Source organism: Grammomys surdaster, unplaced genomic scaffold (genome assembly GCF_004785775.1).
Source record: "Grammomys surdaster isolate TR1022 unplaced genomic scaffold, NIH_TR_1.0 169, whole genome shotgun sequence".
Lineage (NCBI taxonomy): Eukaryota > Metazoa > Chordata > Mammalia > Rodentia > Muridae > Grammomys > Grammomys surdaster.
In genome coordinates, this window is record NW_021604617.1 from 7,837,930 (window position 1) to 7,895,304 (window position 57,375).

Here is a 57,375-nt window from a genome sequence, read left to right on the forward strand (position 1 = left end):
GAGAGAGAGAGAGAGAGAGAGAGAGAGAGAGAGAGAGAGAGAGAGAGGGAGAGAGAGCACTTTGACAGTTAAATATAAGATATCTTGGCCAGGATCCTGGCTCTTGGAAAAGATACTAGGTCAAAGCTGAGGAAACCTGAATTAACTGGGGGTTCCAGTTACTAATGATGTGTCAGCGTTGGTTTGTCCTTTATAACGAATGTCAGTGGGAGAGTCGGCCGGGACGTGTGCATAGGATCTCTCTGTGCCGCCCTCCCCCCTTTTTTTCTTTTTTCCTTTTTTTTCTCCCATTGTTGGGGACATAACCCAGGACCTTGGCACTTGGTAAGCAAGCATTCTACCACTGAGCTAAGTCTCCTAATGCCTTGTTCTTTTTTCTACTATTTTTCAAATTAAATCCCTTATTAACTTACTTACTGCCGGAGAGCATGCACACACGTTAGCACACACGTGTAGAAGTCAGAGGACCATGGCCATGGCCGAAGGCGTCCTGAGGATTAAATCCAAGACATCAGGTTCAGTGTTCACCACCCACTGAACCATCCCACCAGCTTCATAAAACCAAGCCTGTGTAGCCAAGGATGGCCCAAGCCTCATTGCAAACTCCCTATGTAGCTAAGGATGACTCTGAACTCCTGATCCTTCTGCCTTTACCTCCCCAGAACTAGGACTGCATGCACTACAGCATCCTGGTTTTTGTGTAGTCCTGGCTGTCCTGGACTCACTCTGTAGACCAGGCTGGCCTCAAACTCGGAGATCCACCTGCCTCTGCCTCCCAAGTGCTGGGATTAAAGGCGTGCACCACCATGCCCCAGTTAGAAGGTCTGCCTTTCTAAGACTCTGTATGTCCCTCTGTAATTCAAGCTGACCTGGTACTCGCTATGGAGACCAAGTTGGCCTCGATCTTGTGATTTGCCCAGCTCTGCCTCCTTAGTGCTAGCATCACATGCATGGACCGCCAAGTGTAACCTTAATTTTTCTGTAAGTCTACATGAAAATGGCCTTGGGGCTGGAGAGATGGTTCTGCAATTAAGAACACATACTGCTCTTGCAGAGTTTGGTTCCTAGCACCCACCTTAGGCAGCTCACAACCGCCTGTAACTCCAGCTCCAGGGAGTCTAGCGTCTCACGTACATACCCACACCCAGACACACATAAAACACATCATTTAAAATGAAACAAATCTTTAAAAAAAATAGTGTGATCTAAAAACAAAATATTTTATAAAGAGAAATCATTAAAAGTTTAATTACATCCTGCAACAGGTATGATTAGAACCTCATTTTGTAGGTAAGGAAATGAAACCATGAAGAGATGGCGTCTCCCATGAAGACCTTGAGTAGGACCAGGACATTCTAGATTCAAAGTCTGGTTTTTCACTCCCTAGGGGCTGTTATTCTGTTCACGCTCCTTCCCTTAGCCCAGAAGTTCTCTGGAGTGAGGCTGTCCCTTTTCCCCAGCCCAGTGGCAGGATCTTACACTATGAGGTTTGAATTTTTCTGCCACTCTTTCCTGGACACCAAACATCTTCAATATAGTCATATCCTGTGTGTTCTGGGATCAGAACTCCCCAACCAAGAGAGCTTTAGTCACCACTCTTCTGAGACATTTGGCCATGTCTGGGGACATCAAGGAGTCAGTCAGCTCTGTCCTTCTTCTCAGGGACAGAACCCAGCTTGTCTGTCTTGGCAGCTTGTGCCTTTACCCGACGGTCATCTCGCCAGACTGGAGGCATTTTTTATTTCCATGAGTAGAGGGTTTCTGGGTAAATGCTACTGGCATTGCTGAGCAGAGGTCCTGCACGTTGCTGGGCACTCTCCAGTTCACTGTATATCTTCCCCAACAAAGAATTACTCTTCTCTAGATCTTGCTGCATTTACACACAGTACACTCTTAAGATGTGTGTGGTAAATAAAGCTTTCTTTAAAGCAAAAAAAAAAATTATCCTTCTCTCGAAAGTCAATAATGTTGCTAAGACTGAGAAACATGTCTGGTGACTTCCCTAGGGATTGGCAATTTCCTGTTGTCCTAAGAAAGAGGACATCCCGCAGGTCTGCTGAAAGACCACTCAACAGAAGTCAAGTCCAGTGACTAAGAGAGGATGGGACCAGGTCCTACTTTGATAAACCCCAAGTCAGACCCTGTTTCTAATCCTCTCTCCCATTTTCTTCTCAAGGACAGTTGTATGTCCCTAACCACAGGTAAGAATTTTGAGCTTGGGGAAATACGGTCAGGACAGTATAGCAGCAACTCTGTGCCTGAGAATGTCACCCTGGGGAATAAGGTTTCTCCGGCCCAGACCTCAGTCACTAAACTCCTTGACCTCCCTTGTGATCCTCTTGGCAGAGATGCAGGATGCCCTATTTCCTGGCGCAGGAGGAAGTCGCAGGCCTTGAAGGGGTCATGTCTGAGTCAGCCTTTCTTGGTCTCGGATCCCAAAACTCACAGAAACAAGATCGTGGCTGGGCGCCACGGCACCAGCTGGGGAGGCGTGGCAGGGAGCGGGCAGTGCTGAGTCAGCTCTCCTTAGACTGGCCAGTCCAGCAAGTCGCTGCAGCTGTATTGATTGGGATCAGTCCAGGTTCTCTGGACTCTGGCATCTCTGGATATAAGAGGCGGCGAACACTGGCCCTCTCTGTTGGAGAGAGGATGGAGTCATCAGAGAGCATCTCTAGTGGGTACTGACTCAGGCCTGGGCGTAGCTGTGGGAGAAAGTAGACCAGGTGAGACAGCACCTTGTCTCTCGGACCGCCGCCGTACTTGATACTTATAAACCATGAATTTATTCTAGTGAGGCGCTGGGAAGCACTCATTTTCAAACACAGTTTCTGAAAGGAAAGAGAGAGAGACTGGGGAAGCGGTGTTTAGCTTTGCCTGCGAGCACTCAGTTTTACCTCTCCCCTTCTGAATTTTATGTGGAGCTAAAAAGCCAACAAACTGCATTCCTAATACTCTGATCCCCATGGAAGGAGCTACTGAGGGATAGGAAGGAGGACGGGGCTGGGGGATGGGGAGCATCCTTCTCTGCTTCGGGAGGTGACTATGCTAGGCAGTGGCAGTCTCATGAAGGAGGAGGTTGGCAGCAGCAGGGCAAGTGTGGCAATCCTTGGGGACAGCCACCTAGTTCCTGTATTTGATTGTCTACCCAGTCAGTGTGTCCCTGTGCTCCAGCCTAGGGTTACCAGCAGCTGCCTACCCCTGAAATGGCATCCACTTGCCCTCTAGGACAGTTGCAAACCAGCTCCTTCTTGCTTGACACATCTTTCCTCTTGAACGTTCTGTTTTCTTGATGAATGAGACAGAAAACAGCACATGATAAAAGTGAAAAATCTATTGCTTCTTATTATAGTAAGATCCAAAACAGAGAGGAACCCCAAACGCATGGTGATCTTCCCATTAGTGGAAGGCTGGCTCCACACATCAGCCTGACTGCTTCAAGGTAAATCAACAGCTGACCTCCAGCAGGAGCCCAGGGACACATAGGGCTACACCCAGTGTCTGCCCAGTTCTACACCCCCCCTCCCCGGCACCAGAAGTCTTATTCTGTCTGCTATTAGGGGTGTTTTCTTCTGACTGCCAAACTCAACATGCTTCCCATATATTGTACTTTGTCACTTTTTATCATTAATACCAAATACTCAGCTGACAAGGGACAGGACCACAGAGGTGACCCTGTGTTCTCTCCCCAGCCTCTAATATCTTACCATGGGGCTTTCTGGAGATCAAGAATCTCCTAAGATTGTATTGGAAATTCTGTTTATTTGTGGAGTAAGTTTTTGGAGAGGGAGCCTAAAGCTATCATCCGATTGTCAAAGGAATACAGAAAAGTAATAAGCTAGACAAGAGACTGTAGAATATTCATTCCTTTGGGCAGAGCAATGCACGGTTGTCTCGGCATTTACCTGGCAGGGGCGACCTCGTGACGGTGAGGTAGTGGCTTCTACAGGGTGAAGCTCATCCAGTGCACTCCGCATGGGTTGACCTCTGTGGGTTTTCCTCAATGTGGGAAACTTGACCTTGTAATTTGTGGCAGTAGGGGACTGTGTTTGTGCTCTCCCCTGAACTGGGTGAGGGGAGAAAGGGAAATGCACAATTATTTCTGCCACCATGGAATTCACGAAGATCTACTCAGTTTGCTTGTATTTTTATGCTACATTATTCCATGACGACAAACTTGGATTCCAGCTTGTCCATAGGGATAAATAACCTGAAGGATGAGTCAGAGGGATGGATCCACAGTCAAGGAACTTAAGATTGATAGACTAGGATGGATTGATCTGTCTGTCTGTCTGTCTGTCTGTCTGTCTACCTAATACAGGGAGATATTGCTTAACATTTAAAGAATTTCTGTGTGGTATGACGAAAGACCTCATCAACAGGCTATTGCACACTGTCATGGCTATAATTACTCCAAGTTTGGACACTTCAGAATTTCTTTTATTGCAATTTAAAGCAATAATGTAATGTAACAAAACCCCTTGAATTATGTACTTCACTGGGTAACTGTTGAATATTGAAACAGTTTGTATGTGGAGGAACAAATGTCCCAGAAGACCCCTGGCAGTGACTCTTTAGGTACCAAATCACAAAAGGTAAGGCCCATGAGAGAAATAATTGATAAATCTTATTTCATTAAAATGATAGGAAAAAAACTGTCAATAAGGTAAGACAAGACTGAAAGAAAATATTTGCAAAAGTCATGGCTGTTACAAGACTGACTCAATTATGAAGAGGGCCTGCATTACAAACCGAGGGCCTGAGTTCAAATCCTCAGCGACCACATAAGAAGTTGGGCCCAGCTGTAAGGCCTGAACTCCAGTGCTGTGGGGATAGAGAAAGGAGGACCACCGGGGTCTGCTACCTGTCAGTCTATTGCTACATGTTCACCGAGAGTGACAGGGCAGAGCACTGATGTCCCCCGTCGGTCTCAAACACGAGGGTGCACACACATACACACCCCCACACACATTTTTTTAATCCTACAAAGAACTATCAAAAACACATTACATTATTATCTATTATCTATTTTATATTTTTGCATTTTCATACAAAAATAGTGAGCCACTAGGAAGGAAACTCAGACATCTCACCAAAGAAGATATATAAATAGTAAGATATATACGATAAAAACGTTTAAAAGTTATTTTTTGTTTATTTCTTACATGCCAACCAGTATTTTCACTCCCTCCTCCATCCTCTCCTCCCAGTCCTTTCCCCCTCCTCCCTCTGCCCCCACACCCACTCTTCCTTCTTTCTCAGCAGAAAAGGGCAAGCCTTCTATGGCTATTAACCAGCCATAGCCCATCAAGTTGCAGTAAGACTAGGTGCCTCCTCTCCCATTAACGCCAGTAGAGGAAAGGGCCCCAAAGGCAGGAACAGAGTCAGAGACGGCCCCTGCTTTTGCTGTTAGGAATCCCACAAGAAGACCAAGCTACTCAACTGTACCATATGTGCAGAGGTCCTGGGACAATCCCATGTAGGTTCTCTATAAAAAAGTGATTTGACATCATGTATTATTAGAAAAATACAAACCAGGGCTGGAATGATAGCTGCGCACCCTCGGTGTGTTGTTAGAAAAATACAAACTTAGCTGCGCACCCTCACAAACAGCTTACGTGTGTGCTCGGGACTCACAGTCCAGGGCTCTGTGAGTGTCCAATAAGCCCTTTATCAAATGGCCCACACGTCTTGTGCTGACTCTTAAGACAGGGTCTTACTGATACCCACATCTGGATGTGGGGGGCAACAAGGAAGGGTTGGGAAGGTTTGGGTGGTGGTGGGGTTGTTCTCTTGGTGGTATTAATTAATTAATTAATTAATTATGTGTATGTGCCTGTGTACAAAAGTGTGAACGCATTGGGGAGGGTACACATACCCCGGTGCACACGCGGAGGTCAGTGGACCACTTTGTGGAGCCGATTCTCTCCATCCACTTCGACACAGATGAACTCAGACTGCCAGGCTGGCAGAGCGGGCCCCTTTAGCTACTCATCTGGCGTCACCTGCCCTGTATTCATTGCTCTTTTGAGTCAGGGTCTCATGTAGCCCAAGCTGGTCTGGAAATTGCTATGTAGCTTAGGCTAGCCTTGAACTCCTGACCCCTCTATTCTATTTTTTTTTCTCCCAGTGCAGAGATTACAGACACTCATGACCCATGCTCAGTTTGCTTTGCTTTTTTTGACATATAGTCTCCCTATGTAGTCCAGGCTGGTCCGGAAGTTGCAGTATAGTCCAGGCTAACCTGGATCTCACCATCCTCCTGCCTTGGCATCTGAATGCTGGAATTACAAGCAGACACCTGTAGTGTGCCTAGTTAGAGCTGGAGAGTGAGCCTTAATTCCTATGGAGCAGGTGCCCCTTACTACACATAATCTCCCCATTCCCTGCCAGATGTTGGGGTACACGCCCATAGTCCCAGCTAAAGGAGGACCGAGACAGGAGCGATCAGCTGAACTAAGAAGCTGGAGGTCAGTCTAGGAAACAAAAGGCACCCTTCCCTTTACACGACCTTCATCTGGGAGAGTCTTGCCTCATAAAGGCCGTGTCCTATCTTTGGTTTCTAGGGCACGGAGACTACAGCTGTGGTCCAGCTGCAGCATACAGCCCAGCCAACTGGCCCCTGTCCAAGGCAGGAAGTGGGAAAGACTGGCACATGCTGCTGGACAGGGAGGGTGTACACCACTGGAGTGGCCTGGCTGTGTGAATACACTGAGAAAGATTTAGAGGGGAGACTGAGATGGGCTTGCACTACTCTGGAAGGCTTGCGGCTACAGAGCCTGTGCATCTTGGTTATTAGAAGGCTTCGGGAGGGAGAGAGGGAACCACTGGACTGGGAGGCTCCCTTCCCATGAGACTTGTATGAAGTCCCTCCCTTCTTGGTAAGCTTTCGTACATCACAACAGAGGAAATATAGAGTGGAAAGGGGGCTCTTCCAGAGGACCCGAGTTCAGATCCCAGTACCCACATCAGGCAGATCACAGCTGCTTGAAACTCAAGCTCCAGGGGATCGCCAGTCTACAGCCTCCCTGTGGTGGTTTGAATATGCTTGGCCCATGGGAAGGGCTACTATTAGGAGGTGTGGCCTAGTTAGAGGATGTCCATCACTGTGGGCGTGAGTATCAGGTCCTATGCTTAAGTTCTACCCAGTGTGGAAGACAGAGTCTCTCCTGGCTGCCTTCAGATCAAGATATAAAACTCTCAGCTCCTTCTCCAGCACCATGCTTGCCTGCACGCTGCCATGCTTCCCTCCATGATAACAGACTGAACCTCTGAACCTGTAAGCCGGCCCCAATTAAACGTTGTCCTTTATAAGAGTTGCCTTGGTCATGGTGTCTCTTCACAGCAATGAAATCCTAAGACACTCCCCAAGAACATCCACTTGTGTGTGGTGTGTATGTGTACACATGTGTGTACGTAGACAAATACACCTATATGTAATTAAAAATAGCAAAAAGGAATCTATTTTTAAGAGGAAATATAGAAAAAAATACAGGCTGGGCAGATGCAGCAGATGTGAGGAATGGGGTTTGGCTCCCCAGAACCCATGTAAATGCTGGTTGGGGCACAGAGGCCTGCCTTGGGCTTCAGCCTCAGAAGGCAGAGTCCGGGGATCCCTGGCACAAGCTGGCTAGCAAGATGAGCCATATCTGCAAGCACTGGGTGTGATGGAGAAGAGACCTTGAGTTTGATGAAAGAGGAAAGCCTGCATCAAACTTGGGTCCCCACACACATGGGTTGCAGGACAATACATGTTGGTGCACCCACACACATGTATACATACTGTACACAAGCATGAAAACAGAAAAAATAAAAAGAGAAGCCAGGCGGGTGCCACAAGCCTTTAACCCCAGCACTTGGGAGGAAGAGGCAGATGGATTTCTGTGTGCTGAAGGCCAGCCCGGTCTACATAGGAAAGCCGGGGAATATGTACAGGCAGATGGGGTTGCCAGGTCCTGGGGCTGAACTTTCCTCTGTACTTAACAGTTGGTTTTAGGAAAGCTGGGTGGTGGTGACACACACCTTTAATCCCAGCACTGGAATGGCAGAGGCAGGGGGATATCAGTGAGTTCTAGGCTATCTTGGTCTACAGAGTGAGTTCCAGGACAGTCAGAGCTACAGTGTCTGGTTAAAAGACAAAAAAAAAAAAAAATTAAAGGAAGAAAGTAAAGAAGGAAGGAAGGAAGGGAGGGAAGGAAGGAAGGAGGGAAGAAGGGAGGGATGGAGGGCTGTGCTTGGATGCAAAGCCACATGGGATACATTTTAGGCAGCCTGGCTATGTCCCTCAGGAGGAGGCAAGACTAGGTGGAACATTTGGCTCAGGTGCTGATGTAAAAAGAGCATCCAACCCTGTTCATCTCACTTCAGTCAGAATGGCTGTCATCAAGGGGGGTGGGGGAAGCCACTAATGCAGGCAAGGTGTCCTTATTCATGATGGGAATGCATGCTTGCACCAGATGGAAATCCTCGTGGAGGTTCCTCAAAAAACTGAAAACAAGCTTCTGTTAGCATATAACCCATCCATACCATTCCTGGTATACACCTGAAGGACTCCAAGTCAGTCTACCGCAGAGACACTTGCCTGCCCGTGTTTACTGCTGTGCTGTTCATAGAGGAAACCTACCAGCCTCGATGCTTGTCAACAGATAAATGGATTTCTTTTTTTTTTGTTTGTTTGTTTGTTTGTTTTTCGAGACAGGGTTTCTCTGTATAGCCCTGGCTGTCCTGGAACTCACTCTGTAGACCAGGCTGGCCTTGAACTCAGAAATCCGCCTGCCTCTGCCTCCCAAGTGCTGGGATTAAAGGCGTGCGCCACCACCGCCCGGCTTGGATAAATGGATTTCAAACATTCGGTTCACATATACGATGAAATTCTATGCAGCCCTGGAGAAACGTGGAACCGTGACCTGTGTGGGGAAATGGCTGAGACTGGAAACTATGTTAAGCAAAACAAGGCAGGCTCCAAAAGACAAATACTGCATATCTTCTCTTATTGGTGCAGCCTTGATTTAAGATTATACACATGGGAATGACCGTGTATGTGTATGTATCTACAGATGTGTATGTGCATATGATGAAACTCTAGGAAAGGGAAGCAAGACAGGACAGAAAGATGTGAAGGGAGCTAGAGAAGAGAGAGAGTCACTGAATAAATGCAGTGAAGAGGAAACCAGCTAGAGGGGACAAAGGAGATGGCGGTGGGGGAGGGGAACAAGCCAGAAGTATGACACGTGGTGAAACTCATTATTTTATACGATAATCTAAAAATTAACAATATTATAATAGTGGGGCCTGGTGATATACACCTTTAATCCCAGCCCTTGGGAGGCAAGGCAAGTGTTTGAGGGTAGCCTGATCTACATAGCATGTCCAGGCTAGCTATGGCAATATAGTGAGACCCTGGGGGTGGTGGCACACGCCTTTAATCCCAGCACTTGGGAGGCAGAGGTAGGCGGATTTCTGAGTTAGAGGCCAGCTTTGTCTACAGAGTGAGTTCCAGGACAGCCAGGGCTACACAGAGAAACCCTGTCTCGAAAAAAAACAAAAACAAAAAAAAATCAAAAATAATATGATAAGAAAGAATTCAGTGAAGGGAGGCGTAACGGTGCTCACCTGTAATCCCAGCATTTAGGACGCTGGGGCCAAAGGACCAGGAGTTTCAGGCCAGCTTGTTGACACAATGAAATTCTGTCTCACCCAGATCCCTCCTTACCAAAATACTTCTTATTCAAACACGGTAGCATACCAAAGGCTCACGGTGGGGATGTGGCTCAGTTGGAAGAGTGCCCAGCATACAGGAAACCCATCTCTAGAGCCCTTCAAACCGGATGTGGTGCCCAGTAATCAGAGTGCTCCGGGAGGAGGAGCAGAAGGCCGTCACACAGGAATGTGTGGCCACACTGGACACCACGTTGCCTCAACCACCAGAAGTTCCTCTACCACAAGTACCCGTGTGATACTTGGTACAGTATCATAATACTAATTAGTCGTGGCCCTCAAATCCCGTTGTCCCAAAGATCAGAGCAATCTAGTTCTTCTGAATGCTGAGTCTTCAAAGGGGGCACATCCGTGTAACTGGCGTGCATAGGTGAAGGTGTTTCTGCATCTACACAGACGTAAACACAGACTTCTGACGGGGTGGAGGTGGGGCGCTTTGACATCCCTTGGAAGACCTTGAAACAAGGTCAAACGAGGCTCAAGAATTGCATTAGTTCCAGGAGCCCTGATCTGAAACAGAAAAACGTACAAGATGGAGCGCCGAAGCTAAGGGGAAACTGAGGAGCTGCTTTTGAAGGCAGGTGAGGCCCGGCCTAACGCTGCAGGTAAGCCGGGAAGAATGCAGCAGCAGCCAAACACTCCCGCGGGCGCGTCGCAGTGACTCAGCCGCTACCAGGAAGGAGGAGTGCTCCCAAACTCAGCGACGCCCCCAGACAGCAGCCTGATCTCCGAGGCTCTGGGGAGCCAAGTCCCCCGCAGCGAGCATCAAGACGTCCAGGGCGGGACCCCCTGCCGTCCCGCTTTCCTCCCAGAGCAGTCACCTCTGCCCATCCATCCCCGGGACGTGGCCGAGGGCGGTGACAGCGCTGCGGGCGCCGTGGGGGCCACGCGGGTCCTGGCCCCGACGGCGCCCAGAAGACCTACAAGAGCTGTAAGTAGTGACTTCGAGGACTGGGAGGCGACCGTGAGGGAACTCCATCCTTGGCGTCCCAGCTTTCCTCTCGGCTGTAACGCGGGCTGAGAGGAGGTGGCCTGGCGCCGCCGCCTCCCTAATTAGCCCTGGTGGTGTGGACCCAGACGCCGGGCTTGGAGGCAGCTCAGGTCCAGTGTGAGTCTCAGAGGGGATCACCAACATGAGCCTGTCTAGCCCCACCTGGCTGCCTACAAGCTCTCTGAATCGGTTCCTGGAGTCACTCTGAGGGTCCCCGAACCTCTTGGTGACAGTTCCTCCGCACAATTCCAGCCGGACCAACAGACTGGCCTCTCCTCAATCCTTTCTATACACTCACCCTCGTGAGAAAGTTGGGGTGCCAGCCTGGAGCCCAAAGAGGGGATGGACAATCCTTCTTCTAAAACGGATTCCCATGTCCAGCTGGCACTGGCAAGGGTGGCAAGCCTTCGGTATGTTTTTGGCTGCTATGGGACCGGGGAGGCTAATGAGACACACCAGCCTGGCTTCCCGGAGAGCCAGTTTCTGACGGGCTGAGCCCCAAACTCCAGGCACCCAGCTCCGAAGTAGAGGCATGAACAAGGGGCATGATTGCTCCGTGATTTGAGGGCGACTGCTATCCAGATCATTGTCCCGGGATGATTGTGACTTCTTCCTTTTGATATTCTGGAAACTTTTACAAAGTTTAAGACCAAAGGAAAACATGCGGCCCCTTGTGCAACCCGCGAGGTTCTCCCGGCCCTGGGTAGGCGGAGATCTGGGGAGACTGGAGATCCTGGCTCTGAGCGAGGGGAGGAAACCAGACGAGCTGGCTTCCTGTGGGGGCTCAGGCCTCGGACGCCCCGCGGACAGACGTGTCCTGCCCTGGCAGCAGCGAGTCCCGCACGGGGGAGGGGACGCCTGAGGGGGGCTGAGACAGCGAGGAGGGGGCGGGGACGGGGTGGGCCGGGGAAGAGGGGAGGAGCGAGGGGGCTGGAGCGAGAGAAGGAAGAAGGAAGGGGCGATCGGTGGGTGCGAGCTGGCGCTGGAATGGGAGCCAAGAGCGAGTGAGCAGGGAGGGGGCGCGGGCGACACCCAGGTGTCGCATGGCGGGGTCCACGAGGTGACCTGCCTGGGCCAGCAGCGCGCAGCTTGCACGAGTATGCGTTAGGGCACCCACTCCGGTTCCCCACGCACACCCGAGGGTGGCCTGCCCCCGCTTGCTGAGCGCTATTTTCTCCAGGTCCCAGGCCGATGTCCCAGGTGAGCGGTCAGTGCCCTTCTCGCTGCGACGCGCCTCATGGAGTCCCCAGCGCTGCCCTGGACCCAGGTAGGAGCAGGAATGGAAATCGAAGGTAGACCAGAGTGGTGTGGAAGGCTGAGAGAAGTTTTGGGGGTGGGGTTGTTGGTTCTCTTGGAGACAGACAGGCGGATGGCCCCAGAAGCTTGGGTGGGGGTAGGGGTGGGAAGTCTCAGTATAGGGGACCAGGTCCAAGGGGGAGAAGAGAGGAATAGAGGACTAGAGGAGGCAGGGCCCGGAGCAGGCGGCCATGGCTGTGCAAAGTTGGCTCCAACACACACACACACACACACACACACACACACTCCGTGATGTCTGCCCATAATATTGGGATTTGTGGCTGAACCATTTCTGCCCAGTGTGTAAATATTTATGAGGGCCTTAGGCGGGGTGTGTGGCAGGGGGAGGTGGTGTCTCTCTTCTTCCCTTCCCCCAAACTAAGCAGAATGAGGCTCCAGTGCTCCTTGAGAACTTTTGTCTCAGCAACTAGTGGTTAGGAACCTGGCCCCTTCCCTCCTTGTTAGTTGAAGATTCCTCCGGGCAGTCTCTATCCTGCGTGGCGCGCGTGCACACACACACACACACACACACTATCAACAACATAGTAAAATGCCCCATCCCCCACCTCAAAGGCTAAACTACTCTGATTGCCCCAGGAGCCTACGGACTAAGGAAGGGTTTGTGTCTCCCTGAGGGGACCTGCCAATTTAGCTTTCCAGTCCCTGACCCTCAGAGTCTAGAGTTTTCTCTGAGGTTCATATGGACAACCAGATTCGTTCAACGTCAGGGTGGGCAGGGTGCAGAACTGCAGGCCCAGATTTCCTGACTTAAACCCCTATTTTGGCTCAGTTGAAAGCCCTGCCTTCCTCCCACCCAAACCAACCTCTCCTTTCCCCAACACTGCCTCAGTAATGAAGATCCAAGCCCATCCTGAACCTCAAACTCCCATCAAGGTCTTAGACCAGTTCTCCCTCCTTCTCTGGCCTGGGTCTCTACCCCCTCTCAGAGCCACCCAAGCTTGTTCGTCTGTTTGTGGGGGATGGTCTCAGCTGCTTGTCTACCTGGCCTGGCCTCTCCCAACTGTAGAGGCGGAATCTCCCAAAACTGAGTGATGTCTGGCCAGTGGAGACTAATGTGTCTGTGCTTTGTCTTCATCTGCCCTAAGTCCCTGTTCTGGTAGAGCCCTTGATTCTAGGGATACCCTCCTCCAAGGACCAGGCTCCTTTAGCTTGGAAGGACAGTGGGGATCAGGGGGTTGGGAGGCCTTTGTGTCTGGGACCTCTCTCTCTCTCTCTCTCTCTCTCTCTTTCTCTTTCTCTTTCTCTCTCTCTCTCTCTCTGTCTTGGCCTCTCTCCCACCCGAGTTTCCATGCTTGCTTGTTTCCTCTATTGGTTTTTCTCTGTGCTCTCCTGTGATATCTCCTTCCAAGATCCCCTCCCTTGTCTGACCTGCTCTCCACCCAGTGGCAGAGGAGGGGAGCAAAGTGTGCTCAGGACAGGCTGCGGAGTCCAGGGGGAGCTGCTGGGAAGGCCTAGTCCTGGACTGTAATTTGAGGCTCCTGTGTTCCAGCAAGCCCCCAACCCAGCCTGAACTGGGCCAGACAATGCAGCTTTTATAACACTTGTCCTGCTCTGTTCTGCCTGCTACCCAGGAAGCCCAAACCGCAGGAGACTCGGCCAAAAACCCCACAGACGCCTGACTTTGAGACCAAAATCCGCCATGCTCCCTGTGTGCCCACAGAACAGGGAGGCCATTACACTGTCCCCCAGAGTAGAAACCAATAGCCAGAGAGTGACATGGCCTCCTCTCTCAGGCATCCAAGATACAGACGGCACAGGAACACTCAGGGCATCTCTGGTTAGGGCAGGTGGTCAACCACTAAGACTCTTGACTCCCCCACTGGCCTCTACCTCACCCATTCCTGAGAGCCCTAAGAGTCTGGCTCCCTAACCCACAAGATGTCTGCCCAGCACCGGCAAGTCACATTTCTGTCCATGGGTCTAAATTCGATTTCCTGGTACTTGAAGCCTTTGGACCTGAAACGACTGGCTTGAGCCTAAGCAGCAGCTCAGACCCTCTCCAGTCCTCCACTCAGTGGCCTGGGTCTGTGACTAGTGAATTCACACTTGTGAAATGGACATCAGAAGAGTCCACCTTCTCCGGTCTTGTTAGGGTTCAGAGCCAGATACCACCCCTAATATTCGATGCGGCCCCTCTTTCTCCTTTCTCTAACCTGGGGCATTCTGAGTTTCAACACTCAGCCACAGAGGTGCAGAGGCAAATGCTGACCACCAAAGGGGAAAGAGATGGACAAGGGCCCGGACTGCAGAAGCCATTGTGTCATTGCCGAGTTGTCAGGATAACATGGCTCTTTGGAGAAAGGACTGCTGTCATGGGGGTCAGGGAAGGCTTTCTGGAGAAAGAGATGCTAGTGTGGCTAGACCAGGAAAGATGGTGGCAGCGTGGTCATGAGGAACTGAATACACATAGGTAGTTTGGCCAGAAGCTGCCGTGATAGCCCAAGGGTGTGGATAAGCTAGTCTGCCTGGAACACAAGACCTTTGTACATTCACTGAAGATGTGTGACCAGAGGCTTTGAATGTCTGGTCAGGCAGAGAGCGAACTATAGGGTTCCAGACATCACTCTGGCCTGAAGTCCTGATCTCTCTCTAGAGACAGTCATAGCCCAAAGGGCAGGGTGCTCAGATCCACTGTCTGCAAAGACAATGCTGGAGCTCCAGAACAGGAACTGGCCCGACTTGAAGTGAACCCATCCCACTTGGAAGAAGTTCTTCACTTTCTTTCTGGCCAGGGACCACCCCTACCCCCAACCTGATGGATAACGGGCTGAGGGACTCCACAAGGTCCCCGGTGCCACTGTGATATCTCCCTGACATTCCTTTGCAGTGTGTAGATTTGAATATGTAACTTCCGCCCCTTTCTAGAGCTCTGACATGCAGACCGGAACCTTAGCCCACGGTAGGGGTGAGCATGCGTCAGAGTGAATCCTGCCTGGATTTCACCAGGGGTGCAGGACACTAGTGTGTTTGAGAGCACTGTGTACATTAAAGAATGATGTCGTTCTGGTCGGGTTTGAGGTAGACATACTACCAGGTGACCATGGTGACCTTAGGACTCCAGCTGTGGACATCAGTCCTTCTCTATCCAGTGGGTCCTTTGTTCATGCCCACAATGCTCCCTTGTGGCCTTTCCCAACTACAGCTTCCTACACTCTCATTCAGGAGATCCCTTAGACACTCTCTTCTCCATGGCTGGACAGTGGAGTCTTTCGGTTACAGAAGGGAAACTGGGCTCTTTAGCCTCTTGATCTGCAAGTCTTCCCCTCACCTGTGGCTCTTCTGTCTCATCTATCCCAGAAGTGCGATTCCCAGCCCGCGTCTTGGGGTCCAGACCTCATGAGGTAGCATCTATGGAGCAGGTCTTCCTGACTCTGCCTTTTCCTTCCAGCACTGTGAGCCTGACTCTAAGAATATGCTTCATTCCCCTCTTCTGCCTGCAACTGAGACCTTCCTAACTTCAGGTCTGCTCCTCTGTGTCCAGGCTGAAACACTGGACTTGTAGTCCTAGAAATCAAATTTCCTACACTGTCAGCTTCCTCAGGCCATGGTCTGGTCTCTCCAGAAATCTTTTGTTCCTTCCAGGTTGAAGGTCACCAGCCGTGTAGGTGATTATTGTTAGGAGAGACGCTTGAATGAATGGGACTGAGATGGCGGCTCCCGTCTCCTTAAACCCTCCTCTTCTTCCTCCTCTTCCTCCTCTGCCTCTTCTTCCTCTTCCTCTTCCTGCTCCTCTTCCTCCTCCTCTTCCTCTTGAAGCTCTAGGGACCAAAAGAGCAGGAATCTTGACTCTTATCAGGACTATACACTCCGGTGACCTCAGAAAAAAGCCTGGGAAGCCAAGGGCTTTCGATGTCTAGCTGCTGTCCCAAACTCCAGTCCTCAGTAGCAGGGAGTGGCATGTGCCCCCTCATGCCCATCAGACTAGCAGCTCTGGGGTCTTGTTCTTCTCCATCTTCCCACCCCAGTTATTGTCTAAGACTCAGCTGTAGCTAGTCTTTGCGACTTGTGAGTTCTTCTTTTTCCTATCCTTTATTCCCACCCCTCCCCCTGCCTCCTTTCACCCTCTGACACTAAACAGGAGAGAAACAAGGACAGAGGGGAGAGAGGAATTAGGAAAATTCCGGAATCTAATTTCTGTCCTTTTGTTTCTTCTTTGACCACGCCTACTAACAAACCGCAACCAACTTCCCTAAATGACTAACAACCACTGAGAATGCCCCTTGGGGTCCTTGCATTTATGTACCCTCTGAAAAGTTCCCACAATTCCAAATGTCACACAATCACAATACTTCTGCTAAAGCATGAGTTAAATGGTGGTCCTGCTGTGGACAGTCCATGGCAGCACCACGTCCCACACCTGGCGTTAAAAATGAAAGCACATCCTTACAAGATTTCTCCATTGTTGTTGTTTTAAAGAAACCAGATTCCAGAGTTCTTCAGAATGGCACTACACTCAGTGGATTTTGCCTTCTCCAGGATACCTCCTGGCATGTATATGTGCACACACACACACCTACATACACACACAACTACATATACACAAACTTACATGTTCATACACCTACACACGTGGGGGGAGGTGCGTTTTTAAAAATTTTGTTTTAAAGACTTGGTCTTATGAGGCCCAGACTAGCTTTCAACTTGCTATGTAGCCAAGGCTAGCATTTAACTCTTACTCCTCTTGCCTCTGCCTCCCAAATGCTGAGCTTATAGGTAAGTGATACCACATCCCACCGGGACCCTTAAAAGCTAACATTATAACAAGTTCTCTGATTGCTGAATTATACCCTCAGCCCTCTTCCTTGTCAACCCTTGCAAATATCCCTGCTGGGATTTATTTTGTTTTATTTTATTTTATTATTTTGAGATGGATCTTGCTATGTAGCTCAGTCTAGACCTCCAACTCTCATAGCATCCTAGGTGCTAGGCCTACAGATCTGCCCCGTCACAGCCAGCAGCCTATAGAGACTCTCCTGTTGTATGTTTTGCTTTTGAGAGAGTCTCCTTCTATAGCCCAGGCTGACCTGGAATTCACGGGCAAAGCTTCTGCCTGAGCCTCTCAAGAGCTGGGATTACAGATGTGAGCCGCCATGCCCATGCCTAGCTAGCTTGCTGCAGTTCTTGCCTGTCAGTGTATATGACGGCCACTTGCGCCATGGCAGGCTCCTTTGGCAGTGGCTTGGGTTTCTTCATTCTGGTTCACCGGGTGCTTGATTAGATCAGGCATCTTTTAGACACTAGTAAGTGCTGGACGGGAGAAGGGAAGGAAGGAAAAGGCAAGGTTAGATGGGTAAATGGGCAGCTGCTGGCAAATAGTCCCTCTGCTGTGTGCATCTTGCTCTGAGAGCTGGATATTCGTGCCTCCTTCCCACACAGAGCAACTGAGATTCTGTAACAAACCAGGTATAGTGGTTTGTGCTTGTAATCCCAGCACTCAGGAGGCCAAGAGAGGATTGCTCAGTATGTTCAAGACCAGTCTGGGCTATAGAGTGAGACCTTATCTACCAAAGGCATTCCGGGTTGGGGAAGGATGAGAGATGGCTCAGCAGTTAGGAACACTTGATGCTTCTGCAGAGGGCCAAGTTCAGTTCCCAGCATCCACATCAGGTAGCCTACAACCTGCTGGTACTCCAACTCCAGGGGAGCCGATGCCCTCTTCTGGTCTCCGTGGGTACTGGTGTTCATGTGGGTAAACCCACTTGTGTGTGAATGCATGCCTGTGTGTGTGCGCGCATACACACACATACGCGCACACACACACACACACACACATATTTAGAATTAAAAATAAGATTAAACTCTTTTTTAAAAGATTTATTTGTTTATTTTATGTCTATGAGTGCCCTGTCTTCATGCACATCAGAAGAGGGCATCAGACCCCATTACAGACGGTTGTGAGCCACCATGAGTTGTTGGGAATTGAACTCAGGACCTCTGGAAGAGCAGCCAGTGTTCTTAACCACTGAGCCATCTCTCTAACCCCAAGATAAAACTTTTTTTGTTTTGTTTTTTTTTTTGTTTTTCGAGACAGGGTTTCTCTGTGTAGCCCTGTCTATCCTGGAGCTCACTCTGTAGACCAGGCTGGCCTCAAACTCAGAAATCCACCTGCCTCTGCCTCCCAAGTGCTGGGATTAAAGGCGTGCACCACCACCGCCCAAGATAAAGCTTTTTTAAGATCATGAAACTTACTCTTCCTTGGGTTTTTTTCATGACACAATATGTGACAGTCAGGACCCCAACTCAGGCCTGGGACCACGGAGAGATGTTTCTAGGGCCCAGGGGCTGGTGTCTGGAACTAGCAGGCTTCCTATAACTTGGATGCAAGTGCCTAGCTGCGTTCTTTCATGCCAACTCAGTGTCTGTTTTCCAGTCATGACAGGGATTCCACCTAGTAGACAGCGTGACACCTCTTTGGCCGTCAGCACTGCTTGTCTGTTGTCCCATATTTCAGCCCCATGACTTGCCAAGAGACATCTGAGTTTTGCATCCTGAATCCAGGTTGTGGGGGGCCTCTCACCTTTGGGGCCACCCACATCTATGTAACCTGCCTCCCCACACAGCCCTGCCCTCTGGCGTCTGCTTCTCTCAGAGTTTCTTGTTTCTGTTTCTTCTTTCTCCCAGCATGGGACGTATGAGGGAAGACAGGTACAGGAGTCATTCCCCGAGACCACCGCCATCCCACTGTCCAGCACAGCCCGGTGTCTGTTAAGAGGCAGCTATACCCCAAAATTGTCATAGCTTGGGCCCTATGACCACCGGCTTTACCCCAAGATCCACCCCCCACCAAGCCCAGACGCCAAGACTGTAGGCTCTCAGACACCTCCCATCCCCTGTGCTTTCCTGGGAGCCCAAGGGGCCCAATCCTGCTGCTGGCGGGGGAGCTGCGGTTTGTAGGTGGCTTCATTCCCTCATTCCGCCCACCCTGCCCAGAGCCACTCTAATTACATGGGCCTGTGGTTCACCTCTTCCCAGTGCTCCTGGCTGTCTCTGGACCTCTCTTCCTGCCTGGGGCCCCTCCCTGCTCCTCACCCCCAGGTTGCTCTCTCACTTCTCTCCCATGCCAGCATCCCCTCTCTGACCCAGTTTCTCCACATCTGCCTTCTTCCTGTCTCATAGCGGTTCCCTGCTCGGTTCAGCCCAGGCTCTGTCTAATCTTTGTCTTTCTTCTTCATGGCTGACTTTCTTCTTCATCCCAGACTGCCTGTCACAAGATCTCAGTGGCTCGGCCTTCCCCACCCGGTCTCCCAAATTCTCTTCTCTCAGCATCTACCATCCAGCGCCTGTCGGTCTCCATAGCTAACTCTCCGGCTGCAGCATTGAGCAGTTTGTCCGTTTTCCTCTTACACTGTGTCCCACTCCTCTCCCTACATCTCTTTATACCACAGGCCCCTTCTCCTGATGCTACGTGGACGTATTCACCCATGAACAAATGCATGCCCGCATGCCAACATGCCCTTGCGCGTGTATGAGTTATGATTTGGGAACTTTCAATTTGGAAATCAAATACCACAGCCAGATAGGGTGGTAGCTCGGTGATCATGAAGGGACCGTCCTGAGGGCTCATTGGGTCCTCTGTGCTGTAGGTCAGACCTGGGCCTGGGCACACAGGAGCACACCAGGAAGACGACCCTTGATCATTTGCTTTTCCCTTAGCCCAGACCATGTCCCTCCTCCCTGGGCTGGAGGTAGCAAGATCCACTCACCCTGCAGAGGCATCATCTGAAGAGGGCTCCCCGGAGGAGGCGGCACCCTCCATGCCCCAAGACAGTAGTCTTGGGGCTCACCAGGCTCTGAACAGCACTGACCTCGATGTCCCCACAGAAGCTGTGACGTGTGAGTCCCAGGGACCTGGGGGTTTGGGGTGGCAACATGCAGGGAAATCCACCCCAGGTATGCTGTCAGAAGTTCAGATGAGATGTCTTTGTCCTGGGTGCTGATGCAGGCAGGGAATGTCAAGGAGACTGTCCTGTGTCAGCTGCCCCCTACCTCTCTGCCCTGTAGAGGCCAGGCTCAGGCAATACAACTTAAGGTTGTACAGCAAGAGGTATCTTTTCCTCTCAGAGAGAGAATTGGTTTGCTAGGCAGGGCCAGAAACTGGAACACAGTACAGTGCACCCTTCAGGGCAGGACCATGGTGCAAAGGAAAGAGGGAAGATCCCAGTTGCTCAGAGGAGAAAGGAACAAAATTCATCTTTACCAATTCTGAGTGCTTTCCTAAAGAGGCATCGCCATAGCTCTTATCAAGCCCATTCTACAGATGAGGAAACTGAGGGTCAGACCTACAACAGAGCAGGACTCAAGCCTGGCACTCAAGTCTGCTGGCCCCACTCCGCTGTGCCCACCTGCCTTTTTGGCATAAACAATGTGCCTCCTAGACTTCTAGCCTGGGAATCTGGGGCCAAGTGTGGAAGTAGGGTTCTTGACTCCTGGGAGAGCAGTGTCCTCAGCCTCCTGCACGCGCACGCGCGCGCACACACACACACACACACACACAACTGAGAAAAGGAGGTCACAGCCATAGCCACAGGGAGAGCGTCCCAGGTGGGAGTGGGACAGACACCCCTGTGTCTATGGCCTTGAGTGTTTGCTCTGTGACTCAACACCACCCCCACCCCTTGGCTCCCCCACAGCCAAGGCCACAGGCGACCTTTGTGTCTGCAGCACCTCCCAGGGCCCTGGGCTCACCACACATTCCCTCCCTCTGGCCACTGTACCCACGTTTAGGCAGCACAGCAAGGGACAGTGAAGCCGGCCAACGGCTCAGCCAGCCATCTGTGTGGAGCCAGGATGATTCAGGCCTGGCCACTCCCAAGGCTGTGCTCCTGCTTACCAGGTGCAGGATACCCCAGCCATGCTTGCCCAATGCTCTGTCACCTCTCACACTCCCAGCGTGTCCCCTCTGCTCCCCTCCTGGTGCCTGGTGTTGCCGTAACAGACTCCAGGCCTCCTCCTTCTACTTCCTAGCTGTGGAATCTTTCAAATTATACCAGCTGGTCCTCAAGGTTTTTCCATCAGAGAAATGGGCCAATAATAGATGGCTTGTGATGTTTAAAGACAAGACTGTGTGTAAGTGTCTTAGTCCACCACCTTGCCCCTAATACCTACTCAAAACATGTTAACTAGCTACTGCTTATAAAAAGTAATTATGTAGGGGCTGCAGAGATGGCTCAGAGGTTAAGAGCACTGACTGCTCTTCCAGAGGGTCCTGAGTTCAAATCCCAGCAACCACATCGAAGGTCACACTTGTCTGTAACTCCAAGATCTGACCCCATCACACAGGCGTAATATATGCAGACAAAACACCAATGTACATTAAATAAATAAATAAATAATAAATAAATTTTAATGTGATTATGTGAATGTAAAAGATTATTTCCCAGTCCCTCGGTCCCCAGCTAAAATCTCAAATTGCTTCCACTACTGAGATTTGCTAGTTGTGTGGCCTTGGGAAACTTCCTGTCCCTCTCTGGAACATTGTTTCCTTATCAGTGAAAAAAAAGATAGTGACCCAAGCATGTAGGTCCACACCAGTAATCCCAGCACCTCGGAAGCGGAGGCAGGAGGATGAGGGACTTGACTAGGATCATTGTCAGGTACATAGCCTGCTTGAGTCTAGCTTTGGCTACAAAAGATTCAATGGGGGGGAAAAAAAGAACGTTTTATAAAGAGGGTTCTGTGAGAAGACAATTAGCAAGTGCTGGAGACAGTGACACAGCACACAGCGAGTGTCCAGCCCTTTGTCTCTCCCAAGCACCCGAGGCCTCCTGTAAAATTTAAAGCCACAAGGTAGCCTAAAGAAGTCAGGCCTCTAGGGCTCAGGTAAGGGTTGGAAGTACCCTATACTTGCAGGAGGCACTGGGGGAGGGGCAGACCTCCTGTGACCCCTTCTTATCCCTATACCAGCATAACACACATATACCCTCACCTCCCGAGACTAGTGCCAAACCGCTCAACTGAGCAGCCTCTGAATGAGATCTACAAAGGAACAGAGGATTTGGGGGAACCTGCAGCCTCAACTTCCTAAAATTGGTTGCTTAGGCTGGGAGGGTAACTGGCCTTCCTGGAGGTCTCTCACCTACCCTCCCCCACTCCTCCCCCATCACCTAGACCAGGAGCCCCTCTGCACTCTCAGCACCACACTCTCAGCACCACAGCAGCAGGACCGGATGGGATTCTGCAGGGCTGAAGGCAAGAAGCAGAAAAAAGGGGCTGCTGTGAGCAGCCCTTGAGTCCAGGGCCAAGAATGCATCTCCAAACAGATGTTCCCAATAAGTCACCCACAGCACCAAGGGCGAAAACAGCTGGGGGTTTGGCAGAAGCCAAGGTGAAGATTAACCGATTCGCTGCCGTCTTAAGAAAACCCCAGGCAACCATGTCTCCCCTACTCCACTCTAGCCCAAATCCCGGAGCCTAAAAGAATAGATTTCACATGGGTAAGAAAGTGGGGGGGGGGGGGTCTTTCACACCCCTCGGCCACCACTTTGTACCTCTAGTTTGGGGTTTGGTTTCTGTGGAATGAGCACTGCTATAGGAGTTGAGAGATGAGCCCCAGTCTGCCACTGTTCCATAGCGTCACCGTGGGCTAGTCATTTCTACTTTCTAGGCCTCAGTTTCTCCATGTAAAGAAGACAAATCTGCCTTCGCTCCCCTGAGGAGCATCTAGGAATGAAGTAGGCAGGAAGTAGAGGATGAACCTCTTTCCTCATCGGCTCTTCATCTCTCCAGGCCAGCCTCAAGGGAACCCCCAAGGCTGCACCCCACTACTGCCAAATGGCTCTGGCCACGACCACCTCTCAGAACCGGGCAGTGCCGGGCATGCGGGGAACGGTGCTCTGGGTGGGCCCAAGGCCCACCGGAAGTTGCAGACGCATCCCTCTTTGGGCAGCCAAGCTGGAAGGAAGAGCAAAGGCAGCACCCGGTCAGCCTCACAGGTCCCCCTCCAGGCACAGGAAGGTAAGGCCCCTGCTGTCCGCATCCACAGACAGGCAGCGTCACCAGCTTGCTGCTTAAGAAATGCACAGCTCAGCCGAACAGCACTTAAGGAGCCTGAGGCTGGAGGATCAAGACCGTCTTGAGCTACACAACAAGACCCTGTCTCAAGCAATAACAAGAAACCAGGTGTGGTGGCTCACACCACTATAATCCCAGCACTCGGGAGACCCCAGCAGGACTGTCATGACCCGAGTTTGCTCCCTGGTGCCGTCGGGTAGGAAAAGAGTACTAACTCCAAGTTGTCCTCTGTGGGATGGGGTCTTAGCGGTTCAATTGCTCCAACAAAAACACCATGACTAAAAAGCAAGCTGGGAAGGAAAGGGTTTATTTAGCTTACACTTCCACAATCCATCATCGAAGCAAGTCAGGACAGGAACCCAAGCAGGGCAGGCTCCTGGAGGCAGGAGCTGACGCAGAGGCCATGGAGGAATGTCGCTTACCGGCCTCCTTCCCCTGGCTTGCTCAGCCCGCTTTCTTATAGAACCCAGGACCACCAGCCCAGCGATGGCCCCACCCACAGTGGGTGGGACCCTTCCCCATTCATCACTAATCAAGAAAATGCCTTACAGCTGGATCTCATGGAGTTTTCCCCAACTAAGACCCCTTCCTCTCTGATGACTCTGGCTTGTGTCAAATTGACACACAAAACCAGCCAGTACGTGTATATAGAAAGGTAGGCCTCCAGCCTCCAGTGAATCATCCATGCAACCACAGGAAAACCCGCTAGAGGCTAAGGAGAAGCTAAGGTGAAAGGTGACCGCATGGACCCCTGGGACCTTGCTGTCCTGTTCAACTTAGTAAACCTTGCAACGTATGTCTGGGCTGATCCAGCGTAAGCTGCCTCATTTCCAGAATCAGAAAATTTCCACAAGGCGGTTGTGGGACTCGTGCTTAGTGTGTGATGGCTTTCTGTCCCCAGTACCAAAGAAAATGAAAAATGAAAATCCTTTCGGAGTGGACAACCGAAAGTTTAGCCAAAGTGATAAGAGAGAAGAGAATGGTGTGGGGGTGGTGGCGGGTGGGGGGTGGGGGTGGCGGAAGTATGTGGTGGTGGGGGCATGGGGGTGGATGGCGGGGGGTGGATGGGTGCATGGGGGTGGGAGTGGGGGTGGCAAGTGTATGTGATGGGGGTGGGGACAAAGTACAGCAAGGGAGGCCAGAAGTTCTCAGATCCAACACCCAGTTGCTGTCCCAACAACACAGAGCCTCCTCTGGCTGCTGCGGTCAGCAGCAATCAGCTGGTTTTGCCCAGCCAAGAACCAACAGATCTCAGCCCTGTTCATGTTGGGGGGACCCTGGTCTAGCGACCAGAAAGCAGGATTCAGTGTGGCATTTGTGTTGTTGTTAAGATTTACTTATTTTATGTATATGAAAGTTTTGCCTGCACATATGTATGTGCACCAGGTGTGTGCCTGGTACCCTCAGAGGCCGGAAGAGTGAATCAGATGCCCTGGAACTGCAGTTACAGATGGTTGAGAGCCACCATGTGGGAGCTGGGGATTGAACTGAATGGAATCAAACCCAGGTTCTCTGCAAGAAAAAGAAATTCTTCTAACCACTGAGCCATCTCCATAGCACCCCTGTCCTGTCTCCTCCCCCACTACACACACACACACACACACACACACACACACACATGCAGGTGTGCATTTGTTAAGACATTCTGAAACCTCCTCACCCCCGGGGACAGATTCTGCCAGAAGTATTTTATGACAGGCAGTCATTCACATAACTTGCCTTAGGGGTGGGGAAGTGACTAGGTTAAGTGGTAGACCGTTTGTCTAGCATGTTCAAGGCCCTGGGTTCAAGTCCCAGTGGTGCAAGAAAATAATAACTCCTGTGCATCCTGGGCTTCTGCTATATGCTAGGACCTCGCCCTTGCCCTCCTCCGGCTCTCAGGAAGAAGGCACACATGATTATCCATGTGACAAGGGCAAGCACAGAGGTTGCATTAGCACGGGAACACCCACAGCAGTCCAGAAGGCTGAAGAGGAGGTGTAGAGTCTAGAGGGTGAGGTCGGGAACAAGAACATGGAAGTGACAGGTAATGAATGAGTGTGATGGCATTTGGCAGGTAGACTGAGACTCCAGGCACGTAGGGACCCTGGGAAAGCCTAACTGACGATGGCCACCTATGTGGTGGGGTACAAAGACAGCCTACCTGCACACATGGATGGTTGCGATGGACTGATGGTTTTAAATACAGCGGTGATTTACCACACCTGCATTTGAAGAGAGCTACTGTATCCATGCTGGTCGTAGATTGAAGACCAGGCATCCACAGAGGATGCTGGATAGCATTAATTGGCAAAAGGCAGTTCTATTGGGGAGGGATAGGTGCTCTGTCCCCTGGCCCGGCCCTCAGCAGGGCTTAGTGCCCAGGACTCAGCGGTGAGAGCTACAGCTCACCAATTCACCTGAGCACCTACTGTGCTCATTTTGTGTAGCCTGAGCTGGCCTCGTATTCAACTTTCAACTCCTGATCATCACGCCCCTACCTGACGTGAGCTGGGGTTACAGACATGCAGAACTACAACGTGTATACAGGGCTGGGGTAGAACTCGGAACTTTGTGCATGCACTGACTGAGCCGCATCCTGTTCTGGGGACTTGTGACACATCTGTAAACATAACAGACCAAGGGCCTGGCAAGTATGGGATGTCCATCAGCTAACAGCCTGAGGTGTGGTGGGAGGCGACAGGGCCAGGAAGACAGAAGCATGAGGAGAGCAGTGTGCCGGGTGAGGAGAGATTCTATTCTCTCCTGGGCAGGAGTAGAGGAACCTGCTCTCAGCCAGGAGATGTGATGTTTGAAGAGATAAGGAGAAAGGGGAGTGAGAACATTCCAGATAGAGAATGCCACCTGTTCGGCCTAGGTTCAGCCAGTGTGGGCACGGCAAAGTAGAAGGCGCCCAGGACTAGTCAGGAAAGGTGAGGTGTCTGGGCCTGAGGACCACCGGGGCCCTAAGCTTCCCCCGCTTGGGGGCTGGGTTAGTGATAGCTCTGAGCAAAGCAGGATCTGATATGTAGCCTCTCTTTTTATTTGCATTTTTTTTAAAGGCTCCTGCCTATCTGTGGGATAGACAACACACTGGTGAGGTGTAGCCAAAGATGGGGCGTAGGGAGTTCAGAGATGAGCAGAATTCTGGAATGAAAATATATATATTTATATTTATATTTATATTTATATTTATATTTATATTTATATTTATATTTATCTTATGTATATGAGTACACTGTTGCTGTCTTCAGACATACCAGGAGAGTACATCAGATCTCATTACAGATGGTTGTGAGCCACCACGTGGTTGCTGGGAATTGAACTCAGGACCTCTAGAAGAGCAGTCAGTGCTCTTAACCACTGAGCCATCTCTCCAGACCGGCCCCCCCGACCCTGATTATATATTCTTGTTTATTTGTTTTGGTTTTTTGAGACAGTACCCCAGTCTGAGCTCACACTCACTATGTGGCTGAGGCTGGCCTTGAACTGCCGATCCTCCTGCTTCCGCCTCCCAAACACTGGAATTACAGGTGTGTGCCACCATGCCCAGTTTATACGGCACTGAAGATCCAACCTAGGGCTTCTCGAATGCTATATTAACTGAGCCACATCCCAGCCCCTTGTATATATCTTTAAGTGGCTAATCTCTGTCCCTCCCCTGTAGAATGGGGCTAATGAACAGCCCACATCATAGAGTTGTTACCAGAGGTTTACATGACTTTACTTCCTACAGAGCACTTACAGCCGCGTTTGGACCACCTCTTTGCCCACATACCTGTTAAATACGTTTGTTGTTTTTTTTTTTTTTTGGTTTTTCTTTTCTTTTTCTTTTTTTTTCTTTTTCTTTTTGTTTGTTTTTGTTTTTTGTTTTTTCGAGACAGGGTTTCTCTATGTAGCCCTGGCTGTCCTGGAATTCACTCTGTAGACCAGACTGGCCTCGAACTCAGAAATCCGCCTGCCTCTGCCTCCCAAGTGCTGGGCTTAAAGGCGTGCGCCACCATTGCCTGGCTGCCTGTTAAATATGTAAGCAGAGGGCAGCTAAGAACGGGCTCCCAACGTAGGCTGCCTGGGCTCCCTCCAATCCCCACTCGGATTTGTTTGGTTGTTGTGCCTTTAAAGAAACAGGGCATCCAGTGGGAACTGGCCTCGTCTACTTCTCGGGGTAACCGGGACTAAGGGAGCTAAATGAAACTGCAGGCGCCCAGCAGCTCTGTTGGGCTATTGTTACTGGGGCTCCCTTGCTCCAGCCCCTTACTGTCCTGAACACCGCCCACAGATTGCTGTGTCCACTGCATCCTGTCCTGTCTGTTCTGTGAGTTCCTGACCCTCTGCAACATCGTCCTGGACTGCGCCACCTGTGGCTCCTGCAGCTCCGAGGACTCCTGCCTCTGCTGCTGCTGCTGCGGCTCCGGCGAGTGTGCGGACTGTGACCTGCCCTGCGACCTGGACTGCGGCATCGTGGATGCCTGCTGCGAGTCGGCAGACTGCCTGGAGATATGCATGGAGTGTTGTGGACTCTGTTTCTCCTCCTGATGCCGCGGGGTGGCCCCAGAGCTGCCGCACAAAGCTTGACGCCTCCCCTGACCCCCCGCGGACCCCTCAGAATCCTAACCCAGATGTGAGAAGGTGGCTCGCGCGAGGGGCCACCTCAGCCACGGAACAGGTCTGCTTTCAGACGCATAGCCTGGTCCCCTCGACTGGTGACCAGGGACACAGCATCTAGAGCCTGGTAGGACAGAACCAGTTAGCTGCCCAGACTCAGAACACTGTGAACGGCAGGGGAGGGGCAGGAATGGGAGGCCCGTGTCCTTCTCTACCTCTGCTCCAGGTGCCTGCCTCCCTCGGCTTACCCCAGCTTTGAGGACAGAAAATGTGAAAGGGCACCTGTCCTGCCGCCCATTGTCAGCCCCACCCCCGCTCTCTTCCCAGCTCATTTACTGGGCTCTTGTGGGGGCCTAACCCATATAGTGACCCAAGACGATGGGGTTTAGGGAGAGGGTGGGTGGGAGGGGGCGATAAGGAAAAGACTGGAAAGGGGTAGAGGGAGGGTCTGTTCTATTCATTACTGTAAATAAAGATATCCGTTCAATCTTCACTCTCCTCAGGACTCTTTACAAAATTTATAGACATAAATGCTCGGAAGCAAACCCTCCCTCCGGCCCCCAACAGCATCTTGTGTGGGGCCAAGGCGGGCTAGTAGGTAAAACGCTTGCCACGCAAGCATGGGGACCCGGCTGTGATGGAATCCACATAAAAGCTGGATGCGGGAGCCTGTGTCTGTCATTCCGGTGCTCCTACAGCAAGATGGAAGGCAGATGGGGGAATCTCTGGAAGGTCAAGAGCCAGCTATCACACAAGAAACTTTCAAACAAGATGAGAGGGCTGACTCTGAAAGTGTTCTGTTGGTATCAGGCCCAAACTCAGTGACATCACACCTAGGCGACCCTACATCGTTGCCAAGGCAACCGCCATACACTCCCAGAATCCACCTGGCTACCTCACCTTTACCTGGGAAAAGGCTACGTCATCGCCCATATAAGATAGGCAGACCTTCCTGACCTTGCTCTCTTACTCCGCCATCTCCCGTTTCTCCCCCCACCCATCCTTGCCCTTTGCCCTGAATAACACCTCCCCCACCACCACCCTCGCCTGGAACCGTTTGGTCTGGTGTTGTCTGTTCTAAGCTGAGAGCCAAAATCTAACATGTCCTGTGACCTGCGCATGCACCCTACACACACACACACACACACATACACACACACACACACACACACACACGCGCGCGCGCACATGCACACACGCACGCACACATGCCTACACACGTGCGCACACACACACGATGCACATACATGCACTCACGTGCACACATGTACGTTCAGGCACATGCATGCACACGTGCGCGTGCACACACACACGCACGCACGCACGCACCCTGTGGACAGGCCTGTGCTGCTCTCTTGAGGTCTCTTTTTCTTCTGCTTTCTTCTCTCTTTCTCCAATGATGAGGAAAGGATAGACCCACTCCTCCACCGTCCCCGCTGCCCACCAGCTGACAGCCGAGCCCAGCAAGGGAAGAGTTAACCTTGGCACAGTGTAATTAACAACAGATGTATTCAGGCTTTGATTAATTAATCTCCTGCCGACTGCAGCTTCTCCCAGCTTCCCTATGGAGTTGCTCCAAGGCACCGGCTGACCCTGTGTCAGCTGCAGAGGGACGCCTAGGAAGGGGTCGCTCCAGGCCTGCACACCCTGACTTGTACCTGAGATTCTGCGGATTGGGGACAGATGTAGCCTGAACTAGGGTCATGTTCCATGGCTTGAGTCCTTTTCCCCAGTTGCCATAGGTTGAGAAAGAAGCCATGTCAGGACCCCAGGAGGTCATGGGTCTAGTGACACATTCAGATAAAAAGCAGGATATACACAACACTGGCGGGCCTGGGTGTCACTGAGCAGCGCTGGGTGCACAGGCCTCAGGGACCCAGATCAAGTCATGGGGCAGAGAAGAGTCCAAGGGAGAAACTTGGCTGAGGACGGTACCCAAAGGTATGTGTGGGTGCTGCTTCCAGACTCGGTGGCTGAAGTGGTATCTGGAGGGAAGGAAACTTTTAAAAAATGGCCAGTGGCAATCCAAACTCTCTTTAGGAGTTGTACTGGCTGGTTTGGTGTCAACTTGACACAAGCTGGAGTTATCACAGAGAAAGGAGCCTCCCTTGAGGAAATGCTTCCATGAGATCCAGCTGTAAGGCATTTTCTCAATTAGTGATCAAGGGTGGGAGGGCCCATTGTGGGTGGGGCCATCCCAAGGCTGATAGTCTTGGGTTCTATAAGAAAGCAAGCTGAGCAAGCCAAGGGGAGCAAGCCAGTAAGAAACATCCTTCTGTGGCCTCTGCATCATCTCCTGCTTCCTGACCTGCTTGAGTTCCAGTCCTGACTTCCTTTGGTGATGAACAGCAATGTGGAAGTGTAAGCAGAATAAACCCTTTCCTCCCCAACTTCCTTCTTGGTCATGATGGTTGTGCAGGAATAGAAACCCTGACTAAGACAGTTTACAGAACAGTGGGCTTTCTTACAGTAGCTGAAGGTTTGGACAGACCCTAAAGGGGACTTCTGCCACACAGGGTCCACGCCGCAGGTCGTAAGTTGCCTACTTCCGGGATCTTTAATGCCCACTGGAAACAGGCAGGATCTGCCTGGAGTCACATGATCACACCAAGAGAAAAGCACACAGGACCTTCATGCCCGTTAATTTGTCTATATTTGTTTACAATTTTTATTTAGTTATTTCGATGTCTAAGGTTCAAGAGTCCAATCTGCATTCGTTTGTTTGTTTTGAGACAGGTTCTCTCTATGTAGTCCTGGCTGTCCTGGGACTCACTCTGTAGACCAGGTTCCCTCTGCCTGCCTCTGCCTCCCCAGTGCTGGGATTAAAGGTGTGAGCCACCTCATGCAGATTCTTTTTTGTTTTTGTTTTTTCGAGACAGGGTTTCTCTGTGTAGCCCTGGCTGCCCTGGAACTCACTCTGTAGACCAGGCTGGCCTCAAACTCAGAAATCCGCCTGCCTCTGCCTCCCCAGTGCTGGGATTAAAGGTGTGCGCCACCACCACCCAGCACAGATTCTTTTTGTTGTTGGTTTTTCAACAAAAAGAGTGAGGTGAGGCAGACTGTTGTAGTTTGGTCTCAGTAACAGCAGGGCTGAGGCAGAGCCATCAGTTCCGTGGACAGCCTGCTTCTGGATGGGTGACTGGGCATAACATATCCATGACATGAATGTGCTGTCTCTGAAGAATGTTCCAGAAATGGAAAGGTGGCTGCAATGGCACATGCTGTAATCCTACACTCTGGAGGCAGAGCTCGGTTACAAGTCAGCCACACAGTAAGAGCATGTCTTAGGTAAAGACTCTGAAAGTGGCATCCCGTGCCCACGTGTGTTCGTGACACTAGCAGGACCCCCAGTGGGCCTCTGGGAATGTCTACCAGCCTCCATGCACATGGCCTCAGACTGTCCTCCTCTCCCACAACCCTCAGCGATTCTCATCAGAAACCTGTGCAGGTTTCAGCCCCTGGCAGCCTCAGATCTCCCTCAGTCTGGGGGTTGAAGACTGAGAGGATTCAGCAGCCAGGGTAAAGGAAAGGGTGAAGGGCTCTGACCCATTCGGCATCTGGCCCAGGTGGGCAGGAAGCCCCTCCTGCACCCCCCTCCTGCCCCCCCTCCCGGCTCACACATTGCTGGCAGAGGCAGGAAGAGGCACCTCAGCCGTCCAAACACTGATTTCCTGTTGGAGGCTCCAGGCTGTTTTCTTTAGGATAGTTGCTGAATCCCCAGCCTGAGCAGGATGGGAGCAGGACACAGGAAGGATTTAGTCAGGCCCCAGCACACACAGACACACACACACACACACACCCCTTCATATCCACACACTCCCACACACGACTTCATATGCAAACTCATTCCTATGCACATTTCTTCACACACACACACACACACCTACAGGAATTCCCATTCATATCCACACTCATTTGCACACAGGCCCCTCCACCCAGACCCTTTCACACACACACATACACACCTCACACGTACACACACGTCCCACACAGTCACATGGCATCCTCCTATTCGACATTCCAGAGCCTCGATTCAGCTACAGAGGTCCAGCCTTCATTCCCATGAGTCCCTTGCCTCCCACCCTTCATCTTTGCCAGGTGTCTCATCCCCTCCAAGATGGTATTCCCTAGAGCCACCTTCTCCTCAGCTATACCTGAAACCACCCAGGAAAGCCCTGGCTGGGTACCTCCTTCTCTCTCCCACAATCCTCTGGTGGCACCTACCTTTGCTTACAGCTAGACAGAGCTGCTTGACAGCCCTCGGCTGACTCTGTTGTGGGTCACAGAACAAGGCCCTTCCCCTCTCTGGGCCTTGGGTATCCTTTGCACACACCAAAGCTTGGGGGGCTCTGGAAGTCAGGGAGCTCCTGCCTCTGCTTCTCTGTGATCTTTGAGCAGTGCATGGGCCATCCTTGTCCAGGACACTTATTGTGAGGTCCCTCACTCCTGAGCTGTCCACACCAAGGCAGCCGTTCTTACATTTGGAGAAGCTGAGGAACCCAAGGGAAGCTGTTCCTGGCCTGCACCAATGGGACCTCATGTTCTGGGTCTGAGAGTTGCTACACTGGAGGCAGAGGCAAAGGCTGCTTGTGCGGGCGGATGCTCACCCATGCTCACCCTCAGCCTACCTCATGTTAACCAGCACGTCCCGTTCTTGACTCAAAGCTGGGCACATGGACCTTCAGAACAGCACCACTGGCTCCAGAACTACTGAAGGGGACAGCGTGAGCCGCCTTACCTATCTGCAGCCATGTCCTGGGCCCTCTGCCAGTAGTGGACTTGGGGTGGTCTCTGAGGTCATCAAGGCTGCTGCAAACCCGTATAGCTGGGTGGCAGGGAAGTGGGGAGTAGGACTCCATTGTACCTAGGGAAGCTGTGTGGTCACCGCAAGAGGGTTTGGGGGCAGAGAGTAGGAAGACTGAGCGCTTTTCTGAGTGCTGCCTTTCCTGAGGAGAAGAGGGTCACAATCTGGGATGACACCCACACCACAGTCCCTAAGTGGCTTTGCCACCCTGTCCTAACCACCTCTCATCCCACAATCCCTACCCCTAAACCTGCTTTGGGGAATTAACGTTGCCATGACTGCAGAGGGGCAGGAAGTAGATATGTGCTGGCGGGGGGGGGGGGGGCGCTGTTCACACACCAGCGGCCCATCGTCTCGGTTGGTACCCTGAGGAGTCCTATAATAAAGACAAGATCGCAGCCATTCACTCAGCTCACGCTCCAGGCCTAGTGCTGTGCTGAAGGCTGTGATTGGCTAGGTCGAAGTCACGTGACATCGATGGGCGCTGCAATCCGGTTGGGCTACCGTGGCTGGTACAGGGGTTGTGAGCACCAACCCTGTTAGGTGGGGTTGCCGGACTTGAAAGCTCCAACAGTAAAACACAGCTCAGGAAGGATGTGTGCCTTCAACAATCCAGGGCTCGGAGGAGATGAAGGCTCTCTCAGGCTTCAGAGGCCGGAGGTTAGAGTAAGGGGCAGACAGAAAGCAGAGGCTTCCAGCTCTAGGAGAGAAAGAGTGAACAGTATCCACAGAACTAAGACCCCAAAGGCAGCTTCTCCGTTCCCAGAGTGCTCTGGGGCATGGTTTGTCATGGGTCCTTGTTCTGGTGTTGACCAGGTGACAGGAGAGACAGATAGTGGAGGGTTATCCCTTGGGGTGCCCATAGTGCCTTCTAACTGAGTCCCTCCGCGGCTCAACCACTGGAACAACAGCCTTCTGATGAGAAAGAAATACCAAGACGTAGAGCAGACACAAGCATGGGGTGAGCTAAAGAAAGAGAAGAGATGGCCCACACGCCACACGCAAAGACACGCACACAACACAAAGAGGCAGGGCGGCGGTTGAGATGGTAGAGTAAGAATCTGGACACCGGGAGAGGAGTGTGCTGTGGGGACCAGGCCCACAGCTCATCCCAAGGTCACCCATCGTGAGCTGTGGGAGCAGAGACACCCCTCAGCCTGGGACCCTCCCAGACATGGAGCCTCACAGAACTGGGCAGCTTAGCGTTAATTAGAGGCCCTGGCTAATGGCTCGGAAGATTGGCCAGTTCCAGAGACGCTGATGAATAGAGACCTCGGTGAGATTTATTTCTAATTATCTCATTTGTCTCCCCCCATTACTCTTTATGGCCTCGATTTATGGGACCATTAGGGCCTCCCCTCCCCCGGCCAGGCCAGGCTGAGCAGCAGCCTCGGGATACTTCATAATAACAATAATAACGTGCTCCGTGGTCAGATTGATGGGGGGACTTTCCTTCTTGTCCTCCTCATCCTTGTCCTTGGGACCCCAGACACCGGCTGCTCACATGTCCCTTCCCCTTCTAGGGCCAGCGGTCCTCACACAGCTCCAGGTCCTCAGCCAACCTGTGGAGTTCGAGCCTGCGGCCTGCTCTGCCTTCTCTCACTTCAAGCCTCTCTCAGCCCCTCTTTAAGACCACAGCCCAGAAGCTAAGGAGAGTGGTGGGAAAACTGACGTCCAGAGAACTCAAACCCTTCATCAGTAAGTGATATTCAGCAAACAGCAGACACCTAAACATATTAGGGTTTGTTGTCATTGTTTTGGATTTTGGTTTCTCTCTCTCTTTTTTTTTTTTTTTTTGATTTATTTATCTTATTTATATGAGTACTGTCACTGTCTTCAGATACACCAGAAGAGGGCATCAGATCCCATTGCAGATGGTTGTGAGCCACTGTGTGGTTGCTGGGAATTGAACTCAGGACCTCTGGAAGAGCAGTCAGTGCTCTTAACCACTGAGCCATTTCCACAGCTCTGGTTTTTTGGTTTTTTCAAGACAGGGTTTCTCCATGTAACTCTGGCTATCCTGGAACTCACTCTGTAGACCAGACTGGCCTCAAACTCTGTCTCTGCCTCCAGGGTGCTGAGATTAAAGGTGTGTGCCACCACCGCCTGGCTGTGTGGTCTAATCTGTATTGTCACCTTGACTAGAAGGACGGAGGTGATGCCAGAGAAGGTCCTAATTCTCCAGAGTGCCTGCTCTCAGGGTAGAGAAGTTCAGCTCCTTCCACTCAGAGACAGCTGTTAACTGCTTGGCTTGAGCTCGTGTCCCATCTCTTAAGGGTGGCATACGCCTGAGTCCCCTATCCCTCACATGTTACCCTGGCAACTGCAAATTAGGGCATCTACTTGGGCAAAAGCTACCAAGTAGACAAACACCTGCTATATAACCTGCTTGTGGTATTCAAAACAACTTGGACTCGTTCAAACCAAACATCACACTGTTCACTACAGTCTCCAGATGGAAAATCTGACTGTCTCATGGTGGCAGAACAGACATACAGGCCAGTGTATCAAATTCTTCCCAGCAGTGAGGAGGCAGGGTCCTCACTGCCTCTAACAACATGGACACATCTCACAAACTCAGAGATGAAGTAAAGGGTGCCGTGTGCCTCTGCATACAGCACGAGGTCAAAGGCCACCTATCCCCAGTGTTAAAGTCACAGTCACTGTCACCCATTGCCGCCCTAAGGGGTCGGGCTGGAATGGACATCCAGGACTTCTGAGAAGCAGGCAAATGTTTGGGTTTTTTCCTCTTGGCTACTTTTCTGTCGCTATGCTAAAACCCCCTGATCAAGGCAAATTATAGAAGAAAGACTCTGTTTTCACTTATGGTTCCAGAGAGCTAAGAGTTCAGTCCTGCCAAGGAAGCATGGCAGCATGCGGCAGGCATGGCGGCTGCAGCAGGGGCTCGAGAGGTCACATCTTGAGCCACAAGGAAAGCAGAAAGCAAACTGGAGCTGGCACAGGTCTTTAAACTCTCAAAGGTCACCCCTAAGGACATGCTTTCCCAATAATGGCAAACCTCCTGGACCTCCAAACAGCACTACCAACTACAGATAAAGTATTCAAATAGCCGAGACTATGGGGGACATTCTCAACCCAGGTCCTCCTTCCCTTCCTTCTACTTTCCTTCCCTCTGCTTCCTTTTCCTCCCTTCCACTTCCCTCCCCTCCCCTTCCTCCCTTTCCTTCAATCATCTGAGCCACGTCTCAGACCCTGTCTTTTCTTCTTTCACAAGATACCTCTATGACAGCTGAGATAGGATGTCTCTGGGGATAAGCCTTATCTCTGGGTTCTCTCTGTCTCTGCAGAGCCTTCTAAGCAGTGTGAGCAGGCAGCAGCCTGCTATGTCTTACTGCTTGCTGTAGTTCTGGGACTTGAGATCACATGGAGGGTGAAAGGGATCAGGGCACTGCAGAGAAGAAAAGTCTTGCCAGAAAGAAAAGAGAATTCAAAAGGCAGTGGTGGTGCAGGCCTTTAATCCTGGTACTTGGGAAGCAGAGGCAGGCAGACCTCTGTGAGTTTAAGACCAGCCTGGTCTACAGAGCTAGTTCTAGGAAAGCCAAAGCTACACAGAGGAATCCTGTTTCAAAAACCAAAGAGGAGGACGAGGAGAAGGAGGAGGAGAAGGAAGAGGAGGAAGAAGAGGAAGAGGAGGGAAGGACTCCTAGTTAGCTTTGCTTATTTGTCACTTGTTACGACTGCTGTGTAACAAGTAAACCCAGTCCTAACAACTTTTTTTTTTTTCAAGACAGGGTTTCTCTGTATAGCCTGGCTGTCCTGGAACTCACTCTGTAGACCAGGCTGCCCTCGAACTCAGAAATCCGCCTGCCTCTGCCTCCCAAGTGCTGGGATTAATTAAAGGAGTGCGCCACCACCGCCCGGCTGAGGACCTACTTCCAAGGGTGGTTTGAATAGGTATGGCCCCCATAGACTCATGTATTTCAATGCTTGGCCCATAGGGAGTGGCACTATTAGGAGGTGTGGCCTTGTTGGAGTAGATGTGTACATCACTTTGGGGGCGGGCTTTGAGGTCTTGTATACTCAAGCCATATCCAGTGTGACAAACAGTCTCCTTCTGCTGCCTTCAGACCAAGATGTGGAACTCTCAGCTCCCTCTCCAGTACCGTATCTGTCTGCATGCCGTCATGATTCCCACCATGATAATGGACTAAACCTCTGAACCTGTAAGCCAGCCCTTGTTAAATGTTTTCCTTTCTAAGAGTTAACTGTGGTCATGGTGTCTCTTTACAGCAATAAAACCCTAAGACAGTGGACAACTCCTGTGGCTAGAAGTCGGAACTGACTATAACAAGAGACCTCAGTCCCTTGCACCACCTTGCTGCAGGAAATTTTTGTTGTTGGTGGTGGTGGGGTTTGTTTGTTGTTTGTTTGTTTCTGAGGCAAAATTTCTCTGTGTAGATCCAGTTGTGCTAGAACTTGCTTTTACAAAACTTAGAGACAGACTGGCCTCTAACTCAGAATCCACCAGCTTCCTCCCGGAGTGCTGGGATTAAAGGCGTGCCCCACCGCTCGGGACAAGATGCAGGGATGTTTGAGTGGGCTTACTCACTGAACCCAGCTTCCTCGGAGCTAATAATCCATTTCAGCCAAGCAGGGGCCTAAATGGCCTGGAAGTCGGAGTCAGCCCAGCTCATCTTGGAAGCCATCGAAAGGGTGTGAGTTTGGTGTACCTGGAAAGTTAGAATTAGTGGGGGTCACCTTGGAAGCCAACTGCCGTGTTTACTAGGGATCAGGCTAGCAGCCCTCACTTCATCTTGCAAATTTGCTGGTATACTGAGTTCCTAGACTATGTTACATTATTTTGAGACAAGATTTCTCTAAATTGTCTAGGCTAGCTTTAAACTTGCTTTGCAGGCTCTGAAGTTGCAATTCTGTTGTATCAGCCTCCTAAGTAGCCAGAATCACTGACCTGTACCAGCTGGTCCAGCAACCTTTTCTAGTAACATCTCCAATGGGTTATCCCTCGGAGCCTGGTCCCCAGATCTCCTGGGCATATCTCACTCCGTTACATTGTTTCCTAGTGCTGGGAGGCCAAGCCCTGGGTGCTGACTTAAGCTTTCTGTTAACTTGGACACTTGCTACCTGCAACTGATGATAGCGTTTCCATTGCAACAGTGTGTGCTCCAGTTCCTTTCTCCCCAGGTTAATTCAGAGCAGAGACTGGACTCTGCTCCTGCCGTCTCTCATCGCCAGGCTCCTCGCAGCTCATTCCCTGCCACGATTCTTGTTCTCATGGTCTAGCACAGCGACACCCACATTCCAGGCAGCAAATGGAGAGAAGACAGAAACGAGAGCCAAGGCTTATGCCAAGATTCCCTTAAAGAAGATTCCCGAGAGCTACCGAAACATCTGCAGCTTCCCATTGGGTGGAACGCTGCCACCAGTCACAGTTAGCTGCACAGGAGGCTGGGAGTGTAATCTTCCTTCTGGGTGGCCATGCGCTTGGCCAAAATGTCTAATAATGGAAAAACTGAGCTGGGAGTGTGGCTTAGTGGTAGAGTGCTTGCTTAGTGTGCATGAGGTCTCAAGTTCAATCCCTAGACCAGAGAAAGCGGGAAGAAGAGGAAGAGGAGGAGGACCAGGAGGAGGAAGACCAGGACCAGGAGGAGGATCAGGAGCAGGAGGAGGAGGACCAGGAACAGGAGGAGGAGGACCAGGAACAGGAGGAGGAGGACTAGGAGGAAGAGGAGAAGAGGATCAGAAGGAGGAGGATCAGAAGGAGAGGAGGACCTAGAGGAGGAGGACGACGACGACAAGGAGAAGAGGAGGGATGAGATGGGAAGAGTGAAGGAGGAAAAGGAAAAGGAGAAAGGGGTGAAGAGAAGGGAGCGGGGAAAAGTTAGAAAGAAAAAGAAATGTAAAATAACTGCATCAGGCCCATACATTCTTTCTGTATGCATGTGTGTCCATGCAAATGTGTGACTGTGTGTGTGCATGCATGTATGTGTTTTAATGTGTTGGAATGTTTTACCTGAATGTATGTTTGTGCATTGCATGCATGCCTAGTGCCCTCAGAGACCAGAAGAGGGTATCATGTCCTATGGAACTGATGCTGAGAACTGAACCCAGGTTCTCTACGAGAACAGTAAGTGCTCTTACGGGCTAAGCCATTTTTTCCAGCTCTATCTATTTTGTTTGTGAATAGACTTATGATGTGTTTGTCTCTGCCAGACAACCATGAGCTTCAAAGAGAGCAGGCCAGTGCTCTGGGGCAGTGCTCTGGGGCAGTGCTCCAGGGCAGGAGGCATGACTGATCTAAGCCAGCCACGATGCTCCCCTGACCCTTGCCAGTGATTGGTTTACAAATGGGTATCTGGCCAATGAAGCTTGAGGGTCATCAGCCGAAACTCCAAGGACGTGGGCAAGGCCATTCTCGTTTCTGCGCTCAGTACCCTGCTCTTTGCATATAGCCCTGAACACTAACCTCTGCTTTGCTTATCAAACCCCACGGCCTTGCACATGCTAGGCAAGCGTGCTGACACTGAAGTGCTCACCTGCACCAGGAGGAAGCCCAGTCTAGGAAGTTGAGACAGTTCCCCAAGGAGCCCAGAATGAAAAGAAGAGACATGTCCCTCTGCTCCTGCAGATATGGCAGAGCACGCCTGCAACCCCAGCTCTTGGGAGACAAGACGGGGGCAGCAGACCAGTGAGAGTTTAAAGGTCAGCCTGTTGTACACATTGGCTCTGAGCCACGGCTGTATAATCAATCGGACCCTCGCTCAAAAACAGCAGAGAAAGTGTCCTGATGTCATGTCTGCCCTGAAATCGTACGACCTCTGAACTTTCTGGTGTGTGTGTGTGTGTGTCTGTGTCTGTCTGTCTGTCTGTCTGTCTGCATCTGCATGTGAGTCTGTGCATAGGTGGAAGTTAAAGGACAATCTTGGGTACCACACACCTTGTTAATGTTTCTTTTTCTTTCTCAGAGCTAAGTACTGAACTCAGGACCTTGTGCTCTCTATGCAAGCACTCTCCCCTTGAGCTAAATACCCAGCGTCACTGGCCACATGGCTTGTCGTTGTCATTTTGGGGTTTATTTTGTCTTTTTGTTTGTTTTATTTTATTTTGCTTTGGTTTTGATTTTCGAGACACGGTTTCTCCGTGTAGCTATGGCTGCCCTGAAACTCAGTAAACCAGCCTGGCCTCAAACTAAGACATCTGCCTCCTGGGACTAAAGGCATGCACCACCACAGCCTAAAATGCATCTAGTCCCTGCCTCTGGGACTAAAGATATGCGCCACCATCAGCCCAGACTCCATGTTGTTTTTTGAGACAGTGTTGGCTTGGAGCTTACCAGGTAGGTTATATTGGCTAGTCAGCAAATCCCAACTTTGTCTTTCTCCAAAAATCCCCGAAGACTGAGGTGGTGGAGTGGTTGGTTGCCATCCAGGGATAAGGCCCTAGGTTCTAATCCTGGAGGGGCGGGGCACACAAGCTAGTATAAAATACTACAAATCACATGCATAATAAAATATTTGTTCACCAAATATATAAATGTATTAATCACTTTTCCTTGTGGCTGGAAGCACATAGCTGACAAGATGAACTTCAGGGAAGATGGTTTGCTTTGGCTCCCAGTCTGAGGGATCAGGTCCATCAGGCAGGAGGGCGCAGCAGCAGGGGGCTTCTCAGGATGGGAGTTTACATTGGCCACTAGCTCACCTCTCCACAGAGCAGGAAACTGGAAACACCCACACATGAAATAAAAATAAATAGGTCTTTTTAAAAAAATCTTCAAGCACATTAAAAAAAAAAATTTCCTGTGTGTGTTTTGTCTCTGCTTATATGAATATATCACAGGCTGCAGTACCCCAAGATGTCAGAAGAGGGCAGCAGATCTGGAACTTGAGTTACAGATGGTTGTGGGTGCTGGGATCTGAACCCTGGCCCTTTTGCAGCAAGTGCTCTGAACCATAGAGCCATCTCTCCAGTACCTTCAATCACAATCTTAATAATTGTAGGGCAAATCCTTATAATTATATCACTCTATCTCAGTTTTCTTGCTTATAAAGTAGGAATAATGATACCTTTATCTTTAAATCTTTCTCTGCCATGACATGTGTGTATATGTGTGTGTATGTATGTGTGTGTATGTGTGTGTGTGTATATGGGTGTGTATGTGTGTGTATGTGTTTATATGTGTGTGTATGTGTATGGGTGTGTATGGGTGTGTGTGTATATATGGGTGTGTATGGATGTGTGTATATGGGTGTGTGTGTGTATGTGTGTGTATATGTGTATGTATGTGTGTGTATGGGTATGTATGGAGGTGTGTGTATATGGGTGTGTGTGGGTGTGTGTATGGGTGTGTATGTGTGTGTGTGCATACATGTGCCAATGAACTTCCTAGAACAATTTCCAAACTGAAAGTGACTGCCTTACTGAAAGCTGAGTGGACACATGGGTGCTGAAGAGGTATAAGCCCAGATGGCCTCATGGTGTTGGTTGAAGGCTACAAAGAAATGACCAGCTCCCAGCTCAGAACTCAGGGACAGGGAGAAAGCAGAACAACCTGGGTAGCACTAGTGTGCCTACCTGCTCCCCAGACAAAGCTACTACCACCACTCCACCACCACCACCACCATCACAGGCAAGGCAAAGCCTTCCCTGCCTTCCCGCCGCCAGGATCACTGGTCACTAATTACTTTGTAAACTAGAGAGTCTACCAGGACCCCAGCTAGGTACCCGAAGATATAATTGCTCCCTAATTAGGAAAAGTTGTCAGACGGGAGCAATTATATCTATTCTTCATTTCATCTCTCCCTCAAGCCAAATCTGCTCCTCCTCCCTCAGTGGAACCGCCTCCTGTGGGTGGAGGAGGGGTGGCAGAGGCCCATGACAGTCAGTAGTCCCAGCCTCTGAAGTGGGCCTCTACTCCCAGGAGCCCCTGCACTTAGTGGATTACCCTAGGCCGTTTAGGAAACAGAACGCGGGGCACGGTCTTGTCAGTCACTCCTGTAGCCCTGGATGGAGGCCCCAGCCTGCGTTCAGAAAGTGCTCAGAAGTGATTTTCTGGGCTGCAAAGGCAGCTGGACCTGAGACAGCTGACGTTTGGCTCAGGATATTTGGAGTTAAGAGGGAACCCCACAGGCTGGGGATGCAGCTCCTCTGATTCAGTGTTCCATCAGCAGTCAGGAAGCTGTGGGTCAATCCCCAGCACTCCAGAAACAGGAGGATGGGGGCTGTGTTCCACATCTGCAGTGGTACACGGCACATGGAAGCAGGAAGGTCGGGAGTTCAAGGACATCCTCTGCTACAGATTGAGTTTAAGGCCAGCCTGGGCTACATGAGATCATCTCAACAAACAAACAAACACCCAGAAACAAAACAATGGCTGGTGCAAGAGTCAGGTCAGGCTGACTGGGAGGGCACAGGGACGCAGTGAAAGCTGAGGCCGCTGGCTTTGAGGGACTAAAAAGGCCTCTCTCTGACCTGGAGGTATGGGGGCTTCACCCAGTGAGCACAGGGCAGTCAGCTAGCTAAGAAAAGTCACTCCCTGCCACACTGAGAACTGAGGGGCTGAGGGAGAAGAGGAAAAGCCACAGTGTGTGACACGTGCCTCCAAGTGTCTTCTCTGTACAAGCTGGAAGCCTCATCATCCAGCACGCCTCAGGCTGCCCGCCTCCTGCCTCCTGCAAGGAGGCAAGCAAGAGGGACAGCCACTGGGACTGTTCTGTACCCAACCACCAAGTCTGGGCTGAGAAACAGGAGAAGGTGTGGTGGGTGCCCTTGATAAGCCACAACAGAAGGGTGGTTGAAGCTGGGGCCAGACAGAAGAGACAAAAAGAGGTGTGTGGATATAGCACAGCTGGAAAAATGCTTGCCCCGCATACATGAGGCTCTCCCGTCCATCCCAGCAGCACACACAGCAGGTGTGGTACCTGCCTGTGAACTCAGCACTTAGAGGTGAGACTGACATGACTCCCTGGGTGAAGGCCTGTCAAACCAGCCTCAGGACCAGGCTTGGGAACCCATGGATGTACACAAAAGCTGGGCAGGTACGCAGAGAGGGGGACGCCCAGGCCAAGCTGGCTAGGCTGTCTAGCAGGTGTCTTGCTCTGGCTTCAACCAAGAGACTATGTAGGAAAGTGAAGGGCAATAAAAGAAAACACGTGCCGTCAGCTTCAGGTCTCCACACAAGCACACAGGCAATCCACACACTGGCGTGCACATGTGCCCACATACCCCAGATGGAAATGCACACACACCACACACACACACATGTGCAGAAATAAACTTGAGGCCATCCTTGCCTTCCTGGTCAGCCTAGACTATATGAGAACCTCTCTCCAAACAGAACCGGAAATGAATTTTATCTGTATTTTTGCACACTGCATTCTAGGTGCCCAATTTTTAAATATATGTGTGTGTATGTGTGTGTGCATATACATATATACATATGTATGTTTATGTGTATGAATATATGCATACATTTACACATATGTATATATGTGAATATATGTATGACTATGTATGGATTTATACATATGTACACATATGTATATAGATGTATGAATATGTATGAATATGAATGAATGGATGAATGAATGAATGAATGGATGAATGGATGGATGAATGAATGAATGCATGAATGGATGGATGAATGAATGAATGGATGAATGAATGAGTGAATGGATGAATGAATGCATGAATGAATGGATGAATGAATGAATGGATGAATGAATGAATGAGTGAATGGATGAATGAATGGATGAATGGATGAATGAATGCTTCACTTGCACGTGTGTCTGTGTATCACCACATTGCTCATGCCTGGTGCCTGAAGAGGCCAGAAGAGGTTTTCTGACCCCCGAAACTGGAGTCACAGCTGGTTGTGAGCAGCCACATGGGTACTGGAAATCAAAGTCTGATGTCCATTGAGGATGGCGTCTGCTGGATGTGACAAAGGCAAAGCACAAGCCATTGGGCTTCATCTGCTTGAACACTCCTTGGCCTTCTGTTTGCTAAGAGCCATTTGGGGTCATCCAGGCCCTGGTGGCCTGGCCCGGCCTGGGCTGGCCTGGCCTACAGCCCCTCAGTTCCCAGTGTGCCAGGGAGTGACTTTTCTTAGCTAGCTGGTTGGCCTGCGCTCACTGGGTGAAGCCCCCATACCTCCATGTCAGAGAGAGGCCTTTTCAGTCCCTCACCTTGGAGTTGTGATGCATGTCTGCAATCCGCACTTGGGACATGGAAGCAGAGGATCAGGAGTTCAAGGACATCCTCTGCTACATACTAAGTTTAAGGCCAGCCTGGGCTACATGAGACTGTTACTAAAAGAAGGGGTGGGGTTAGAAACAATGACTGGTGAAGGAGTCTGATCAGGCTCAACTGTTGGGAGGGCATAGAGACGTGGGCTGTACAGAGCCATTGTGCCAGGGCTCTAGATGCCCGTGGGCATGTCCACTCATTCTACAGATAGCTTCAGGACAAATCCTAGGTGCCAGGATCTGGGAACAGAACAGTAAGTATCGCCATACAGAGTTTTCATCTCCGGTGGGAGACAGGCCATGGTGGTAACCCAGCTTCACTAGAGATACAAGGAGTGTGAGCTGTTCTCCACATTGGAGCCCAGAAGCTTCTCTGACTGAGATGTTTATCTGAGAGGCCCGAATAAGAAGGGCCGCCATCATCACAAAGAAACAGCAAGAGCTGAGTGCTGGAGGATGTATCTGGCTCCTTGGGTGAGAACCAAGCTCTGCTTCCTCAGTCACGGCAGGTCTTGGGGTCTCACAGTCTGGGTCCCCCACTTAGCTGGATGTGTGACCTTGAGTGGATTACTTAAGCTTTCGGGTACCTGTTTCCCCACCGTCTACAGGAAAGTATCCAGTGGTTATCACAAAGCAAGTTTAAAGAATGGGTTGTGAACTATGGGTTCCAGGATGAATCCGGAATGGGGTATAGTAACTTAAGGGCACTTAAGTGTCCCCATGGATGCTGGGGGACAGGGAGAGCCTCAGATGGGCCCAGTGTCTCCATGGCCAAGGTCACTGAGGGGAAGTATAAAGGAGGCCTAAGTCGCTGCTCCCAGGGTCACAAGAGGAAGTGGGGTTCTCCCATTCTATACCTGGCGTCCTCCCTTGCACCTACCATGCCACACCCACACTTTTATTCCAGAAGCTTCTAGCATGAGGGTCTTCCTGACTTCTCTGAAGAGGGGACTAATTAAACCTGAATTGACACGGCACTAATTAGCTTCTTAATTACACTGAACCACATGATTAGAAGCACAGCAGACACTAATTGTTCATTAGAAAGCAGCCCTTTTCCCTCCCCTTCCCCAGGCCCTCTGCCCACTGAAAGCCCACCCCAGCCTAACCCCACCCCAGAGGACATCTGGGAATGGTGTCACTGTCCCAGTCTGGAACCAAGTGCCCCCTACACGTGCCTCCCAGCTGATGATAGTGCCGGACATTCAGGAGGAGATTATTATTGTTGTTGTTGTTTCTGGGACAGATTCTCATGTAGCCCAGGCTGACCTCAAGGCCTCATGTAGCCAAGGATAACCTTGAACTTCTGACTTTCCCACATTCACCTCCCAAACACTAGTATCATAGGCGTGGTCCACCATTCCCCATTTATTTGGTGCTGGGGATCGAACCGAGGACTTCAGGACTTCATGTATGCAACAGAACCACATCCCCAGCCCCTCTTTTGATTTGTTTGTTTGTTTGTTTTGCTTTTTGAGATGGAGTTTCTCTGTGTAACCCTGGCTGTCCTGGAACTCTCTCTTGGTAGACAAAGGTGAGCTCAGACTCACAGATATCCACCTGCCCCTGCCACCATGCCCGGCTTTTTTTTTAAAGAGACAATATTTCATGTGTGTCATACTGACAGCCAAGAATGAACTTGTACCTCTGCCCTCTCTGCCTTTATCCCTAAGAGCTAGGATTACAGAAGAGTGTGGCCATCTCTGGCTCCATCCACAGGGTTTTGTTGCTGTTCGTTTCTTTGTGATCACATGCAGTAAAAACCAGACTTACGATTTTGACTTTCGACCTCTCTCTGAACTAGCAACTCAAAGATTGGTACTCATAGTTTGGCCTTTAATCCTAGCACTCAGGAGGCAGAGGCAGGTGAATCTATGAGTTTGAGGCTAGCCTGGTCTACATACTGAGTTCTGGAACAGCCAAGGCTTCATAGAGAGACTCTGTCTCAAAAAAAAAAAAAAAAAAAAGGAAGAGAAAAATAAAAAAAAGTGGAGGAAAACAACTGGAACCCGCATTTGTTGGCTAGTTTTTATGTCAACGCAACCCAAGCTAGGGTCATGTGGGTGGAGGGAACCTCACTTGAGAAAATGTGTCTGTCGCTTGGCCTGTGGGCAAGTCTGTGGGGCATTTTCCTGACTAATGAGTGATATGGGAGAGCCCAGCCCACATTGGATGGCACCGCCCCTGGGCAGGTGGCCCTGGTTAGTTCAAAAATTCAGCTGGGCATGGTGGCATACTTGGGAGGCAGAGGCAGGTGGCTGTGAGTTCAAAGCCAGCCAACTAGGACAACACAAGAAGGAAAAAGAAAGAAAGAAAGAGAGAGAGAGGGGAGGGAGGACAAAGGATTAAAGAAAAGTTAGCTGACCAGTACGTGAGGAGCACTCCTCCATGGCCTCTGCATCAGCTCCTGCCTCTAGGTCCCTGCCCTGCTTGTGGTCCTGTCCTGACTTCCTTCAGTGATGAACTCTGAGGCTTCTCTGGGATATTTCTCCAAGATATCACCTCCTCCTCCTGAGGCTCAGCCAGCAGATATGTGGCCTCTCTAGGCCTGTTTAGATTCCTGGGTGTACCTATAGGACCCAAGGTTGCTCTGTTTATAGCAGGTCTAGCAGGAATACTATGGCCCTGCATACAGAAAGGTGGCCCTCCATTGCCTCTCCCAGACACTCTCAGCTGTCCCCCATTGCTCTGATGCGACCACCCACCTGGGACCAGGTCATGGCTGAGTAGCACTGGAGGGTGCTAGTACACAGACAAGCCTTTTTCCTCCTCGAGGCCCTCCCTGATCACCCAGCCTTAGAAGGGTGCCTCATCTCTGCCTTCCGTTGCCCTCACATCCTGGAGAGCACCCTTTGCCGGGACACAAACCTCTCTACACACTCACGGGGGGTTGTGCCAGGCAACTTGTGTGTTGCACCTATAAACTCATTGAATCCTGTCTACACCCAGATGCTTTTATTTATCCCCATCTTACAGACAAGAACACTGAGGCCGAGAGTGAGTGACTGCGCATTTTGAGAGCCCTAGACAGAGATCCCGGGTGGTCAGAATGAGTTTGTACTTTTAACACTTACTGTGGTCATGGGATTGATAGACCCTGGGAGGGGCGGGATACACACAGGACATCAGGCCCTGGGACAAGAGCATATGAACTTGGTGAAGTCGCCCATTTTATTGGCAGGTCCTCTTCTCTTGCTTGCTTTTATAAAACGATTTATTTATCTTATGTGTATGATATGCATTACCCGTGTGCCTGGTGCGCACTGAGGTCAGAAGACAATATCTGATCCCCTGGAAATGGACTTACAGATGCGTGCAGCCACCACATGGGTGCCAGGAGCTGAGCCTGGGTTAAGAGTATGCCCTACTCTTGTAGAGAATCAGAGTTCAGTTCCCAGCACCACATCTGGCCGCTCCTTGCTCCAGCACCTGTAACTCCAGCTCCAGGAGCTCTAGCGCCCTCTTCTGGACCTGCACTCACATGTGGACACAGACACACATACACACAATTAAAAATTTCAAACGTAGCATTGAGGGTCTGGAGAAGTGAGTCAGTGAAAGGCTCCGGGTGCTCTTCCATAGGACGCAGGTTCAATTCCCAGCACCTATGTGGCGGCTCACAACAGCCTGTGGCTCCAGTCCCGGGGGATCCAATGCCCTCTTTTGACTTCCTTGTGCACAAGACATGTATAGCACAGGCAAAACACGAATACATAGAAAATAAAATCAATCAATCAATCAATCAATAAAAAAATAAATAGACTGTGTCTGAGAGAAAGAGAGGGGGGGAAGAGGAGAGAAAAAGATGTGGGGAGAGTTACTTGGGAAGTTGAGTGCTCCCAGATGCACACACAGTGGGTGCTCATCTATGCACACTATCTGAGAAGGCAATTTTGTGTGGGTTGGCAATTGCGTATCCATGGACCTTTTTGTGCTAAGAGGGAGTGTAATGGGGCAAGCTCTGTGCACGGCTCCATGTGCAGGGCACAAGAGGTACGTGCCCAGGCGCAGGGGACGACTGTGCAAACCTAAACGGTGTCCAGTGGTATGACTGTGGGTGGCACAGCATGTGTCTGTCCCCAAGACCCTCATTCTAGGTGGTGCTAGAGTTTGTGGGGGCCTGGCTGGGCCCAGGGGTTATCCCTGGCTGTCAGCCCCTTGGTGGGTGGGGGCGTCCCCGCCAGTGGTGATTGAGCCTCTGCTCTCCCACCAGGCCTGCCAAAATACAGCAAGACAGGGTGTAATTACCAGCACTTACCGCGGCCATTACCCCCCTAGCTGCTGCGTGTGACACACGACCCGTCAGCTCAGCATTTGCGCCATTAAGGGGCCTCATTAGCATCCCGGCTCTGAAGCAAAATTACCCTCACTGCTCACTGCAAGATGTCATCAATTTTAATTTAGGGCCCAAAGATAGTACAATGGGAAGGCCCTCCCTGGCCTGCCGCACACCAAGTGAGCCAGAGGGGGGTTGGGGGCTGTGGGGGAGCCAGGCCACAGAGGGCACTGAGGGAGAGGGACAGAGGCAGGCAGAAGAAAAAGCAGAGTCAAGGAAAAAGTCTATCTCCCTCCCACAAAGAACGTGCCGAATCTAGAACTTCCATTGGTGGCCCCCAAAAGAGAATGGGGTGGGGCAGTGACCCCCCCCAAGACGTCAGGAAAGTTAAAGGCAAAGTTTAGCTCCCCGTTAATTCCTACATCAGCCTGGATAGTTATATATTGCAATCTCCACCACAGATGGAGAAACTGAGGCACAGAGCCTCTGTGATGCAGCGAGCTGTGACAGAGCCCACCATTAAGGGCGGGTCTCATTGGCTTCCACTTAGATGCTGGGACCTTGTGGAACAGTCTCAGTCAACACATCTGGGACACGGGGCAGCCATGTCTGACTGCCAGGCCCCATCGGCAGGGCCCTCACTTGATCTCTATACATTCAGATCTCCCTGTACAACTGGTGTCCCATACCTGCAGTGTTCCCTTCCTCCTCCTACAGGGGAACACTCCTGCCAGTTTGGTCCCTAGAGACTCAGTCACTGTCATCACTTCTGACTCACACTCCAGCTCGGTATCCCCATTGAGTGTAGTTTGCAAGTCAGTCTGGCCCTTTATCCAAGGATATCCAGCTAGAATCAGCACTCAGTGACCACTCAGCAGTGATGCCCCTCTAGCTGCAGGCTCCCAGTCTCCAACGCTCTAGCTCCGGAATAACTGTCAGCCTGTCTCCCAAGGAACAAAGGCTGTGTGGCTGAAGACAGGAACAAACATGGCCGTGCTCCTGTCTCCCCAGGACAGAAATCTTAAGCTTCTCTTTACTAGGCACACTCCACAGCCCATAATAATTTCCTGACAGGAAGATCAAATGCCACACTGGCACCTTCCTGATGGAGAGTTGGTTGTCCAGACTGCTTGGCTTAAAGGATGGTTGGGGGATGGTGTTTCCAGCCAGTTCTGCCCAGCTGTCCTTGGCCAGCATGCTCAGTTAAGATCTCATAGCCTGGGCTGGAGAGATGGCTCAGTGGTTAAGAGCACTGACTGCACTTCCAGAGGTCCCGAGTTCAAATCCCAGCAACCACATGGTGGCTCACAACCATCCGTAATGAGATCTGATGCCATCTTCTGGTGTGTCTGAAGACAGCTACAGTGTATTCATATATAATAAATAAATAAATCTTAAAAAAAAAAAAAGATCTCATAGCCCACGGGCCTCAGTTTCCCTCAGTTTCATAGTCTTCCTAGCCACTGTGGTATAAGGCTTGATATCAAGAGCAGGGAGCAGGCTGGGCGTGTAGGCTGAGGAGCAGGACAGAGCCAGTCACCACACCTGCAGGACATCCTCCCAGCCCCCACCTAACTGGCTTAGAGGAGAGTGAAGGGCCCCAGTCCCCAAGCCTGTGACAGGGTCCTCATGGCAGCCAGCTCACAGAAGACAGATCGCTGCCTTAATCACTCTGGAAAAGAACCCCAAGCCGATATAATATTATAATTAATTAATTCACTAAAAAGGTATTAAATTTCTCTCCCCCCTGTGGATATCATCTGAATTCATTGACCTTTAGAAAAATCACCCTCTAATTGTAACCAGGTCCAAAAGCATTTGCGGTCCATCCCTTCTACATTAATAATATCTTCCAGGACCTGGCTCTGCCTGCTTAAATATTGTATAAATTCCACTGCCCCCTCAGAAAAGGCAGCAGAGAAGAGAAGAGTCCAGAGGAGAAGAGGAGGGGCAGGGGCAGGACCGTAGGTCTGGAGGCCCTGGAAGTTGGAAGGGCATTAAAGGGGCTCTTTCCAGCTGGCCAGAGGGCGCAGAGGGCAGGGGAGGAGGCAGGCTTTGAGGGAGGGCAGGGACAGGTGTTCCTGAAGTTAGGACAAGTGTGTCTGTCTGTGTGTATGCCACAGAGTTTCACACCCTCAGCTTGTTAAAAGCTACAAGATAGCAAATGAAGAATCCAACTGAAAAAGACCGTAGGGGGTGGAGATGCCAAGCAGGGCATCCTGAGATCACAGTGTCCCTTACCCAGTTGTCTCTGTAGATGACAGGTAGCCACTCTTGGAAGTCCAGAACTGGCAACTGGGGAAGCAGGAGCAGCTGGTGTGGACAGACAGACAGACAGACAGACAGACAGACAGAGGAACTTGGGGCCCAGGGGATGAGATGTTATGCATATGTCTCAGCTCTGCCCACTCAGCTCCTTCCTAAGGTTCTCCCATGTGGGACCCAAGGAAGCCATGGCTCCTAGGACCTCATACCCCCACAGTTTGTCCCCAAGGCCTAAAGGGGCTCCCTCACTGGAAGGGAAGGGTCAGGGCAGGTATCTTTGTTTCACGGCACACTTTGTCAGTCTGAATGAGATTCTCCCCTGCAGAAGTCCTGTCTGGAAAGGTCACTGGCCATCTAAGGGTGAAGAACACAGTCCCCTTATTTAACTGGCAGCCATAACCCCCAGCCTGACTCCTTGCAACCACAGGTCAGGGCCTGGCCAGCCAGTCTCAGATACACTTTTCTTGGTGCCTTGAACTGCTGGAGGCAGCACCTGGGTTGGATTTAGCCACAGCGGTGGGCATCAGCAGCTCCAGGCAGGATGGAAGTCACCCAAGCTGTGTGGCCGGCTTAGTCTTGAGACTGGCTCCTCAGATTGCTGTTGCCTGGGCCTGTGCGCCCTCTTGTGGACAGAAGCTCACTCACACCCTGGTCCTGACCCAGTGCTCAGGCAGCAGGCTGTGAACAAACTTAAGGAACCTCCAGGCCTTGGTGCGGGTAACTCAGGGTGGTTTTGAGGGGTTATATGAGGAAACAGAAGGCAGTTTCCCACGTCACTCCACAGGGTGACGGAAATATCAAATCTACCAACACCTTTAGTATTGGCTCCAGACCCCTTGAGTCTCATGAGGGTCCCAGGCAATGGAGTAGGACCCCGAACCGCGAACCGGAAGGAGATATGCCCAGGCTAACGCAGGCTCTACAAGGTCATCCGAAGCTCCGTCTGACCTTGAGATCGAGCCTCCAGCTCAGCCAGCCTAGAGCCATCTCAGCCACGCTGTTTGACCGCCTTTCTTTCTCTGAACATTAATTGCTCCAATACTGATTTGATCTCTTGTTCTTCGAAGAGAATTTTTTTTTTAAATTCTAATTAGACTCCTTTGGCCTTTTAGGGCCCTTTGAAGGGAAGTCATTTTAGTCCCTGGCAAAAAGAGCCTTGGAAATCGAGGAACTAAGCAAAACCTATAGAGAACCCCCTGCCCAGGTTACTTCCCCGTCCAGGAAAAGGGTCTAGCATCCCAGAACCTGGAGCAAAGTGTGTCCTGAATCCCACTAGAGAATAGTGCCAGACGAGAAAGGTGAACCCTAAGCTTTGACTTCCAACCAGGGTCCTGTGCTCTCATCTGTGCCCAAACTGGTTCAAACGGTCCCATTTCCCACAGCCATAAGGATACAGCCTGGTCTGCAGTTGGTCTGTAGCTACCCACACAGGGAGGAATGTTGAAAGCCTCACTAGAACTTGGGCCAGCCAGAGTAACACACCCTAGGGAAGCCACTCGCCTGCCGAGGGCGGACTTGCCCACACCCACCACCACTGCTGTTCAGACCACAGCTGGAGGTGTGGGTCCAGACCAGCATGGCTGCAGCGCCACCATGTGGCCTCATTGAGACAATGCCCTCAGCCCCACGCTGTCAAGGTTGTTTCTTTGACCTCTGAATCCAGAAGAACCTCCTTCAGATCCTTCGTGGAATACTTGAATTCTTGACCCAGGAAGGGGTCCACTGAGCTGGTGTCCCCCCATCCCGCCCTCGTCGTGTGCTGAGGATCCACCGCAGAGCCAGGACAACATACTACAAAGCACAGTGTTTACTAAAGGCACAACGTGGGAGGTCTGGGGGTGCGGGTGCTTGCCACCCTGAACCCAGACTCCTCTTCTGGCCACCCCACCCTCATACCACCAGGAGAGAGCTGTTAGCACCAAATGGGGAAGGATGCCCCACTTGTGGGGGAATTCAGGCTGGGGGGACAAGCTGGGTGCCATCTAGACCCAGGAAGGCAGGACTGGGCACCCCCAGACCAGCTGCTGCCTCAGAGGTACTTGTACCCCCTTCTCCAAAACGTCCCTCATGGGAGAGCCCAGGCTCAGGAGAGGGGCTCCCCTAGCAAAGTTTCTTATTTCTCTTCCGCCTCACCCGTTCTGCCGCCAGAGGAGGGGGCCCAAAGCCGAGGGGAGGGCTTCTCCAGCCTCATCGGCTGCCAGGCAGGCACTAAGTCCAAACAGGGGGTGGGATGAGCAACCAAGGGGAAGGAGAGAGGCAGGGTAGGCGGCTGGCTACTTCACACCAAGTGCAGCCTGAAGGATGGGAGGGCTCTGCCCAGTCCTCCCAGCCCCCAGGTGGCCCCTGCTCCTCGGCTGCCAGCCGGCGTCACATTGCATCGCCCTCCTCCATGCTGAAGCTGCTCCTCCGGCTGCTGGGCTTGGAGGCCTCGGGGGATGTGTTAGAAAAGAAGGGGTCAGAGGCCAGGGGGAGCAGGGAGTCGTCTAGCAGCATCAAGTCCAGATCCTTCTTGGACAGGTTGGGGAACGGGGAGCCATGCTCTGTCCCCAGGGGATCAGGGTAGCCTGTGGGCCCCTCATCGCCCCCAGCCCCAAAGCTCAGGCCATGGCTGAAGTCCAGGTGATGGAACGGAGACTCTGGCTGGGCGGCTGAGGGCATCGCGGCCTGGGGAGGGAGAGCGGGCATCGGCTCAGGGTCAGGGACCTCAGGCCCCAGCATCAGGGCCTCCCCTGGGCTGTCTTCACTGGGCAACTCCTGCTTCACCACCTGTTGGGCCAGCTCGGCCATATTCATACCGGACGGTGAGGTGGTGGGAAGGCCATGCACACGTGCCTGCATCTCCAGCTCCTGTTTGGGTTGGATGGAATGATGAGATACACATGATACCCAGCCCCAGGCTAGCCCTCCATACACGATACCTGCACCAGGCTAGCCCTCCCTGTAGCTCACTGCACCACTTGCCCTATCTCCGGTGACAATATCTCAGCTGGAGGAGCAGAAAGCTGAGGGTAGTGTGAGTCTAGGCCAAGCTCTCCAGGCTGCAAGTTACAGCTGGCCAGGGGCTTGAGAAGCCGCCATGGCACACCTTGGCCGGCTCTCCCTCAAAACTTTAAATTGAGCTGGGTAGTGGTGGTAGTAATGGAAATTATCAAGACACATTGAGTGAATTAAGGGTGAGTTCTCCTATCACCCACCATGAACAATCCAAGTTTAAAACCTGTGGTCCAAGCATACTTTGTTTAGAGCAGTGGTTCTCAACTCGTGGGTTGAGATTCCTTTTAACAAACCTCTACCTCCCAAAATGTTTACATTACAACTCATAATGGTAGTAAAATTAGTTATGAAGTAGCAACAAAAATCATTTTATGGTTGGAGGTCACCACAACATGAGGAACTGTGTTAAAGTGTTGTAGCATTAGGAAGGTTAAGGACCACCGGTGTAGAGGACCAGCCTTGGGTGGTCCTCAATACAGCCAGAAATAGCTGGAATAGTTACAGCTACGGCAGAGCCCTGATCCTCTCAGGCCTTAGTTCTTAAGTCTGCCCAGCTGTTGGAGATTCCCAGTGCCGCCTCCCAGACACCCAGGGCAGGGCAGTTAGCCCTGCTCCCTTAAGGTTAGGCGCAGTGTGTAGCGTTGCCCAAGGATGTGAACAGGAGTGAGTGCAGCCCCGTGACAGCGACCTGCAGAGTCTGGCATGGTGGCATGGGCCTGTAATCACAGCACTTGGGAGGCAGAGGCAGGAGAGCTATAATTTCCAGGCCTGTCTGCTCTACAAAGAAAAATCCTGCCTATAAATAAATAAATAAATAAATAAATAAATAAATAAATAAAGTGGGGCAACACATGGCTACATGGTTTTAAGAGAGTCAGACCTAGCTGGGTATGGAGGCACATGCCTTTAATCCCAGCACTTGGGAGGCAGAGGCAGAGGAATCTCTGTGATTTGGGGGCCAGCCTGGTTTACAGAGCTAGTCCTAGGACAGCCAGGGCTACACAAAGAAACTCTGTCTTTGAATGAGAGAGAGCAACAGAGAGACTCTGTGTGTCTCTGTGTGTGTGTATACGCATGCACACATGTGTGTACACACACATGTGATAGATCTGTCTGACCTTCAGTGTGGATTGCAAAATGAGGGTCTCACAGAAGGGAACCCGCTGTATTTGCTGCTTGAAGGAACTGGGGTCCATTTTTCATTGAGACATCCCAATCTGACTAATACAGCTTCCTTCCCCATGGGAAATGTTTATAGCCTGCCCCAGGGCCTGGGAGCCAGATCAGATCAGTGGGAGCTACCGGAGGAGCCAAAGTCCAGATCAGACCTGGATGCGGAGCCAGAGTTGCTTGTTGGTCATCTCCAGGCGTCGAGAGTGGTTCTCCAGCTCCCGGGACTTCTGCAGGTCCTTCTGCATCCTCCGGATGTAATCCACAGAGGCCTTGAGGATGGTGCCCTTGTTCCAGCGCACGTCCCTGCAGCCACAACCGGGTGGAGTCAGAGGGCAAACCCAGAGGCCTAGCCAGGGCCCTGTGACCCCAGGCTGGGGTCAGAGTCCCATACCCACCCTTGTGCAAATGTCCACAGACACATCCAGCTCCTTGGATCCACCAATGCTTGGGCTCAAGCAACCTGTCTACCCCATGCCCATCTTGCCGTCTTCAGCTCTCCTGGCCAGCGTCTCTCTCCTCTCCATCAGTCCACACGGCCCTCCAGACACTTTCCCAGTAAGGCTCCTTCTCCAGGAAGTCCCCCTCATTCCTGAGCCTTCCTTCCTAACAGAAGCTGTCTTGACCCAGCAGGGGCAGGAACCCTTTCTTCTCAACCACTGCCCTTAGCAGTGAGAGCTGGTAGTGCTTACAGCCACTCTCCTTAGCAGTGAGAGCTGGTAATGTTTATAGCCACTGCCCTTAGCAACTGAGAGCCGGTAGTGTTTATAGCCACTGCCCTTAGCAGTGAGAGCTGGTAGTGCTTACAGCCACTCTCCTTAGCAACTGAGAGCTGGTAGTGTTTATAGCCACTGCCCTTAGCAACTGAGAGCCGGTAGTGTCTACAGGCGCTGCCCAGCCCAGACCCCTCCCCTCTCCCCAGAAACCTGCTCACAGGTCATTGGCCTTGGGGATCAGCATTCCCAGCTCCTTGATTCGGTCATTGATGTTGAACCTGCGTCTTCTCTCAACTACAGATTAAGATTCCAGAGGGTATGGTTAGAAAGGTGGGACCCCCTACCTAAGAAAACCCTTCAGCCTAAACTGGACACCCCATAGAAAATCTGTTTAGAATACGAGGCACCCAAGGCCTGGTGTGGTGGCCAAGCATTTAATTCCAGTGCTTGGGAGGCAGAGGCAGGTGGATCTCTGTGAGTTCTAGACCAACCTGGGTTATATAGTGAGTTCCAAGGCAACTGGGGCTACTTAGAGACCCTTTCTCAAAACAAAGGAGAGACTTCTGAAAGCTGAGGAGGGTCTGGGTACAGTCTAGATAATTAGGGGGCGGAGTCAGGAAACCAGTTCAGCGTCTAGCCTGGGGCAACCTCCTTCACTCACTCCTAGTGCCCCAGGCCCTGAAGACTGCAATCTGATCGACTGGAAAAATTCATGAATACTGCTTCCAGCAGCCCCTCCCACTTTCCTAAAGAGCCTGGAAGGAGTCGGGGAGATTCACAGCCTTGGAGCACATGGGTGTCCCAAACTAGGGATACTGGAGAGGGGCTGGGGTAGGAAAGAGGCAGTGGTTCCCCAACCCAGGTGAGCTGAAGTAGGGCCAGCAGGACTCACTTAGGTTGTGATTGTCTTTCTTCTGCCGCTCCTTGGCCAGAGCCCTGCTCTCAGCATCTGAAGGCCAGAGAGACAAAGAGGCGTTGAGAAAGAAGGCAGGGGAAAAAAGGGAAGAGGGGAGCCCCCAAGGGTCAGGGACGAGGATGGTACCTGTTAGCTCTCGCTTCTGAGTCAGGTCAGCAGGGCAGGAGCTGCTGGTGACACCTACCAGAGAAGCTGTGACCTGGGGGTCACCACTGTACACATTCAGGTGGCTGCTGGACAGGGGTAGCTGGGAGGGGAGGGGTAGAGGAGGGTTTAGTGAGTCCTCACCTGGACCCATGGCTCCAGGAGCAGCTGCTCTCAGCAATGTGAAAATTACCCGAGCCCCCTCTCCAGGATGCAGTGTGCAAGGCTCCTCACAGCCCTGCCCTCAGTAGCCTCCGGCCAGGGCGAGGACAGGACGAACCCAAGCAATGATGGAATTCAGCTCTTTTTGCAGAAGTCCTAGGGAAGGGCTCAAACAGTTTGGGAGTTTCTGCAAGGCTCCGTCAAGAGTATGAAATTCAACAGGACAGGAGCAATCTCTGCTGGGTCCTACCACAGAGCCAGGCTAGAGCCAGCCACCGGCCTAGAGAGCCACCGCACAGGCAGGAGCCACTGAGGAGACTGGATAATTAGCTGCAGAACCCTGCTTCCTGGGCAGCCACCCGGCAATGTCACCAGGGCAGGAGGGACTGAAGACTGACTGCCTCCTCCTGTCCCATGGCCATGCACGATATCCTGCTCCAGCAGAGGGAAGCAGGTGAACTCAAAGAAAGGCAGCGGGCAGCGGCCTCTGGCAGGTCTGTCTCTCAGAAGTAGGTCTTGCTACCCTCCAGGTTTTTGTATTTCTACTTTAAGTTTAATGTTAAATTCTGTGTATATGTAATGTGTCTGCACGTGGGTTTGTGCGGTGGCCACAGAGACCATAGGAAGGCACTGGGTCCCTGGAGTTTGAGTTACAGGTCACTGTAAACTGTGAACATGGATTTGAGGGACCAAACTGAGGGCCTCTGAAAGCTGTCTGACCTGTTCTATCCACTGAGCTGTGTCTCCAACCCCTCCCTCTTGTTCTTTCTAATCTTCCCATGACCCTGTGGGCAGATAGTATCACCCCCTTTTTGCAACTGAGTAGACAGGAAGATAGAACCGTGGTGGGACTTCCCAAGGTCATGACAGAAAACCCAGGTTTCCTGATTCCAATCCTGGCTCCTCATCTGCTACCTCTGGCTCCCCCTCTCTGCCCCAGCCAACAAGACCCATAGATTAGGCAGACAAGAGTCCTGACAGAGGGAGGAGTCCTGTGGTTAGGGACAAAGCTAGCCCCACCGGGCGAATAACAAAACTTTGGCCCTAGGCACAGCAAAGCAAGGGGATCTGTGGTCTTCCTAGAACA

At 51.3% G+C, this 57,375-nt stretch overlaps 2 protein-coding genes and 1 non-coding gene across 10 annotated transcripts in view; 2 read left to right on the forward strand and 1 right to left on the reverse strand.

The window, feature by feature from the left end:
- Positions 1 to 3,894: 3,894 nt before the first annotated feature.
- Positions 3,895 to 4,061, forward strand: LOC114620677. Its single transcript, XR_003711342.1, has one exon. It is a non-coding gene; the product is annotated as a U1 spliceosomal RNA (small nuclear RNA).
- A 6,201-nt stretch (positions 4,062 to 10,262) lies between these two features.
- Positions 10,263 to 28,109, forward strand: Mdfi (MyoD family inhibitor). Of its 4 annotated transcripts, XM_028766718.1 has the most exons (6): positions 11,624 to 11,670; positions 11,886 to 11,972; positions 14,115 to 14,219; positions 19,676 to 19,855; positions 22,748 to 22,975; positions 27,291 to 28,109. In XM_028766718.1, the coding sequence occupies exons 3-6, from the start codon at positions 14,147 to 14,149 to the stop codon at positions 27,545 to 27,547; spliced, it is 738 nt and encodes a 245-aa protein (XP_028622551.1). In that variant the 5' UTR covers positions 11,624 to 11,670; positions 11,886 to 11,972; positions 14,115 to 14,146; the 3' UTR covers positions 27,548 to 28,109. The 4 variants fall into 4 exon arrangements, with proteins under 4 accessions (XP_028622548.1, XP_028622549.1, XP_028622551.1 ...); XM_028766715.1 differs by lacking the exons at positions 11,624 to 11,670; positions 14,115 to 14,219 and adding an exon at positions 10,263 to 10,645; XM_028766716.1 differs by lacking the exons at positions 11,624 to 11,670; positions 14,115 to 14,219 and adding an exon at positions 10,263 to 10,558 and having other exon boundaries at positions 27,291 to 28,106.
- A 23,866-nt stretch (positions 28,110 to 51,975) lies between these two features.
- Tfeb (transcription factor EB) overlaps positions 51,976 to 57,375 on the reverse strand; it is a 56,160-nt gene continuing 50,760 nt past the window's right edge. For all 5 annotated transcript variants that reach the window (XM_028766538.1, XM_028766536.1, XM_028766537.1 and 2 more), the window contains 5 exons: positions 56,109 to 56,229; positions 55,959 to 56,015; positions 55,285 to 55,360; positions 54,509 to 54,656; positions 51,976 to 53,033 (listed from right to left, as the gene is read on the reverse strand). In XM_028766538.1, the coding sequence (XP_028622371.1) occupies positions 52,554 to 53,033; positions 54,509 to 54,656; positions 55,285 to 55,360; positions 55,959 to 56,015; positions 56,109 to 56,229 (882 nt within the window). In that variant the 3' untranslated portion in view covers positions 51,976 to 52,553. The remainder of the gene's footprint in view (positions 53,034 to 54,508; positions 54,657 to 55,284; positions 55,361 to 55,958; positions 56,016 to 56,108; positions 56,230 to 57,375) is intronic.

Bases quoted from the DNA above. Each gene is read 5' to 3' on its own strand.
- Mdfi (XM_028766715.1), top strand. From the start codon at position 11,897: ATGTCCCAGGTGAGCGGTCAGTGCCCTTCTCGCTGCGACGCGCCTCAT. The intron at 11,973-19,675 runs GTAGGAGCAGGA...CTTTTCCCTTAG, and splicing joins CAGCGCTGCCCTGGACCCAG to CCCAGACCATGTCCCTCCTC. The intron at 19,856-22,747 runs GTGAGTCCCAGG...TCATCTCTCCAG, and splicing joins CCCCACAGAAGCTGTGACGT to GCCAGCCTCAAGGGAACCCC.